The sequence below is a fragment of the Lolium perenne genome, chromosome 7 (assembly GCF_019359855.2).
Source record: "Lolium perenne isolate Kyuss_39 chromosome 7, Kyuss_2.0, whole genome shotgun sequence".
Lineage (NCBI taxonomy): Eukaryota > Viridiplantae > Streptophyta > Magnoliopsida > Poales > Poaceae > Lolium > Lolium perenne.
Genome location: NC_067250.2, coordinates 317,990,702 through 318,062,790, shown reverse-complemented (window position 1 = coordinate 318,062,790; position 72,089 = coordinate 317,990,702). Strand labels below are relative to the sequence as shown.

The window sequence follows — 72,089 nt, the reverse complement described above, 5'->3', positions numbered from 1 at the left end:
AAGGAGGAACATTGGATATATGATTGTAGCAAGATAATCAAAAGACTTGGCTTGATATAATATAAATGATGAAGATCCCTTAATTCTTCATGGTGTAGCCAAGTCTCCAATGCCCTCCAAAAAGCACCTATTGATCAAGTTTTGGATTGTTGGTCCCCAACTAAGTTGGGTCCTAAGAGGTTAGTCACAATAGGCTTGGCAACCCAAATGGTTCTTTTCTTGACACCACTTTGAGCACCAACATATTTGGCAAACACATTGCCACCCTCATCCTTACAAAGAGAATAAACATCATCAATGGAGATAGAGTTGGATGAGGTGCCAATAGTGCAAAAAGAGGAGATGTGGCCCTTCTCACGGCATATGTAGCAAGTTCTTTTCTTCTCCTTCTTCTCACTAGATTTCTCCACAATGGGAGCATTGGCTTGATTCTTCTTGGGAAGTGGAATTTCTTCAACTTGAGGTTGAATATGAGTTTGAGCTTGAGGCCGCTTCCCTTTTTGCTTCTTCTTCAAAGGGCAAGATCTAACATGGTGCCCTTCAATTTTGCACTTGAAGCAAACAATCTTGGCCGGGTCTTTGACTTGTACTTGGCCCTTCTTGTTGTTGTTGTTCTTGGACTTGTTCTTGTTGTTGGATTTGAATCCAAGTCCACTCTTGTCATTGGGGGATTGTTGCACACTTAACATCGTGTCAAGTTTGCATTTCCCTTCATGACTCTTTACCAAGTCGGTCTTCAAAGAAGTGACTTGGGCCTTGAGCTCTTTGATTTCCTCTACATGGTTAGTAACAACACAAGTACTAGAGGAAGTAGAACCTTCATTGTTAGAGTGATACGTCCAATTTGCATCACTATTTTATATCATAATTTGCTGTTATTTGATGGCGTGTATTTCACACGTTCGTTGGGCAACCCCAAGAGGAAGGTATGATGCGCACAGCAGCAAGTTTTCCCTCAGAAAGAAACCAAGGTTTATCGAACCAGGAGGAGCCAAGAAGCACGTTGAAGGTTGATGGCGGCGGGATGTAGTGCGGCGCAACACCAGGGATTCCGGCGCCAACGTGGAACCTGCACAACACAACCAAAGTACTTTGCCCCAACGAAACAGTGAGGTTGTCAATCTCACCGGCTTGCTGTAACAAAGGATTAACCGTATTGTGTGGAAGATGATTGTTTGCAGAAAACAGTAGAACAAGTATTGCGATGGGTGTATTTCAGTAAGAGAATTGGACCGGGGTCCACAGTTCACTAGAGGTGTCTCTCCCATAAGACGAACAGCATGTTGGGTGAACAAATTACAGTTGGGCAATTGACAAATAAAGAGAGCATGACCATGCACATACATATCATGATGAGTATAGTGAGATTTAATTGGGCATTACGACAAAGTACATAGACCGTCATCCAACTGCATCTATGCCTAAAAAGTCCACCTTCAGGTTATCATCCGAACCCCCTCCAGTATTAAGTTGCAAACAACAGACAATTGCATTAAGTATGGTGCGTAATGTAACTAGTGACTACATCCTTGAACATAGCACTAATGTTTTATCCCTAGTGGCAACAGCACAACACAACCTTAGAACTTTCTCACATCGTCCCGGTGTCAATGCGAGGCATGAACCCACTATCGAGCATAAGTACTCCCTCTTGGAGTTACAAGCATCTACTTGGCGAGCATCTACTAGTAACGGAAAGCATGCAAGATCATAAACAACACATAAGTATAACTTTGATAATCAACATAACAAGTATTCTCTATTCATCGGATCCCAACAAACGCAACATATAGAATTATAGATAGATGATCTTGATCATGTTAGGCAGCTCACAAGATCCGACAATGATAGCACAATGGGGAGAAGACAACCATCTAGCTACTGCTATGGACCCATAGTCCGGGGGTAGACTACTCACACATCACGGCGGAGGTGACCATGGCGGCGTAGAGTCCTCCGGGAGATGATTCCCCTCTCCGGCAGGTGCGGAGGCGATCTCCTGGATCCCCCGAGATGGGATCGGCGGCGGCGGCGTCTCTGGAAGGTTTTCCGTATCGTGGTTCTCGGTACTGGGGGTTTCGTCATGGAGACTTTTTATAGGCGGAAGGGCAGGTCAAGAGGCGGCACGGGGGCCCCACACTACAGGCCGGCGCGGCCAAGGGGGGGGCCGCGCCGCCCTATAGTGTGGCCCCTCCGTGGCCCCTCTTCGTCTCTCCTTCGGACTTAGGGAAGCTTCGGGAGAAAATAGGCCGCTGGGCTTTGATTTCGTCAATTCCGAGAATATTTCCTTACTAGGATTTCTGAAACCAAAAACAGTAGAAAACAAAGAATCGGCACTTCGGCATCTTGTTAATAGGTTAGTTCCAGAAAATGCACGAATATGACATAAAGTGTGCATAAAACATGTAGATAACATCAATAATGTGGCATGGAACATAAGAAATTATCGATACGTCGGAGACGTATCAGCATCCCCAAGCTTAGTTCTGCTCGTCCCGAGCAGGTAAAACGATAACACGGATAATTTCTGGAGTGACATGCCATCATAATCTTGATCATACTATTTGTAAAGCATATGTAGTGAATGCAGCGATCAAAACAATGTATATGACATGAGTAAACAAGTGAATCATAAAGCAAAGACTTTTCATGAATAGCACTTCAAGACAAGCATCAATAAGTGTTGCATAAGAGTTAACTCATAAAGCAATAATTCAAAGTAGAGATATTGAAGCAACACAAAAGAAGACTAAGTTTCAGCGGTTGCTTTCAACTTGTAACATGTATATCTCATGGATATTGTCAACATAGAGTAATATAATAAGTGCAATAAGCAAATATGTAGGAATCAATGCACAGTTCACACAAGTGTTTGCTTCTTGAGGTGGAGAGAGATAGGTGAACTGACTCAACATTGAAAGTAAAAGAATAGTCCTCCATAGAGGAAAAGCATCGATTGCTATATTTGTGCTAGAGCTTTGATTTTGAAAACATGAAACAATTTTGTCAACGGTAGTAATAAAGCATATGTATCATGTAAATTATATCTTATAAGTTGCAAGCCTCATGCATAGCGTAATAATAGTGCCCGCACCTTGTCCTAATTAGCTTGGACTACCGGGTCATCACAATGCATTGTTTTTACCAAGTGTCACAAAGGGGTACCTCTATGCTTTGTACAAAGGTCTAAGGAGAAAGCTCGCATTGGATTTCTCGCTATTGATTATTCTTCAACTTAGACATCCATACCGGGACAACATAGACAACAGATAATGGACTCCTCTTTTATGCATAAGCATATACCAACAATTAATAATTTTCTCATTTGAGATTTGAGGATTGTTGTCCAAAACTGAAACTTCCACCATGGAGCATGGCTTTAGTTAGCGGCCCAATGTTCTTCTCTAACATATGCATGCTTGACCATATGGTGGTAGATCTCTCTTACTTCAGACAAGACGAACATGCATAGCAACTCACATGAAATTCAACAACGAAAAGTTGATGGCGTCCCCAGTGAACATGGTTATCGCACAACAAGCAACTTAATAAGAGATAAAGTGCATAATTACATATTCAATACCACAATAGTTTAAAGCTATTTGTCCCATGAGCTATATATTGCAAAGGTGAATGATGGAATTTTAAAGGTAGCACTCAAGCAATTTACTTTGGAATGGCGGAAAATACCATGTAGTAGGTAGGTATGGTGGACACAAATGGCATAGTGGTTGGCTCAAGTATTTTGGATGCATGAGAAGTATTCCCTCTCGATACAAGGTTTAGGCTAGCAAGGCTTATTTGAAACAAACACAAGGATGAACCGGTGCAGCAAAACTCACATAAAAGACATATTGAAAACATTATAAGACTCTACACCGTCTTCCTTGTTGTTCAAACGCAATACTAGAAATTATCTAGACCTTAGAGAAACCAAATATGCAAACCAAATTTTAGCATGCTCTATGTATTTCTTCATTAATGGGTGCAAAGCATATGATGCAAGAGCTTAATCATGAGCACAACAATTGCCAAGTATCACATTACCCAAGACATTTATAGCAATTACTACATGTATCATTTTCCAATTCCAACCATATAACAATTTAACGAAGGAGAAACTTCGCCATGAATACTATGAGTAGAAACCAAGGACATACTTATCCATATGCTACAGCGGAGCGTGTCTCTCTCCCATAAAGTGAATGCTAGGATCCATTTTATTCAAACAAAACAAAAAACAAAAACAAACCGACGCTCCAAGAAAAAGCACATAAGATGTGATGGAATAAAAATATAGTTTCAGGGGAGGAACCTGATAATGTTGTCGATGAAGAAGGGGATGCCTTGGGCATCCCCAAGCTTAGACGCTTGAGTCTTCTTGATATATGCAGGGGTGAACCACCGGGTGCATCCCCAATCTTAGAGCTTTCACTCTCCTTGATCATGTTGCATCATACTCCTCTCTTGATCCTTGAAAACTTCCTCCACACCAAACTCGAAACAACTCATTAGAGGGTTAGTGCACAATATAAATTGACATATTCAGAGGTGACACAATCATTCTTAACACTTCTGGACATTGCATAATGCTACTGGACATTAGTGGATCAAAGAAATTCATCCAACATAGCGAAAGAGGCAATGCGAAATAAAAGACAGAATCTGTCAAAACAGAACAGTTCGTATTGACGAATTTTAAAATGGCACCAGACTTGCTCAAATGAAAATGCTCAAATTGAATGAAAGTTGCGTACATATCTGAGGATCATGCACGTAAATTGGCTTAATTTTCTGAGCTACCTACAGGGAGGTGGACTCAGATTCGTGACAGCAAAGAAATCTGGAACTGTGCAGTAATCCAAATCTAGTACTTACTTTTCTATCAACGGCTTAACTTGGCACAACAAAACACAAAACTAAGATAAGGAGAGGTTGCTACAGTAGTAAACAACTTCCAAGACACAAAATAAAAACAAAGTACTGTAGTAAAATAACACATGGGTTGTCTCCCATAAGCGCTTTTCTTTAACGCCTTTCAGCTAGGCGCAGAAAGTGTGTATCAAGTATTATCAAGAGACGAAGTGTCAACATCATAATTTGTTCTCATAATAGAATCAAAAGGTACCTTCATTCTCTTTCTAGGGAAGTGTTCCATACCTTTCTTGAGAGGAAATTGATATTTTATATTACCTTCCTTCATATCAATAATAGCACCAACAGTTCGAAGAAAAGGTCTTCCCAATATAATGGGACAAGATGCATTGCATTCAATATCCAAGACAACAAAATCAACGGGAACAAGGTTATTGTTAACGGTAATGCGAACATTATCAACTTTCCCCAAAGGTTTCTTTGTAGAATGATCAGCAAGATTAACATCCAAATAACAATTTTTCAGCGGTGGCAAGTCAAGCATATTATAAATTTTCTTAGGCATAACAGAAATACTTGCACCAAGATCACATAAAGCATTACAATCAAAATCTTTAACCTTCATCTTAATGATGGGCTCCCAACCATCCTCTAGCTTTTTAGGAATAGAGGCTTCACGCTCTAGTTTCTCTTCTCTAGCTTTTATGAGAGCATTTGTAATATGATGTGTAAAAGCCAAATTTATAGCACTAGCATTAGGACTTTTAGCAAGTTTTTGCAAGAACTTTATAACTTCAGAGATGTGGCAATCATCAAAATTCAAACCATTATAATCTAAAGCAATGGGATCATCATCCCCAATGTTGGAAAAAATTTCAGCGACTTTATCACGAGCGGTTTAATGATTTTAGCGATTTCGAGCAGTTTTTTCGCGCTTTGCATTAGAAGTGGAAACATTGCTAACACCAATTATTTTATTAGTATGAGTAGGAGGTGCAGCAACATGTGTAGCATTAGCATTACTAGTGGTGGTAATAGTCCAAACTTTAGCTATATTCTTTTCTTTAGCTAGTTTTTCATTTTCTTCTCTATCCCACCTAGCACGCAGTTCAGCCATTAATCTTATATTCTCATTAATTCTAACTTGAATGGCATTTGCTGTAGTAGTAATTTTATTATGATGATTCTCATTAGGCAAAACTTTTGATTTCAAAAGATCAACATCAATGACAAGACTATCGACTTTAGAAGCAAGTATATCAATTTTCCCAAGCTTTTCTTCAACAGATTTGTTAAAAGCAGTTTGTGTACTAATAAATTCTTTAAGCATGGCTTCAAGTCCAGGGGTGAACTCCTATTATTGTTGTAAGAATTCCCATAAGAATTACCATAGCCGTTGCCATTATTATAAGGATATGGCCTATAGTTGTTACTAGAATTGTTCGGTAAGCATTGTTGTTGAAATTATTATTTTTAATGAAGTTTACATCAACATGTTCTTCTTGTGCAACCAATGAAGCTAATGGAACATTATTAGGATCAATATTAGTCCTATCATTCACAAGCATAGACATAATAGCATCAATCTTATCACTCAAGGAAGAGGTTTCTTGACAGAATTTACCTTCTTACCTTGTGGAGCTCTTTCCGTGTGCCATTCAGAGTAGTTGATCATCATATTATCAAGAAGCTTTGTTGCTTCACCAAGAGTGATGGACATAAAGGTACCTCCAGCAGCTGAATCCAATAAATTCCGTGAAGAAAAATTTAGTCCTGCATAGAAGGTTTGGATGATCATCCAAGTAGTCAGTCCATGGGTTGGGCAATTTTTAACCAGAGATTTCATTCTTTCCCAAGCTTGAGCAACATGTTCAGTATCTAATTGTTTAAAATTCATTATGCTACTCCTCAAAGATATAATTTTAGCAGGGGGATAATATCTACCAATAAAAGCATCCTTGCATTTAGTCCATGAATCAATACTATTCTTAGGCAGAGATAGCAACCAATCTTTAGCTCTTCCTCTTAATGAGAAAGGGAACAATTTTAATTTAATAATATCACCATCTACATCTTTATATTTTTGCATTTCACATAGTTCAACAAAATTATTAAGATGGGCAGCAGCATCATCAGAACTAACACTGGAAAATTGCTCTCGCATAACAAGATTCAAGAAAGCAGGTTTAATTTCAAAGAATTCTGCTGTAGTAGCAGGTGGAGCAATAGGTGTGCATAAGAAATCATTATTATTTGTGGTTGTGAAGTCACACAACTTAGTGTTTTCAGCGTTGGCCATTTTAGCAACAGTAAATAAAGCAAACTAGATAAAGTAAATGCAAGTAAACTAATTTTTTTGTATTTTTGATATAGCAAACAAGATAGCAAATAAAGTAAAACTAGCAACTAATTTTTTTGTATTTTGATTTAGTGCAGCAAACAAAGTAGTAAATAAAACTAAGCAAGACAAAAACAAAGTAAAGAGATTGAGAAGTGGAGACTCCCCTTGCAGCGTGTCTTGATCTCCCCGGCAACGAGCGCCTTAAAAAGAGCTTGATGGCGTGTATTTCACACGTTCGTTGGGCAACCCCAAGAGGAAGGTATGATGCGCACAGCAGCAAGTTTTCCCTCGAGAAAGAAACCAAGGTTTATCGAACCAGGAGGAGCCAAGAAGCACGTTGAAGGTTGATGGCGGCGGGATGTAGTGCGGCGCAACACCGGGGATTCCGGCGCCAACGTGGAACCCGCACAACACAACCAAAGTACTTTGCCCCAACGAAACAAAGTGAGGTTGTCAATCTCACCGGCTTGCAGTAACAAAGGATTAACCGTATTGTGTGGAAGATGATTGTTTGCAGAAAACGAGTAGAACAAGTATTGCAGTAGATGGGTGTATTTCAAGAAGAGAATTGGACCGGGGTCCACAGTTCACTAGAGGTGTCTCTCCCATAAGACGAACAGCATGTTGGGTGAACAAATTACAGTTGGGCAATTGACAAATAAAGAGAGCATGACCATGCACATACATATCATGATGAGTATAGTGAGATTTAATTGGGCATTACGACAAAGTACATAGACCGTCATCCAACTGCATCTATGCCTAAAAAGTCCACCTTCAGGTTATCATCCGAACCCCCTCCAATATTAAGTTGCAAACAACAGACAATTGCATTAAGTATGGTGCGTAATGTAACTAGTGACTACATCCTTGAACATAGCACTAATGTTTTATCCCTAGTGGCAACAGCACAACACAACCTTAGAACTTTCTGTCATTGTCCCAGGTGTCAATGCAGGCATGAACCCACTATCGAGCATAAGTACTCCCTCTTGGAGTTACAAGCATCTACTTGGCCAGAGCATCTACTAGTAACGGAAAGCATGCAAGATCATAAACAACACATAAGTATAACTTTGATAATCAACATAACAAGTATTCTCTATTCATCGGATCCCAACAAACGCAACATATAGAATTACAGATAGATGATCTTGATCATGTTAGGCAGCTCACAAGATCCGACAATGATAGCACAATGGGGAGAAGACAACCATCTAGCTACTGCTATGGACCCATAGTCCAGGGGTAGACTACTCACACATCACACCGGAGGCGACCATGGCGGCGTAGAGTCCTCCGGGAGATGATTCCCCTCTCCGGCAGGGTGCCGGAGGCGATCTCCTGGATCCCCCGAGATGGGATCGGCGGCGGCGGCGTCTCTGGAAGGTTTTCCGGATCGTGGCTCTCGGTACTGGGGGTTTCGTCACGGAGACTTTTTATAGGCGGAAGGGCAGGTCTGGTGGCGGCACGGGGCCCCACACTACAGGCCGGCGCGGCCAAGGGGGCCGCGCCGCCCTATAGTGTGGCCCCTCCGTGGCCCCTCTTCGTCTCTCCTTCGGACTTACGGAAGCTTCGTGAGAAAATAGGCCCCCTGGGCTTTGATTTCGTCCAATTCCGAGAATATTTCCTTACTAGGATTTCTGAAACCAAAAACAGCAAAAACAAAGAATCGGCACTTCGGCATCTTGTTAATAGGTTAGTTCCAGAAAATGCACGAATATGACATAAAGTGTGCATAAAACATGTAGATAACATCAATAATGTGGCATGGAACATAAGAAATTATCGATACGTCGGAGACGTATCATTATTCATTGATATATTTCATATTGGGACACAATACTTATGTTATTTCATCTATTTTGCATGTTTCATCATTATTGGAGGATCAAGCACCGGAGCCAGGATTCTGCTGGAAAAAGCACCGTCAGAACGCAATATTTCGGAAGATCAACTGTGGAAGGAAATTATACCAAAAATCCTATTTTTCAAGATGACGAAGGAAGCCAGAAGGAGGAGCCAGGAGGACCCAGGGTGGGCCCACACCCTAGGGCGGCGCGGCCCAAGGCCTGGCCGCGCCGCCATGTAGTGTGGGGGGCCCACAGCCCCTTTCGCCTCCTTTTCTTCGCGAAATTCTTCGTCCCGAAAACCTAAGCCACAGAGGGTACCTCGCGAAGAGTTACAGCCGCCTCTACGGGGCGGAGAACACCAGAGAGAAAAGAGCTCTCCGGCGGGCAGGAATCCGCCGGGGAAATTCCCTCCGAGAGGGGGAAATCGACGCCATCGTCACCGTCATCGAGCTGGACATCATCTCCATCACCATCATCATCATCTACACCATCATCACCGCCGTCTCCACCGCTGGACACCGTCACCGCCGTAGCAATTTGGGTTTGATCTTGATTGTTTGATAGGGAAACTCTCCGTATCGATCTCTACTTGTTGTTGATGCTATTGAGTGAAACCATTGAACCAAGTTTATGTTCAGATTGTTATTCATCATCATATCACCTCTGATCATGTTCCATATGATGTCTCGTGAGTAGTTCGTTTAGTTCTTGAGGACATGGGTGAAGTCTAAATGTTAGTAGTGAACTATGGTTGAGTAATATTCAATGGTATGATATTTAAGTTGTGGTGTTATTCTTCTAGTGGTGTCATGTGAACGTCGACTACATGACACTTCACCATTTATGGGCCTAGGGGAATGCATCTTGTATTCGTTTGCTAATTGCGGGGTTGCCGGAGTGACAGAAACCTAAACCCCCGTTGGTATATCGATGCAGGAGGGATCGCAGGATCTCAGAGTTTAAGGCTGTAGTTAGATTTATTCTTAATTACTTTCTTGTAGTTGCGGATGCTTGCAAGGGGTATAATCACAAGTATGTATTAGTCCTAGGAAGGGCGGTACATTAGCATAGGTTCACCCACACAACACTTATCATAACAATGAAGATTATTTAGCCGTATGTAGCGAAAGCATTAGACTAAAATCCCGTGTGTCCTCGAGAACGTTTGGTCATTATAAGTAAACAAACCGGCTTGTCCTTTGTGCTAAAAAGGATTGGGCCACTCGCTGCAATTGTTACTCTCGCACTTTACTTACTCGTACTTTATTCAACTGTTACATCAAACCCCCCTGAATACTTGTCTGTGAGCATTTACAGTGAATCCTTCATCGAAACTGCTTGTCAACACCTTCTGCTCCTCATTGGGATCGACATTCTTACTTATCGAAAATACTACGATACACCCCCTATACTTGTGGGTCATCAAGACTATTTTCTGGCGCCGTTGCCGGGGAGTGAAGCGCTATTGGTAAGTGGAATTGGTAAGGAAAACCTTTACTGTTGTGCTGATTTTATTTCTGCCTGCTGCTATAAGTCATTATGGAGAGATCTTCTCTTCAATTTTTATTTGGGAAATCTACTACTACTGCAACGGTAGTGGATGAGGCGTCAGGTGAGGAAGTGATACCATATAAAATACCTATGAAAATTATTGAACGTGTTATGGATAACCGCTATGAAGGGGATGGAACTGTCCATCCTGGTGATCATTTACTGTTTTTGCATGAATTATGCGGGTTATTCAAATGTGCAGGTATTGCTATGGATGAAGTGAGGAAGAAACTATTCTCTTTATCGCTGTCTGGTAAGGCGGCGCATTGGTATAAATTACTGGATAATGGGGATTCTCTTGAATGGAATGATATTGTGCCCCGGTTTTATTCTAAGTTCTATCCTCCAAGTGAAATTCACAAGGATCGGAATCGCATATATAATTTTTGGCCTCATGATGGAGAGAGTATTGCCCAAGCTTGGGGGAGATTGAAGTCTTTAATGCTCAAATGCCCCATTCATGAGCTTCCTGGTAATGTTATTATTGATAATTTCTATGCAAGACTTTCTTTTCAAGACAAGACCTTGCTGGATACTTCTTGTTCTGGATCATTTACACGCAACAAAGAAGAGTTTAAAAGGGACCTTCTTGATCGAATCCAAGAAAATACTGAAGGTTGGGAGAACGACAAGGATAGAGAATCAGAATTGGTGATCATTGCTATTATGGATTATGTGATATTGGTGCAAGTGTTAGTGCTATTCCTTATGAGCTTTACACGGAGATTATGCACGAAATTGATTCTTGTGAACTTGAAGATATTGATGTGGTTATTCAGCTGGCTAATAGAGAAACTATTTCTCCAATTGGTATTGTTCGAGATGTGGAAGTTTTATGCGGTAAGATTAAATATCCTGTGACTTTTTGGTACTTGGTTCTCATTGCTAGTGATTATTGTCCTATTATTTTTGGTAGACCTTTTCTAAATACTTGTGGAGCTATTATAGATTGCAAGAAAGAGAAAATTTTGACTAAATTTGCTGGTGAATCTTATGAGTTTAACTTCTCTAAATTTACTAAAACTCCTTATAAAGCTGATTTGCCTAGTAATGATTTTAAAATGGAGCAGTGTGCATCTATTGTTCTTGTACCTAATAATCCTTTGCAGCAACATTTGGAGGATAGCGAGAGTGAAGTTTTTAGGAAAGAAAGAGATGAGCTTGAGGAAATTTTTCTTCGCCAACCTATTCTGAAGCATGATTTACCGGTGGAAGATCTGGGTACAACACCGCCACCAAAGGAAGATCCTGTTTTTGATTTAAAGCCTTTGCCTGATAATCTTAAATATGCTCATATTGATGATAAGAAAATATATCCTGTTATTATTAGTTCTAAGCTTTCAGAGTTTGAAGAAGAAAGGTTATTGGAAATATTGAAGAAGCACCGAGGAGCTATTGGCTATACTCTTGATGATTTGAAAGGGATTTCTCCTTCTATTTGCCAACATGCTATTAATATGGAAGATGATGCAAAGCCTGTTGTTGAACATCAGCGTCGTCTAATTCCGAAGATGAAGGAAGTGGTAAGGAATGAGGTATTAAGACTTCTTGAAGCTGGTATTATATATCCTATTGCTGATAGTAGATGGGTTAGTCCTGTGCATTGCGTTCCCAAGAAAGGAGGAATGACCGTTGTGCCTAATGATAATGATGAGCTCATTCCTCAAAGAGTAGTTGTAGGGTATAGAATGTGCATTGATTTTCGAAAAGTTAATAAAGTTACTAAGAAAGATCATTACCCTTTACCATTTATTGATCAAATGCTAGAAAGATTGTCTAAAAATACTCATTTTTGTTTTCTTGATGGTTATTCTGGGTTTTCACAAATTGCTGTTAAAGCTAAAGATCAAGAGAAAACCACCTTTACTTGTCCCTATGGAACTTATGCTTATAGACGTATGCCTTTTGGTTTATGTAATGCTCCTGCTACTTTTCAAAGATGCATGTCTGCTATTTTTCATGGTTTTTGTGAGAGTATTGTAGAGGTATTCATGGATGATTTTTCCGTCTATGGGAATTCTTTTGATAGTTGCTTGCGAAACCTTGATAAAGTTTTGCAGAGATGTGAAGAAACTAACCTTGTTCTTAATTGGGAGAAATGCCACTTTATGGTTAATGAAGGAATTGTATTGGGACATAAAATTTCTGAGAGAGGTATTGAAGTTGATAGAGCTAAAGTTGAAGCAATTGAGAAGATGCCCTATCCAAGGGATGTTAAAGGTATTCGTAGTGTTCTTGGTCATGCTGGGTTTTATAGGAGATTTATTAAAGATTTCTCCAAGATTTCAAAGCCTCTTACTAATCTGCTTCAAAAAGATGTACCATTTGTTTTTGATGATGATTGTAAGGAAGCTTTTGAAACTCTAAAGAAAGCCTTAACAACTGCTCCTATAGTTGAACCTCCTGATTGGAACTTACCATTTGAGATTATGTGTGATGCTAGTGATTTTGCTGTAGGCGCTGTTCTTGGACAACGAGTAGATAAAAAACTGAATGTTATTCATTATGCTAGTAAAACTCTTGATGCTGCTCAAAGAAATTATGCTACAACTGAAAAAGAATTATTAGCTGTAGTCTTTGCTTGCGATAAATTTAGATCTTATATTGTTGATTCAAAAGTTACTATTCATACTGATCATGCTGCAATTAGATACCTTATGACAAAGAAAGATGCTAAGCCGAGGCTTATTAGATGGGTACTTCTTTTGCAAGAATTTGATTTACATATTGTAGATAGGAAAGGTGCTGATAATCCTGTTGCTGATAATTTGTCTAGATTGGAAAATATTGCTTATGATCCTGTTCCTGTTAATGATAGTTTTCCAAATGAACAATTGGCTGTAATAAAGGTGAACTCGCGAGACAGTCCTTGGTATGCTGATTATGCTAACTTTATTGTTTCCAAGTACTTGCCTCCAACCTTTTCAGCTCAGCAAAGGAGGAAGTTCTTTTATGACTTGAGGCATTATTTTTGGGATGACCCACACTTATATAAAGAAGGAGTGGATGGTATTATGCGAAGATGTGTTCCCGAGTATGAACAACAAGAGATATTGAGTAAATGTCATGGTAGTGCTTATGGAGGACATCACGCCGAAGAAAGAACCGCGCAAAAGGTTCTACAGTCAGGTTTTTATTGGCCAACTCTCTTCAAGGATGCGAGAAAGTTTATTTTATCTTGTGATGAATGCCAAAGGGTTGGTAATATCTCCAGACATAATGAAATGCCTATGAATTATACTCTTGTTATTGAACCATTTGATTGTTGGGGATTTGACTTCATGGGACCTTTTCCCTCTTCAGAAGGTAACACTCATATACTTGTTGCTGTTGATTATGTTACTAAATGGGTGGAAGCTATACCTACAAAAAGTGCTGATGGTGAGACCTCTTTAAGAATGCTTTTAGATATTATTTTTCCTAGATTTGGAGTGCCTAGATATATTATGACTGATGGAGGTTCTCATTTTATTCATGGAGGTTTTAGAAAAACTCTTGCTAAGTATGGTATTAATCATAGAATTGCTTCCGCTTATCATCCTCAAACTAGTGGTCAAGTAGAATTATCAAATAGAGAGATTAAATCTATTCTGGGAAAGACTGTTAATAAAACTAGAAAGAATTGGGCTAGCAAATTGAAGGATGCATTATGGGCTTATAGAACTGCTTATAAGAATCCCATGGGAATGTCACCTTATAAAATGGTTTATGGGAAAGCTTGTCATTTACCTTTAGAACTAGAGCACAAAGCTTATTGGGCTGTTAGAGAATTAAATAAAGATCCTAAACTTGCCGGTGATAAGAGGTTGTTGCAATTAAGTTCTCTAGATGAATGGAGAAGTGAAGCTTATGAAAATGCTAAACTCTTTAAAGAGAAAGTTAAAAAATGGCATGATAGAAGGATTATCAAAAGAGAATTTACTATTGGGGATAAAGTCCTATTGTATCGGTCTCGTCTCAGATTCTTTGCAGGGAAATTACTCTCGAAATGGGAAGGACCGTATGTTGTCGAGGAGGTGTATCGTTCAGGAGCAATCAAAATTAGCTCTCTCCAAGGCAATGCTACGCAAGTGGTGAATGGACAAAGACTCAAGCATTATATCTCAGGTGATTCTTATAATGTTGATGTTGATATTATTCAAGTGGAAACACCGGAGGCTTTCATAAAAGGGCAAATTGACAGTCCGCCAGAACTCGACTTTGAATAGGTAACAGTACTGGTAATGAAAAGTACGCAATTTACTTTCCGAACAATATTTTCGCTGTTTTTGGAAAATATTAAAAATTACGAGTTCGAAACGGAGTGGAAAGGACGCACGAGGGGGCGCCACCATAGGCCGGCGCGGCCAAGCCTGGGCCCGCGCCGCCCTATGGTCTGGCCGCCCCGTCGCCCCTTTCCGACTCTGGTTCGATCTGGTACTTTCCTTTTGTTGTGAAATTTTTTGCTATATAATCCCCCGGACCCCTGGAGGTCCGTATATCGCTTCCTCGACGTGTTTTGTTTCGAGCTGTTTCTGCCAGGATCTGTTTTCAGTTTAGAAGCACCATGGTCTCCAAGAACAAGGGCAAGGAGTTTCCGGATGAAGATGATCGAGATCTTGGGTGGAAAGAGGAAGACAAGGACGTGATGTCTACGTTCCCCCTCCTTTCCTGTAGACAGTGTTGGGCCTCCAAGAGCAGAGGTTTGTAGAACAGCAGCAAGTTTTCCCTTAAGTGGATCACCCAAGGTTTATCGAACTCAGGGAGGAAGAGGTCAAAGATATCCCTCTCATGCAACCCTGCAACCACAAAGCAAGAAGTCTCTTGTGTCCCCAACACACCTAATAGGTGCACTAGTTCGGCGAAGAGATAGTGAAATACAGGTGGTATGAATAAGTATGAGCAGTAGCAACGGTGCCAGAAAATAGCTTGCTGGCGTGTAGTTGATGGTGGTAGTATTGCAGCAGTAGTAACGCAGTAAAACAGTAAACAAGCAGTAGTAACGCAGCAGTAGTAAACAAGTAGCGATAGCAGTATTTAGGAGCAAGGCCTAGGGATTACACTTTCACTAGTGGACACTCTCAACATTGATCACATAACAGAATAGATAAATGCATACTCTACACTTTTGTTGGATGATGAACACATTGCGTAGGATTACACGAACCCTCAATGCCGGAGTTAACAAGCTCCACAATAATGCTCATGTTTAAGTAACCTTATAGTGTAAGATAGATCAATAGACTAAACCAAGTACTAACATAGCATGCACACTGTCACCTTCATGCATATGTAGGAGGAATAGATCACATCAATATTATCATAGCAATAGTTAACTTCGCAATCTACAAGAGATCATGATCATAGCATAAACCAAGTACTAACACGGTGCACACACTGTCACCTTTACACACGTGCAGGAGGAATAGAACTACTTTAATAACTTTGCTAGAGTAGCACATAGATAAATTGTGATACAAACTCATATGAATCTCAATCATGTAAAGCAGCTCATGAGATTATTGTATTGAGGTACATGGGAGAGATGAACCACATAGCTACCGGTACAGCCCCGAGCCTCGATGGAGAACTACTCCCTCCTCATGGGAGCAGCAGCGGTGATGAAGATGGCGGTGGTGATGATGGAGAAGCCTTCCGGGGGCACTTCCCCGTTCCGGCAGCGTGCCGGAACAGAGACTCCTGTCCCCCAGATCTTGGCTTCGCGATGGCGGCGGCTCTGGAAGGTTTCTGTGGGTTTCGTCGAACGCATCAGGGTTTTCGATCCAGGGGCTTTATATAGGCGAAGAGGCGGCGCAGGAGGGCTTCTGGGGGGCCCACACCATAGGGCGGCGCGGCCCCCCCTCTGGCCGCGCCAGGGTGTGGTGTGGGGCCCCCAGGGCTCCCCTCTGGCGGCTCTCGGGTGTTCTGGATGGTTCCGGGAAAAATAGGAACCTGGGCGTTGATTTCGTCCGATTCCGAGAATATTTCGTTACTAGGATTTCTGAAACCAAAAACAGCAGAAAACAGGAACTGGCACTTCGGCATCTTGTTAATAGGTTAGTTCCAGAAAATGCACGAATATGACATAAAGTGTGCATAAAACATGTAGATAACATCAATAATGTGGCATGGAACATAAGAAATTATCGATACGTCGGAGACGTATCAGCATCCCCAAGCTTAGTTCTGCTTGTCCCGAGTAGGTAAAATGATAACACAGATAATTTCTGGAGTGACATGCCATCATAAACTTGATCATACTATTTGTAAAGCATATGTAGTGAATGCAGTGATCAAAACAATGGTAATGACATGAGTAAACAACTGAATCATAAAGCAAAGACTTTTCATGAATAGCACTTCAAGACAAGCATCAATAAGTCTTGCATAAGAGTTAACTCATAAAGCAATAATTCAAAGTAAAGGCATTGAAGCAACACAAAAGAAGATTAAGTTTCAGCGGTTGCTTTCAACTTGTAACATGTATATCTCATGGTTATTGTCAACATAGAGTAACATAATAAGTGCAATAAGCAAGTATGTAGGAATCAATGCACAGTTCACACAAGTGTTTGCTTCTTGAGGTGGAGAGAAATAGGTGAACTGACTCAACATTGAAAAGTAGAAGAATGGTCCTCCATAGAGGAAAAGCATCGATTGATATATTTGTGCTAGAGCTTTGATTTTGAAAACATGAAACAATTTTGTCAACGGTAGTAATAAAGCATATGCATCATGTAAATTATATCTTATAAGTTGCAAGCCTCATGCATAGTGTACTAATAGTGCCCGCACCTTGTCCTAATTAGCTTGGACTACTGGATCATCACAATGCACATGTTTTAACCAAGTGTCACAAAGGGGTACCTCTATGCCGCCTGTACAAAGGTCTAAGGAGAAAGCTCGCATTGGATTTCTCGCTATTGATTATTCTCAACTTAGACATCCATACCGGGACAACATAGACAACAGATAATGGACTCCTCTTTTATGCATAAGCATGTAACAACAATTAATAATTTTCTCATATGAGATTGAGGATATATGTCCAAAACTGAAACTTCCACCATGGATCATGGCTTTAGTTAGCGGCCCAATGTTCTTCTCTAACAATATGCATGCTTAACCATAGGGTGGTAGATCTCTCTTACTTCAGACAAGACGGACATGCATAGCAACTCACATGAAATTCAACAATGAATAGTTGATGGCGTCCCCAGTGAACATGGTTATCGCACAACAAGCAACTTAATAAGAGATAAAGTGCATAATTACATATTCAATACCACAATAGTTTTTAAGCTATTTGTCCCATGAGCTATATATTGCAAAGGTGAATGATGGAATTTTAAAGGTAGCACTCAAGCAATTTACTTTGGAATGGCGGAAAATACCATGTAGTAGGTAGGTATGGTGGACACAAATGGCATAGTGGTTGTCTCAAGTATTTTGGATGCATGAGAAGTATTCCCTCTCGATACAAGGTTTAGGCTAGCAAGGCTTATTTGAAACAAACACAAGGATGAACCGGTGCAACAAAACTCACATAAAAGACATATTACAAGCATTATAAGACTCTACACCGTCTTCCTTGTTGTTCAAACTCAATACTAGAAATTATCTATACCTTAGAGAAACCAAATATGCAAACCAAATTTTAGCATGCTCTATGTATTTCTTCATTAATGGGTGCAAAGCATATGATGCAAGAGCTTAATCATGAGCACAACAATTGCCAAGTATCACATTACCCAAGACATTAATAGCAATTACTACATGTATCATTTTCCAATTCCAACCATATAACAATTTAACGAAGAAGAAACTTCGCCATGAATACTAAAAGCTAAGAACACATGTGTTCATATGCAACAGCGGAGCGTGTCTCTCTCCCACACAAGCATGATGTATCCAATTTATTCAAACACAAACAAAAATAAAAGCATACAGACGCTCCAAGCAAAGCACATAAGATGTGACCGAATAAAAATATAGTTTCAGGGGAGGAACCTGATAATTTGTCGATGAAGAAGGGGATGCCTTGGGCATCCCCAAGCTTAGACGCTTGAGTCTTCTTAGAATATGCAGGGGTGAACCACCGGGGCATCCCCAAGCTTAGAGCTTTCACTCTTCTTGATCATAGTATATCATCCTCCTCTCTTGATCCTTGAAAACTTCCTCCACACCAAACTCGAAACAACTCATTAGAGGGTTAGTGCACAATAAAAATTAACATATTCAGAGGTGACACAATCATTCTTAACACTTCTGGACATTGCATAATGCTACTGGACATTAGTGGATCAAAGAAATTCATCCAACATAGCAAAAGAGGCAATGCGAAATAAAAGGCAGAATCTGTCAAAACAGAACAGTTCGTATTGACGAATTTTAAAATGGCACCAGACTTGCTCAAATGAAAATGCTCAAATTGAATGAAAGTTGCGTACATATCTGAGGATCATGCACGTAAATTGGCTTAATTTTCTGAGCTACCTAAAGGGAGGTAGACCCAGATTCGTGACAGCAAAGAAATCTGGAACTGCGCAGTAATCCAAATCTAGTACTTACTTTACTATCAAAGACTTTACTTGGCACAACAAAACACAAAACTAAGATAAGGAGAGGTTGCTACAGTAGTAAACAACTTCCAAGACACAAAATAAAAACAAAGTACTGTAGCAAAATAACACATGGGTTATCTCCCAAGAAGTTCTTTTCTTTATAGCCATTAAGATGGGCTCAGCAGTTTTAATGATGCACTCGCAAGAAATAGTATTTGAAGCAAAAGAGAGCATCAAGAGGCAAATTCAAAAGACATTTAAGTCTAACATGCTTCCTATGAAAGGGAATCTTGTAAAGAAACAAGTTCATGAAGAGCAAAGTAGCAAGCATAGGAAGATAAAACAAGCATAGCTTCAAAAATTTCAGCACATAGAGAGGTATTTTAGTAACATGAAAATTTCTACAACCATATTTTCCTCTCTCATAATAACTTTCAGTAGCAACATTAGCAAACTCAACAATATAACTATCACATAAAGCATTCTTATCATGAGTCTCATGCATAAAATTATTACTCTCCACATAGGCATAATCAATTTTATTAGTTGTAGTGGGAGCAAATTCAACAAAGTAGCTATCATTATTATTCTCATCAAGTGTAGGAGGCATAGTATAATCACAACAAAATTTACTCTCCATAGTAGGTGGCACCAAAAGACCACTATCATTATAATCATCATAAATAGGAGGCAAAGTATCATCAAAGAAAATTTTCTCCTCAATGCTTGGGGGACTAAAAATATCATGCTCATCAAAGCCAGCTTCCCCAAGCTTAGAATTTTCCATATCATTAGCAACAATGGTGTTCAAAGCGTTCATACTAATATCATTGCTACTAGCATGCAAATAAGATTCCATGGGTTTTTTAATTTTCGCATTAAACCATTCATGTCTTGACTCAGGAAATAGAATAAAAAGCTCACAGATGTTGTCCATTATGCCTTACTAGTGTAAACAAGAAACAAAAAGATGCAATTGCAGGATCTAAAGGAAATAGCTTCGAGCACAAACACAATGGCGCCAGAAAAGTACTTTACCTGGAACCGGAGTATGAGTGCCTTTTACCTTTCCTCCCCGGCAACGGCGCCAGAAAAGTGCTTGATGTCTACGTTCCCCCTCCTTTCACAGACGGTGTTGGGCCTCCAAGAGCGAGAGGTTTGTAGAACAGCAGCAAGTTTTCCCTTAAGTGGATCACCCAAGGTTTATCGAACTCAGGGAGGAAGAGGTCAAAGATATCCCTCTCATGCAACCCTGCAACCACAAAGCAAGAAGTCTCTTGTGTCCCCAACACACCTAATAGGTGCACTAGTTCGGCGAAGAGATAGTGAAATACAGGTGGTATGAATAAGTATGAGCAGTAGCAACGGTGCCAGAAAATAGCTTGCTGGCGTGTAGTTGATGGTGGTAGTATTGCAGCAGTAGTAACGCAGTAAAACAGTAAACAAGCAGTAGTAACACAGCAGTAGTAAACAAGTAGCGATAGCAGTATTTAGGAGCAAGGCCTAGGGATTACACTTTCACTAGTGGACACTCTCAACATTGATCACATAACAGAATAGATAAATGCATACTCTACACTTTTGTTGGATGATGAACACATTGCGTAGGATTACACGAACCCTCAATGCCGGAGTTAACAAGCTCCACAATAATGCTCATGTTTAAGTAACCTTATAGTGTAAGATAGATCAATAGACTAAACCAAGTACTAACATAGCATGCACACTGTCACCTTCATGCATATGTAGGAGGAATAGATCACATCAATATTATCATAGCAATAGTTAACTTTGCAATCTACAAGAGATCATGATCATAGCATAAACCAAGTACTAACACGGTGCACACACTGTCACCTTTACACACGTGCAGGAGGAATAGAACTACTTTAATAACTTTGCTAGAGTAGCACATAGATAAATTGTGATACAAACTCATATGAACCTCAATCATGTAAAGCAGCTCATGAGATTATTGTATTGAGGTACATGGGAGAGATGAACCACATAGCTACCGGTACAGCCCCGAGCCTCGATGGAGAACTACTCCCTCCTCATGGGAGCAGCAGCGGTGATGAAGATGGCGGTGGTGATGATGGAGAAGCCTTCCGGGGGCACTTCCCCATTCCGGCAGCGTGCCGGAACAGAGACTCCTGTCCCCCAGATCTTGGCTTCGCGATGGCGGCGGCTCTGGAAGGTTTCTGTGGGTTTCGTCGAACGCATCAGGGTTTTCGATCCAGGGGCTTTATATAGGCGAAGAGGCGGCGCAGGAGGGCTTACGGGGGCCCACACCATAGGGCGGTGCGGCCCCCTGCAGCCGCGCCGGGGTGTGGTGTGGGGCCCCAGGCTCCTCCGGCGGCTCTCGGGTGTTACGGATGGTTCCGGGGAAAAATAGGAACACAGGCGTTGATTTCGTCCGATTCCGAGAATATTTCGTTACTAGGATTTCTGAAACCAAAAACAGCAGAAAACAGGAACTGGCACTTCGGCATCTTGTTAATAGGTTAGTTCCAGAAAATGCACGAATATGACATAAAGTGTGCATAAAACATGTAGATAACATCAATAATGTGGCATGGAACATAAGAAATTATCGATACGTCGGAGACGTATCAGGACGTCAAGGAAGAGGATAAAGAAGAGGTGGAGGAAGATTCGCGCGCACACCCGCGTGCTACCATTGCAAGCATCAAGGTGGTGGACAACCCTTTTAGTGCAAACAAGAGCGCAAGAATTCGCACTGGAGGAGCGGTTCCACGTCATTACTTAGCTCTGAAAACATCTCCATCAGGCATCCACCATCCCTTCCACAATCTAATTTTCAATAATCAAATTGAAGGGACTCCCAAGGCAGCATTGCCTAGCCAGTGGGATATAGATCGTTCTAACACTGCAGGAAGGAGGGAGCCTGAGGCTGAAGAGTGGGGAAATAACTCCAAGAGCTGGGACTCGCCGTCGGACAGACTCCTTAACCGCGTCGAGCACAATTCAGAGATGATTCGCAATCTCACATACAGGATTGATGAGCTTCAGGAGCTTATTGAGAAGCTTGTCAGGAATTCATCACCACCATCTCCACAGGAGTAATTCATCATCGGTATTGGCATCCCCTTGGTTTGTTCCAAGCTTGGGGGAGTGCCGCGGTATCACATTATCACTACCTTTTACTTTTATTGTCAAGTAGTGTCATATCATGAGTAGGGAAGTTATCATATAAGATGAGTTGCAGTTGGAAGTATCTCTCCTTTAGTTGGTTATCTATGTATCCCTTATTGTGAGTTATCGTTATGGAATATTAATGAGAAGTCTTATCATTTACATATTGCACATCTTATTCTAGTTTGCAATCTCTATTATATGATTTACCTTGTTGTTAGTATTGGTATCACTTTGGGAGCATTGAATAAATCTATTTGGTTTTGGCAAACTTAGCATTGGTCAATAGCAACAACACTTTGAGGTTTAAGTAGAAAAGAGAAATACATGTAGTTGTTTCATTGTCTTTCTTTCTTGTTAGCTCATAGCTTATTATTCTGAAGTTAAAATTGTTTGTGCTTACAAGGAAGATGCATGATTGTTTCTATTACATGTATATTTGTTTGTTTCCCTCGACTCTTATGCTTGCTAATTAACCTTGCTAGCCAAAGACCTGTACTGAGAGGGAATACTTCTCGTGCATCCAAACCTTAACCCAAACCTATGTCATTTGTGTCCACCATACCTACCTACTGCATGGTATTTTCTGCCATTCCAAGTAAATACTTCATGTGCTACCTTTAAACAATTCAAAACTTAGTATCTCTTATTTGTGTCAATGTTTCATAGCTCATGAGGAAGTATGTGGTGTTTTATCTTTCAATCTTGTTGGGCAACTTTCACCAATGGACTAGTGGCTTCATCCGCTTATCCAATAATTTTGCAAAAAGAGCTGGCAATGGGATTCCCAGTCCCAAATTAATTAAACTAAATAGACACTCCTCCATGGTATGTGATTGATGGACGGCACCCGAAGGATTCGGTTAGCCATGGCTTGTGTAAGCAAAGGTTGGGGGGAGTGTCATCATCATAATAAAACTAAAATAAAAAGGGCACTCCTTCATGGTATGAGATTGTTGGCAGGCACCCGAGGATTCGGTTAGCCATGGTTTGTGAAAGAAAGGTTGGAAGGAGTGCCACACAAAATGAAAATAATATGGGAGCCGCTCTTAGGAGGTTGTCTGGCAAGGGGGTTAGAGTACCCGCTACCAGTCGTTGACAACAACAAACACCTCTCAAAATGTTACTTTTATTCTCTTTATATGATTGCAAAACTGAAAAAGCTCTAGCACATGATTTAATCCCTGCTTCCCTCTGCGAAGGGCCTGTCTTTTACTTTATGTTGAGTCAGTAAACCTATTTCCCTCCATCTCAAGCAAGCATTTGAGTAGTTGTGATCAAACCATTATATTGTGATTTGCTTCATCATGTCTTTTATTCTTCCTTGTTTAGTACAAGTTTTATCTGAATGAATATAGCTTTGCAAGTTATCAATGATCATGAAGAGACCATTATGATTGAGTATGCAAGTTGTGCATTATAAACTTTAACATGAGAGCGCTGCTCAATGAGATAAGTATAATCTGTTAATTGTTCTCTGACCAAGAACGAAGTTTGCCATCACCAATTATGATTTCTTATGCACCTTTATTTGTGATTACCTTATACTTGTTTCAAGTTGAGTTATAAGAGGTTGTTTACTATAATGTCCTGTGTGAATGAATATGATGCTTCTTTTCCGTATTTTATTTATCGACTCTTCACTCCATAAACATGTGGTCCTGTTTACTGAGTTCAGTCTCGCTTGGGGACAAGCGAAGTCTAAGCTTGGGGGGAGTTGATACGTCCAATTTGCATCACTATTTTATATCATAATTTGCTGTTATTCATTGATATATTCATATTGGGACACAATACTTATGTTATTTCATCTATTTTGCATGTTTCATCATTATTGGAGGATCAAGCACCGGAGCCAGGATTCTGCTGGAAAAAGCACCGTCAGAACGCACTATTTCGGAAGATCAACTGTGGAAGGAAATTATACCAAAAATCCTATTTTTCAAGATGACGAAGGAAGCCAGAAGGAGGAGCCAGGAGGACCCAGGGTGGGCCCACACCCTAGGGCGGCGCGGCCCAAGGCCTGGCCGCGCCGCCATGTAGTGTGGGGGGCCCACAGCCCCTTTCGCCTCCTTTTCTTCGCGAAATCCTTCGTCCCGAAAACCTAAGCCACAGAGGGTACCTCGCGAAGAGTTACAGCCGCCTCTGCGGGGCGGAGAACACCAGAGAGAAAAGAGCTCTCCGGCGGGCAGGAATCCGCCGGGGAAATTCCCTCCGGGAGGGGGAAATCGACGCCATCGTCACCGTCATCGAGCTGGACATCATCTCCATCACCATCATCATCATCTACACCATCATCACCGCCGTCTCCACCGCTGGACACCGTCACCGCCGTAGCAATTTGGGTTTGATCTTGATTGTTTGATAGGGGAAACTCTCCCGGTATCGATCTCTACTTGTTGTTGATGCTATTGAGTGAAACCATTGAACCAAGTTTATGTTCAGATTGTTATTCATCATCATATCACCTCTGATCATGTTCCATATGATGTCTCGTGAGTAGTTCGTTTAGTTCTTGAGGACATGGGTGAAGTCTAAATGTTAGTAGTGAACTATGGTTGAGTAATATTCAATGGTATGATATTTAAGTTGTGGTGTTATTCTTCTAGTGGTGTCATGTGAACGTCGACTACATGACACGTCACCATTTATGGGCCTAGGGGAATGCATCTTGTATTCGTTTTCTAATTGCGGGGTTGCCGAAGTGACAGAAACCTAAACCCCCGTTGGTATATCGATGCAGGAGGGATCGCAGGATCTCAGAGTTTAAGGCTGTAGTTAGATTTATTCTTAATTACTTTCTTGTAGTTGCGGATGCTTGCAAGGGGTATAATCACAAGTATGTATTAGTCCTAGGAAGGGCGGTACATTAGCATAGGTTCACCCACACAACACTTATCATAACAATGAAGATTATTTAGCCGTATGTAGCGAAAGCATTAGACTAAAATCCCATGTGTCCTCGAGAACGTTTGGTCATTATAAGTAAACAAACCGGCTTGTCCTTTGTGCTAAAAAGGATTGGGCCACTCGCTGCAATTGTTACTCTCGCACTTTACTTACTCGTACTTTATTCAACTGTTACATCAAACCCCCCTGAATACTTGTCTGTGAGCATTTACAGTGAATCCTTCATCGAAACTGCTTGTCAACACCTTCTGCTCCTCGTTGGGATCGACATTCTTACTTATCGAAAATACTACGATACACCCCCTATACTTGTGGGTCATCATAGAGCAACAAGGCAAGGAAGATAATTCATCACAAGATTTAGCAATACTATGAGTGGATGAATTACTAGGACTAGCACATGGCAATATAGCATTTTGGGTAGTAGTGCTAGTATCCACATGAGGCTCACAAGGTGTTGCCTTCGATATGATAGCCTCATGAGCTAACTTTAGCCTATCATGGGAGGCTAGAAGATCCTCATGGGAGCTAGAAAGCTTTCCATGATTTTCTTCCAATTTCCCATAATTGCTAGTTAGCAATTCAAGTTGAGCCCTTAGCTCAACATTCTCCTTCAAGATAGATGCTTCACAAGAAGTAGAGTTAGTAGCACAAGCATCATCACAAGACATATTAAGAAGAGAAGGTAACATAGCATGCTCTTTTAAATAGGAAGCTTGAAGTTGCTCATGGGACTTGGTGAGGATAGAGTGTTCTCTCTCCAAGACCTTGTGGGCCTTGTCTAGATCATCTAGATCCTTAACAAGTTTATTATGACCAACACCAACTTTGGGATTTTCCTTTTTAAGCATTTTTACTTGAGCTTTAGCATGGTCTCTTTCCTTAGTGAGTTTAGAAACTATTTCATTTTGAGACACTTCAAGGGTTTCAAGTTGCTCTTCAAGAGAGGCTATGGTCTCTTGTTCTTCTTCAAGATAATTCTTTAGGGATGCTACATCATTGGCATACTCTCGTTCAAGAGCACCCTTTTTATCAATGGTGTTCTCATGCATCCAAATAAGTTTTTGGCTCTCAATAGCGGTAGTCAAGATTTCAAAGAAGTGAGTGCTAGCAATTTTATCTTTGCAAATAACCTTGAATACGCTCTTACCCTTATCACGTAGAGAGACAACCCAATCCTCTTCTTCATATTCATCCTCATCCTTATCACCACGAGACATATTAGGTTCCATGGTAGGAGGTACCGTGGAACCCTTGGCCATAAGGCATATATGAGGACCGTGAGATAAAGATGAGGAGTTACTTGAGGCTCCTTTCAACATCTTGTCTTGACCAATAGAATCTTTGGTTTCCTCTACATTGTTAGACACACAACAACTAGAGGAAATAGAATCATTTTTATCATGGCCACAAGACAAATAAAGCATATCATCTTGAGATTTATTCAACAAACTTACACATGATATGCAAGGACTATTAACACAAGCATGTAGATGATTTATAGTGCTATATGTGTTTATGTCCATAGATGAAGCATTGCAATGAGATAGAGATGAAGAATCATCAATATTAAGCTCAATATCAACATCGCAATTTTCATCACCACTCACCATATCATTACCTTGTGTCTTGCCACACATTGGTGAAGTGGAAGAAGATGAGACCTCATCACGGCCAGAAGTGGAAGCAATACAACCATCCTTAATAATATTGGACACATCATATTTATCTTGAATCTTTGTCCATAATTCATGAGCGCTCCAAAAAGGCAAGTATGGAAAAAGACCTACATCTCTCAAAGCATTCATAAGAACATAAGAAGCTTGAGAATTGAGATATAAATTTTTCTCATCCTCTAAAGATAGATTTTGTGAATCCATAGGAGGAGAAAAACCTATATCTACAATTTTCTCCATATAAGGGTCAATGTCCCGAAAATGACTAAGCATGCAAATTTTCCAAACATCATAATTTGTGCCATCTAATATAAGAGTGTTATCGTGCACTAATCCTCTAGCCGACATCTTTACTCTCAAGGCGGTGAAGCCTAAGAATGAGAGACCTTGCTCTGATACCAATTGAAAGGATACGGATGTCGCCTAGAGGGGGGGGGGGTGAATAGGCGGTTTAAAACTTTTACGAGATGGGCTTAACAAATGCGGAATAAAACTAGCGTTTACTTTGTCAAGCCCAAAGCCTATATACTATGGTTCACCTATGTGCACCAACAACTTATTCTAAGAAAAGGTTCACCTAAGTGCACCAACAACTTATGCTAAGCAATACAAGCAAGTATGTGATAGCAAGATATATATAACTTCAAGCACGATGGCTATCACAAGGTAAAGTGCATAAGTAAAGAGCTCGGGTATAGAGATAACCGAGGCACGCGGGAGACGATGATTTATCCCGAAGTTCACACTCTTGCGAGTGCTAATCTCCGTTGGAGAGGTGCGGTGGCTTAGTGCTCCCGAACGCCACAAGAGGCTCACCTTGAGGTGTGGTTGCTCGATGCACACCAACGCCACAAAGGCCTCACCCCAAGATGCGGTACTCACACCACACACCGAACGCCACGAAGGCGCCTCACCTAAATCTCCGGTGACCCTCGCCACAAAGGCCTAGGTCACGGTTCCACTAAGGGATTTCCTTCTAGGCGGAAACCGGGCCTTACACAAAGATTGGGGCACACATCCACAACTTAATTGGAGGCTCCCAACAAACCGCCACAAAGGCCTAGAATCCGTCTAGGGTTCCAAGAACCCAAGAGTAACAACCTTCTTGCTTTCACCACCACGAATCACCGTGGAGAACTCAAACCGATGCACCAAATGCAATGGCAAGAACACCACAAAGATGCTCAAGTCCTTCTCTCTCAAATTCCAACAAAGCTACAAAAGCTATTGGGGGAATAAGAGAGGAAGAACAAAGGAATTCACAAAGAACACCAAGATCAAGATCTAGAGAGTTCCACTCACAAAGAGATGGATTTGATTGGTAGAAATGTAGATCTAGATCTCCTCTCTCTTTTCCCTCAAATGGGGGCAAGAATCATGGAGGGATTGAGAGATGGAGCAAGCTTCTCTAGTTCAACAATGGAGGAGAGAGAGAGTGAGAGAAGCAGCAGCCCAAGGAGGAAGAAGGGGGGTATTTATACCCCCAAGAAAATCGAGCCGTTTGGGCAAAACCAGGGCCGGATATTCCGGCCCAAGTTGGGGCCGGATTATCCGGGGGGCGGATAATCCGGCCTCAGGGACAAAACCTGGACAAAATCCGGCCAAAAATCCGGCCCCTATCCAGAGCTGCTTTTCTTCCGGTCCTTAGCCGATTTCGGGGGGGCCGGATATTTCCGAAATATCCGGCCCGGATAATCCGGCCCGGATATTTCTGAAAAATCCGGCCTGGCAAAACTGCAGAAACACCAAAACTAAAACGGGCATAACTTTAGCATCCGGACTCCGATTTTGATGATCTTGGGCTTGTTTTGAAGCTAGGAACAAGCTCTACAAGATCATGCAGGAAACCATCATAGTCCAACAAGGTAGGATAGAAAAAAATGATGAAAGGTTTGACCTATCTAAAAAAGACATACCGGTAAAACCTCCAATCTCGAAAATGCAACAAGTTGCCCATGCAAAAACCATTCTCAATGAACTAGAGCTTGTCATGAGAATAAGCACAAGCTCTAAAACATCACATGGATAAGATCCAAATAAAACCAAGAAAGATGATGAACCAAACTCGAAAACGCAACAAGTGATCTATGCGAAATCCGTTTTCGATGAACTAGAGCTTGTCATGAGAATAAGCACAAGCTCTAAAACATCACATGGATAAGGTCCAAATAACAACCAAGAAAGATGATGCAAGGATGAAAAGGTTTGAGCTCTCTCCGAACGATACGATCGAGTTAGTCACTCGAGAGCCCTCTTGATAGTACGGCAACTAAACTATAAACCGGTCTCCAACTACACTATGAGATCGGTGAGAAACAAACCCTATCAAGAGCAAACCTTATACTTGCGCATTCCACTTGAGCTCGATGACGACGATCTTGACCTCAACAAGATGGAACGCCTTTCTTGCTTGTGCTTGCTTGACGAAGTCTTGTGGATTGCTCCCCCATAATCCACCATGGGAGAGCTTCTTCTTCGGCGCATCTTCACATAACCATGACCACCATGTGGATTGCTCCCCCATAATCCACCATGGGAGAGCTTCTTCTTAGGCGCATCTTCACATATCCATGATCACCATATGGATGGCAAGACTCAAGCAAAGGATCTCTTCGAGATGGCTCATCTTGAACTTGCACTTCATTTCTTCATTCTTCATCATGTTGATGTCTTGAAGTAACTTGAGGGCTCACTTCATCTTCATCTTCAAGACATACTTGACACTTGATATCCTTCATCAATTTCTTCTTATTGCAACCTTGAAGCCAACATATGGTTCAAGAATTGCCTATGGACAACTCCTACAAATATAACTCAATGCAAACATTAGTCCATAGGGATTGTCATTAATTACCAAAACCACACATGGGGGCTCCATGCACTTTCACCTTCGACGCCTTCGCTTCTGCAAAGGAAGGCGGCGGAGCTGCGTACCTGCACGTGGTGCTGCGATTGGAATAGTGGTGGCGGTGGCGGGGAAGCTACATGCGATGAGCGTCAGTGCTACAACAAACGGTGGCGTTCCTGCCTTGTCGCAGCCGACGTTTGCTTCATGCGTTTTCCGCTCGTGGTACAAGGGGCGGGCGGCGCTGCTGCGATCGGTGGACAAGGTGCTACATGGAGGTGGTGGTGCTGCTCCGAGAGTTGACCACCGGTTCTATAAGGGGTGGGCAGTGCTGCCACGATTGGTGGCCGTCGGTGCTACATGGAGCTAGTTGTGCTGCTGCGAAGGTTGACCGCTGGTGCTACAAGGGGCGGATGGTGCTGCTGCGACCGCTGGCTGCTGGTGCTACATCGAGGCAGCGGCGCTTCTGCAATAGTTGACTGTTGGTTAATATAGCGTGTCTCTGAATAAGTGTCAAGTTTCAGTTAGTAGTGTCTTTGTTTTTCGTCAGTTAACTTCAGTTAGGATCAGATATTTCCTAGGATCTTTTACATAGGTAGTAGATCCGATCCTGCCTGTATACTCAGTCTCTTGAGCGTGGGATGGCACGTTCAGGAAATGGGGATCGTGGTACCAGACACGATTGTTCCCTTTGCATAATAAAAGGAAGGAAAGATAAGCAGAAAAGCTGCGATGTTGAACGCAGGCAAAACCATCTTGTTCATCTCTGTTCTTGTTTCTCTTGTGTGCTAAGTCGGGAGAGAGAGAGCAGGGCTACAAGTGGTATCAGAGCCTGCCGATCATGGCATGATCAAAGACACCGCTGCCAAGGAGGGATGCGTCGGCGGGGAAGAAGAAGCCCACGGACACGGCGTTAGGGTCGGGATCAAAGTCTCTGAGGCGCACCTCCCTCTCACCGGTTCGTCGTGGTCGCGGGCAGCACCATGGGAAAGAGCTGGCACTGAGGGAGAGGATGGTGCGCGAGATCACCGGAGGCTCGCATTGGCCGACGCTGACGCGCACCAATTACATGGATTGGGCCGTGCTCATGCGCATCCAGCCGCAAGTCCACATGCCGTAGGAAGCCGTGAACGAAGGGGACTGCGGCGAGCATGACGATCGCGCCGCTCTGTTGGCTCTACTCTGAGCCGTGCCGCCGGAGCTGGTGCGCGTCCACGCTGCCAAGGACAACGCCAAGGCAGCGTGGGACACGATCAAGATATTGCGCGTCGGCGCAGAGCGCGTGCGCGATGCCAAGGCCTAGACACGTCGCTGCGAATATGACCGCCTCGCGTTCAAGGACGGCGAGACGGTGGAAACCTTCGCGCTGCGTCTCTCCACGATCCTCAGTGATCTGGAGATGCTCAGTGATCCGGAGGACGAGCCCAAGGCCGTGATGAAGTTTCTGCGCGTCCTCCCACGTAAGTACCATCATATGGCATCGTCAATTGAATCTCTGCTAGATATCAAGACGATGTCGATCGAGGAGCTGAGCGGGCGGCTGCTCGTCATGGAGGAGAATGAAGCAGTCGATGGAGAGGACGACTCCGGCAAGCTGCTCCTCACTGAGGAGGAGTGGCTGATATGTTGCAAACGCATCTATAATTTTTGGTGCTCTATGCTTGTTTACACCAATTTCTATATGATTTGTTTACTTCGTTGCACTTTTATACATTTTCCGGATCTAACCTATTGACAAGATGTCACAGTGCCAGTTTCCTGTTTTCTGTTGTTTTGTATTTAAAAAGTTGTATAGGAAATATTCTCGGAATTAGACGAAACAAAAGCAGAAGTTCCTATTTTACTGTAACGAAGACGGAGTCCGGAGGGGAGACTAAGAAGCGCCATGAGGCGGCCTCACCTGTTCGGGAAAAACCTAAATACCCGAGCCTCCATCCACGAAAAGTTCCGTCGCAGCCGCCATCGCCGAGCCTAGCTCGGGAGGGTTCTGAAGCTCTTCCCGGCACCCTGCCGGAGAGGGAGATCATCACCGTAGGCCTCTACAACCCATGCAACCCCGCTTTCTTCCACAGCTCGGATTCTTCAGAAATCATCCGGCAAACCTCCCGAGGTAGCGTTGCAAACTTGTCAAAAACCCGACTGTTCCTCTCACGCCACAGTCGCCTAGCCACGAGAATTACGAGCGTGTTCAACTCTTTCTGGAGCGAGGGAGGGGCACTCTCCCCCAGCGAGCTCCACCACGAAGTGAAATCCGCCGACGCCTCCGGAGTTAGGCGGTGAAGCCTGTACTTCAGGAGTAGGGTGTACGAAATCTCGCACGAGAAGGAACACTGCACCACGATGTGGTTGGCCGTCTCCGGCTCTTTGCAGCAGAGGGCAAAAGCACTGGGGTGTTGCAAACTTCTTCGCTGAAGCCTATCAGCCGTCCACAATCTGCCTTGCTTGGAGAACCAGAGGTGCAATTTGTGAACCAGCGGAGCTCTAGCCTTCCACAGATCAACCGCTATAGGCACACGCACACACACGAGTGTACGTAGCACGCACGACTGATAGCCCAACCTCTCCAAGCGTCTCGTCGTTTGTCCATTGGAGGGGAAATAGCGGCCGAAGTTGAGTGGGGGCCACGAAAATTTCACAAAGCCTTTCACATTTTAAATTAAACCATTGATTTTTTTTTAATTTGCACAAGAGAGCCCCCAATTAAACCTTTTGCCTCCTCTTAAAATTTATATTCCAGGTCCGCCTTGAGTCACACGTGCTAGTATTTGTGCTGCTAGTTATTAGTTGGTCCATGTTCACGACGACTGTCACGAGAAAGGGCAGAAGAAGAAAAAAGCGTGGTCCACTTTCAACCACATTCATCGGTTCTTTGATGTCTGGCAGGTGGGGCCCCACCCGGCATCGCGCAATTGATTCTCTGTATGGGCGCAGGGGCAGATGGGAGTCGATTGGATTGTGTCTAGGCTCCGGGTCCGGAGATATGATAATGCGGGTGGCTGATGGCGCATTCCTCTCGTGTGCCCGCATTGTTCCTCGCCTGATTTGTTACACTAGCTTTATTTACAGCATCTCCAACGGATACCGCAAAACGCGGAACTGCAAAGCTCAGATACGGTAGAATGCATGTAGTTTTGCGCTGCGGACATTAGAGCATCTCCAGCCGCGTCCCCCATAGCGCGCCGGATTAAGTGTTTGGGGGACGTATTTCGTTGGTGCCGCGTTTGGGGGACGTCGCTCCACAGTCGCGTCCCCAAACGCCGCCCCCAAAATTTAAATAGATAGAATAAAACTCTTTACTAATATTTAAATCGGTTCAACATAAAAAAAATACATATAAAACTTCGAAAAAACATAATTAAATTACATATAAATTATTTTAAACTACTACTTCTTCTTCTTCGATGATGGCCCTGCCTCGTCGACGTCATCACGGTGGCGCTTCCTGCTCGTCACCTCTTCCGAAGAGGCGGTGTCGGCCGACGCGCCGTAGTCCTCCTCGTTGTCGCCAGTGCTCGCCGGCTGCGCCTTGGCCTTGGCGGTATTGGCCTTCGCGTCCGCCTCCGCCTTCGCACGGGCCACCGCCGCCTCCTCTGACTCTTGTTCCTCCGCATCCTCCTCCACGCCCAGCCATTCCTCCGCGTTGTCAAGTGGCGGGAGGGAATCGTCGCCGCTGCTGGGCGTCGGAGCTTTCTCCACCAATGGCGCCATCCAGCAGGCTTTCCCTCGCTGGAGGTGTCGGACGGGAGCTCGGAGATGTAGCTCATCGTCACTGGAGGTGTCGGATGCGGCCGGTGAAGATCCAAAAGCGCCGACGTACGAGTCTTATTGAGCGCGGGACGGCGGTGCAGAAGTCGAAAAGAGCAGCGGTTGCTCTTCCGAGGAGTCCCGACTCCATTCCGGCGGTTGCCGCGTCGTCAACGAGGTTGCCAATGCGACGGTTCCGCTTCCCGGCAACTGCACCGTCGCTACGTAGGCGGCGGCTGAGCTTCCGAGCCGCTGACGCGTCGGGCCCGCGTCGGTTCGCCTCGTTTTTCGTTGTGTCCGACGTGCCCGGAGAGTCCCCTATGGGACGGGGACGGGCTCGGGGCGCCGGACACCGTATGGGGGCGCGCCGGACAAAAATAGACTTTGGGGGACGCGACTGGAATGGTTTTTGTGTCCAGCGCGCCCCAAATCCCTTTGGGGGACGCTTTGAGGGACGCGGCTGGAGATGCTCTTATCTCGGCAAAATAGATGTTGCAAAAGCGTACTGCAAATTTAAAAACAAAAAAAAATATCCACGCCAGATTTTCAAAACCACTTCATTTGAGCTCATCCATAATTTACATAATTAAACGACCTAACAATGGAACTAGATCATATACTAGTTCCTATAAACCCTAAGTTAAGCTAGCCCAGGTACTTCATCGGGACTTGGCGGTGGTTGAGCGAGGCTTCACAAGTAACCGTCACAGTAGTCTACGATAACCAAGCCACGGCGCCACATCTCAAAATCAGTGGAGACCTTCCGTGCCTCCTCCATCCTCCACTGCTCCTCCTCGGCCTCGTCGCAGCGGCGCTTGGCGTGCTCCCACACATCGGAGAGGACAATGGTAAGGGAGCGGCGACGCGAAATCTGCAGCTAGTGATGCTCCCGCTCCGCACCGGTGAGCATCACATTGTCTTCGTCAGAGTCGTCCAACGGGGACATGGGCGTCTCACCGACAAAGAGTTGTCGGTGTGCGATGAAAAAACTCGACCGCCACATGAAAATTGAACGATGTCATCATGTAGGTTGGTAGACTGGGCCTCCGCTCGCTCGAGTCCGGCGGAGATTTTGCCGTGGTTGACTTGAATCGGCCGGAATCGACGATGGAGAGGCGGTCGTAGAAAGGGGCGGGGTGAAACGTCGATGCGGTTTACCACATTTCACCCCGAAACCCGCACATGAAGTGGTTGCGGAGCTCGATTTAGGGTTCTGCGCAAAATTATTTCCAGGTCGGCCAGGCTCTTACGAGGTATTTGTGTCGTTTAGTGGCCAAAACCGAAAAAATTGTGGGCCAGATCCTTTTGTGGAGTCTGCTAGAGATGTCCATTCAACTGTATGTTGTTGCGAAGCTGAAGAAACTCCTTTTAAGTGTAGTTAAGCCCACATGTCTGCTTCATTGCTGGTTGAAAGGAAAAGATGTCGCCTATAGGGGGTTTTGAATAGACGTTTGAAAAAATAATTACGGATTTATCTTGTAAGAATGCAGAATTAAACCAATGTTTATTTTTTAAGCACAAAATTTAAACAACCTAGGATTAACTAAGTGCACCACCAATAACTAGAGCTAAGCAAGATAGACACAACATATATATAACACAAGTGGTAAGCAAGATATAAGTACTTCAAGCTCGATAACTATCATAATAAAACTAAACTTGGGCATAGAGATAACCGAGGGACGCAGAGACGAAGATGAATTCCCGTGTTCCCTCACACGAAGTGAGGTACGTCACGATATAGAGATGCGGGTTAGCACAAAGGTCTCACAAAAACCACGAAGGCTCATCTTCTTCTCCAAGCTAATTCCACAAACGACAAAATCCCTTTCATTATAGATAGTTTTTCCTCCACTCCGAAGATGGCATGCTCTACAACCAATTCACAAGCTCCACTAAGGAAAAGCTTGGGCATCTTCACAATCTTCCACGGAGAGATCACCGAGGCAACAAATTCCAAGCCAACTAAGATGTCACCCTCCAAGAGAAATAAGCCCACATTCTCTCACTCGGAAATATCATAATGGAGATCTCAACACTATGCAAGGATGCAAATCAAGAACACCAAAGGTATTCAAATACTTCGTACTCAAATCCCAACCAAGCAACAAGTGCTAGGGAGGAATTACAGAGGAAGAACAATTGATGAAATCAACAAATGCCTCTAAGATCTAGATCTAATGGGTTCCCCTCACACAGAGGAGTGATTTATTGGTGGAGATTGTAGATTTAAATATCCTCTTCCAAAGGCCTTAAATAGATGCAAGAATCATAGGAGGCAATGGACAGGAAGCAAGCTTTTGAGGTTAAAAAGGTGTAGAGAGAGAGAGCAAAAGGAATGATTGACCTAACCTCCTAAAGGAGGAAGAAAGGCTTTACAATAGTCCAAGTAGAAAACTAGCCGTTTGAGCTAATTAGCAACACGTTGGTCAGTCAAGCGGTGCCGGCTCACCCGCCATCTGGCTGACCAGGGTGATGTGACCAGCCGAAACCTTTCCAGCGAATTAGTCTGGAACCGGAACCTACACCGATTAGACCGGTGACCACCGGTTTTGTCGCTGGGAGTCCGGGACACAACTAGTAGGGTTTTGTGTCCGAAATCGGTGGCCACAAGCATAGGGGCCGGCCAGCGCCAGTCATTCCGTAGGTGAGGCCGGTCGCGCTAATTGGTGTGCCAGTTTCGCGGAAACCATTCAAACGAATTTTGTTTCGAGAACTAAAAACTCTTATCTTGTTGTTCCCGAATTCCAATTAAGATGAAACCAACTTTGTTGGAAACATTAGGAACCAACAAAGGATATGTTGCCATGACTTTATAGGTGAAAACTCTTTACACGAACAGCCGGTAAAAATGTCCAAACTCGAAAACGCAATAGAAGATGGACACCGATTCTATTTTTGATGAACTTGGGATTGTTGGGAAGCTAGTAACAATCTCAAGAGCCTCACACATATAAGCACCAAGAAGCAACAAGAACAAGGGGATACAAAGTATGCAAATGATTGATGTCCCTACGATAATATGATCAAGTTATCCATCCAAAATCACCTCTTAGTAGTGTGCCTATCTATCCTATAACTCGGTCTCTCAACAACCACCTCGAGACTGGTTAAAGGAAAAACTAGCAAGGCATACCTTTGCCTTGTGTATCCCGCTTGACCTTCATGATGATGATGCTTCATACTTCATTCAAGACAGAATACTTCGCTTGATCATTATTGCTTGGTGAAGACTCAACTGTGGCACCCCGGTGCACCACTATGGGATAACATCATTAAAGCATGTCTTCACATGTCCATTATCACCAAATGGACAGCAAGTTGCAAGCATATGATCTTCTCGATATTCTTATCTTGAAATTTCCCTTCTCAATCTTGATGACGATCACCACTTGATGTCATCCACGCTCATGGGCTATATCAGATCTTACTTTTGATGCATGCCTATGAAAAAATTGCTAACCCACATGGATAACACAAATGAGCATAGTTCACAAAGCTTAATTGACAAAGCATACCATACCACGAGATCACATGAACCCATGTCTCTCTTAGTCTTGCTCAACCTTGTATCTCCACATGCTCTATAATAACATCTTAAGGTACATAAAAGAACTCTTCATCTTATTGCATGCTCCAAACCTTGGTCAACCATAGCTCAACCCATGAGTCTATTATGACACCGGCATAGATCCATATCTTGGAATATAATCAAACTCTCAAGATATTGATCATCCATTGATTAATACATAAGCTAGAGCATGGATAAATTGAGTTCCACACAAGAACTCCATCTTCATTTCTTCTACTTGATCATATCATAGTCTTCTCTTCAAATTGATGATTTTGATGGCAATACTCAAGGTATATCTTTATCTTCATAGCATCCAGACTTGAATTTAACACATGGACTGCGAGAATTCCCTGTTAAATATTCCTTCGTGTAAATTCAATGAAAATATTAGTCAATAAGGATTGTTATTAACTACCAAAACCAAACATAGGGGCAATCTACCATTGCACTACTTTTGTTTTTTTTCTTTACTCATTAGAGTATCTTCATCGGTGGCCCCTATATTGTGACCGGCAGCAACACTGCCGGCCAAGTTTATGAGGGGGCGCCGATATGCATGTTCCATCCGAATAGGGTGCACCTTCCCACACCGGTCGAATCGGCCACTATTGACGACGGTGCAAGTAGCGGCGGAGGGGCAACACGGGTGGAAGCTAGGAAGGGTAGGAGTCGGTTGTGTGGCTGGATGGAGGGTCTGGAACGGACAAGTACTCGTGCAATGCAGACGCGTAACATGTACGCTGGACCGCAAACCCATTTGGGCTGAGGTTGCTCCAAAACGAACCTATTCGTGGGACGCGATTTGTTTGCGAATTGCCGTTGGGCATCGTCTCCATGGACAACGATGGAACACAGGTTATCCGTTTACGTGCCACTGTTGAAGCGGGAGAATTTTTGGAAGATGAGCCTCACGAGGTGGAGGAGACCGCCTGACCAACCTTGTTTGTTTCGTCTGCGTGCCCGCCTGACAGGTTCAAACAAGCAAACGCTTCCAAACAAAAAATAGACGGACATGTCCAAAACGACGAGATGATCGCAGTTGCAGCAGCTCAACTGGGGAAGAAGCCAAGACCACGAGGCGCACAACGAAACAAGGAATTCCTCTGTCAACGCCATAGATTAGATCAGATGCACACCCTCCCTCTAGGCAAGAACACTGCCCGTGAACCGTCTCTCTGCCGCGTGGGCCCACGCGGCAGTCCCGGTGTCCTCCATGGCTCCGTCCGTGCGTCACCCGTTTTTATAGTCTTTCTTGACTCCGTTTCTTCTTTTCTTCTCTTTTTCTTTTGGCAGTTCGGGTTCCCTCACTTCCATGCCGTCTCGCCGCAGAGACGCCCTCCAGCTTTCTTGCCTCCCCACACTCCCAGTACTGTAGGATTCCTCATCCTAGCAGAGGAGCCAAGGAGAGGCCGAGATGCCGGCGGCGCCGCCTCCATTGCCGCTCCTATGCATGTTCTTGCTGTTGCTGTCTTCGTCCTCATCGGCAAATGGGAGGGCCGCGGTTTCTTCTCCGGCGCCGTCGTCTGTGGCCGCCACGAGCGTGCCCGCTGCCGCCGGCAATGGGACCGCTGCCTCCTTGTCCTCTCCGGTGGCTCCGGCGCCTCCTCCCTTCGGTAGGTGACTGGCTAGCGCTGCCTTCATCTGAATTTTTGTGTGTACTGTGTTCTTGCTGTTTACTGTTCAGAGTTCCGTACGGGTTTACCGCATATGCCGTTTCAAAATATCCCCCTCCCCTGCGAATTTAGCTTGTAGCTGTTGCTTCAGAGCATATTTGGGATCTGCGTGGTTCTTTTTTCGCGAATATCAACGAGCTGGGATGCGTTAGTGTTCTAGACGGGGGAATCTTCTTCCTCTTTTTTTGTTGGATTTTTCTGGGATGATAAAATGCATTTCTGGATCTTACGGTTTGTTCAAAATTGAGGGGAGAGAAAGTCGTTCTCTAACGTTACTGCGGAAATCTCGCCGCGAGTTCAATGCCATCAAACCTGTTCTTCCGTTAGAGTTTATAATTTACATCCTTCAAAATTAAAATAAAATCCCTCCAAAATTCAGGGACGTTCCAAATTTCCACTCACTGAGCGAGCTATCTGCCTCCCTGTGTTGCAGTGATCACAGTGGTCAGGCACCACCATTACCACCGCGAGCTGGTCGTCGCCACCGTCCTCGCCTCCGTCGCCACCATCATGATCTTCCTCTCCACGCTCTACGCCTGGACCATGTGGCGGCGGTCTCGCCGGATCCCCCACGGCAAGGGCGCCCGGAGATCAGGTACTGCCTCAATTTGTTGTTTCACCTCATAATGTGTTTGGGGTCTAAGCCAGACCGTCTACCCACTTTACATTGTCCAGACGCCACAAGAGGGATCACACTGGTGCCAATCCTGAGCAAGTTCAGCACAGTGAAAATGAGCAAGAAGGGTCTCGTGGCGATGATCGAGTACCCGTCGCTGGAGGCAGCGACGGGCAAGTTCGATGAGGGAAATGTGCTCGGCGTCGGCGGGTTTGGCTGCGTCTACAAGGCGGCGTTCGACGGCGGCGCCACTGCAGCGGTGAAGAGGCTCGAGGGCGGCGGGCCGGACTGCGAGAAGGAGTTCGAGGTGATTGTTCTCGTCTGTTACTGTCCATGTCCATTGCCTCCGGTGCTAGTGGTGGGTTAAATCTTTGGGCTGTGGTTGTTGGCAGAATGAGCTGGATTTGCTTGGCAGGATTCGGCACCCCAACATTGTGTCACTCCTGGGCTTCTGCGTCCATGGTGGCAATCACTACATTGTTTATGAGCTCATGGAGAAGGGATCATTGGAGACACAGCTGCATGGTATTGCTTTTCTATGATTGCCCCTGCCACTTATTGGCTGCAGCTCTTTCTTGAGATCTTCCAGATTGAGCTTTTCATAAGTGTCTTGTGATTGTCTTCAGGGCCTTCACATGGATCTGCTATGAGCTGGCACACTCGGATGAAGATTGCGCTCGACACAGCGAGGTTCTTATGATCCCTGCACTTTACTTCACACTGGGTGATGATTTTTTTAATTGACGAGCTGATGATTGACAGTCTATAATATTAATATATATTGGAAAACTGAAACTGGGCAGGGGACTAGAGTATCTTCATGAGCACTGCAATCCTCCAGTGATCCATAGGGATCTCAAATCATCTAATATACTTTTAGATTCAGACTTCAATGCTAAGGTGCACTCCTTCAACTTTTGATTAAGGTCAACTTATTTTTCATATTGACTGCAGGTAATAGAGTTGGGATTCACTTTTTTAATGTTCTCAATTGCACAGATTGCAGATTTTGGACTTGCAGTTACCGGTGGGAATCTCGACAAAGGGAACCTGAAGATTTCTGGGACCTTGGGATATGTAGCTCCTGAATATTTATTAGATGGTGCGGCCTCATTTTGTTCTAAATTTCTACTGCTATTTGTAGATAAAGCTTAACTGTCAAAATAAAAATTCTACTCTGATCATGTGAATACTTAGCGACTGTCGATTCCAGGGAAGTTGACTGAGAAGAGTGATGTATACGCATTTGGGGTAGTGCTTTTAGAGCTCCTGATGGGAAGGAAGCCTGTTGAGAAGATGTCACCGTCTCAGTGCCAATCAATTGTGTCATGGGTAATCAGCATTTCTTGCTCTGAACTTACTAAAGCACACTGAGTAATTATTCTTTCAATGTTTATGATCTGTTCCACTTTATTTTATAACAAAACAAGGAACAGTTTGATGTTTATCATCAGAGAAAACTATGCAGCAATCAGTTGCAATTTATCTGTCCAGTTATATTACTGACACGTTTATAATTACGTGCAGGCCATGCCTCAGCTAACCGACAGATCGAAGCTCCCCAACATAATTGACCCAGTGATCAAGGACACAATGGACCCAAAACACTTGTACCAAGTACTCATCCCCAACAAACTTCTAACATTCTCAAATTCAGATACATTTATCTTTCAACAGTTTATGCTGATCTTCCATGCATGTGCAGGTTGCGGCAGTAGCTGTTCTATGTGTGCAACCCGAACCGAGTTACAGACCGCTGATAACAGATGTTCTCCACTCTCTTGTTCCTCTAGTGCCCTCGGAGCTCGGGGGAACACTTAGGGTTACAGAGCCACCTTCTCCAAGCCAAATGCATTGTCCTTCTTGAGATGTCATCCTACAAGTTTCATCGAAGCAGGGTGAATTATACTGTCCAATGTAGATTAGTGTTTATTGTGTAACTTATCTTGCCTGTACCTGCTGCTTGTCTGAGGATGGGATTTCCAACCTACTGATTTTGCTGGGTGGAAAGAGAGAATTCTGCTTTGGAGAGAATTGTCTCATATATCTTTTCATTGTACAAAGAAGTGAAGAAAGGAATTTTCTTTTCTTTGGATCTGGCACCATGCTGTACAGATCTGAATTTTCCAGACACTGTTATCTCAATAGCATTTGAGAAAGCTGTCATGTAGCTCTACAGAGATGTCAATAGTTCTGTTTACTGCACAAGAAATTTGATTATTGATTTCTGATAGGGATTGCAATAATTTCTCCCTAAAAGAGTTAATATCTAAAATAAAATGCAACAAGTGCAGATGTGCATGTTAGGTAGGAGAAAATAATTATGTGGTTGCATTATTTTGAACCGACTAAACATGAACAGAATGAAGCAACCAGCCATGTATAATTGCACAGGAACATGTCCATATAGCTTTGCCACCGGCCTTTATGTGCGAGCGACTTGAACATATTTATTAGCCTAGGTCATTTTATAGCTATGCTGACAAGTGACAATCTCCTCTCAACTAAAACACAATGGTTGGCTTGTGCTCAAGGTAGGACATCATAGGCAACTCTGGTGGCCAGTAACATCAAGTACTTTTTTCCAGGGTAGTCAAATCTTTTATAAAATTCATATACATCTCACTTCCCATATATAAAATATCTTACATGCCATCTAGAAAATCTGACTTATGTCTGACTATGGTGTCTAAGCCAAAGTTATAGAATATCTTACATGACATCTGACTTCCTCATCATGCTGGACATGGTCAAAATTCAGAAACGGTGATGAAGGAAGAAAGAACAAAACGAAATCAAAAGCTCCTCAAGGTGGCAACCTCTGGATGCATCTCATTGAAGCCCTGCAGGGTCGGCAGAGAAGAAATGCTGGGCACTTGATATGTTTCTTGCTTGAGAGCATCTCCACTCGTCTCCCCGACGAGGCCCGAGCGACGTTTTTCCCATCCGGACGGCGAAATTCGGTCCAGTCGCGCCCCCGGTTCCTCGTTTTCGTCCGGATTTGGCCCTTCATCCATCCGGCGAGCCCACGCCATCCCCGGTCCCCCGGGGCGCGCTCGGGGACTCCGGACGAAAGAATTTGGCGCAAAACGTCGTGTGGACCCTCGTAGTCGGCGACAGGAAAGCGAAATCCTGTCGATTTCCCTCCAATTTGCTTGCAAATCCCCAAACTCTCCCGCCGAATTTGTCCATTCTCCTCCTCGTCTTCCAGTTCCCGTCCTCGTCTTCTCGTCCACCACCGTTCTCCTCCTCGTCTTCTCATCCACCACCATGCCGCCGAAGGCGACGGCGAGGAAGCCGAGGGCGAAGAAGGAGCGGCCGCCGGGTATGTCGAACGCAGAGTGGGCGGCGGACGAGATCCGGCGCGAGGTCGAAACAAGCGGCAGGGCGGAGAGGGTGAAAAAAGCCACCGCCAAGAGGGCGGCGGCGGCGGCCCAGGATGAACAAGCGAGGAAGATCAGCATGGCCATGAGCATGGGCCATGTTCAGGGCGGCGGCGGTGGCGCCATGTTCACGGCGGCGGCGGTGGCGCCATGTTCCCCGGCCAATGGCCGACGCAAGGTACAAGCAGTTCCCCGTTGTCTTTCTCCCCTTCGATCTACTCGCCGTCGCCGCCTGCCATGTTCCAAGAGGGCGCCTACATCCAACCGTCCAGGTTCACGCCGTCGCCGCCCGAGCTCGACGTCGGCAGCGGCGGCCAGTTCGAGGGCACCTCGCCGGCCCTGCGACGAGGGCCGCTCCCGTTCGGTGCGATGGCGGCGCCGAACGACGAGGAGATCCACGAGATGATCACCTCCGGCTCCATGGCCGCCGCTGCGAGCCCAGGGTTCTTCATGGCCGCCGCCGCTGCGAGCCCGGGGTTCTTCACGCAAGAGGAGGCGAGGGCGACGGCAGCTGTCGCGGCGCGCAACGAGTATGTGGAGGATGTGGCCGACGGAAGCCAAGCCGTCGAAGAAGAAGACGAAGAAGAAGAACAGCCAACTCAAGCCGACGAAGCGGCGGCGAAGAAGAGGAACACTGACTTGGCGTTTCTGATGGGCGGGAACACGGATCTGATGGTACTAGGGCCACCGCAGCGACATCCTCCGAGCCACTCCGGCCAGTTCTTTGTCGTCTCCGCCGGCTCCTACCTCGTCTTCCTCACCGTCTACCTCGTCGACTACCGCTGCTTCGACGTCGACTGTCGCTGCTTCGTCGTCGACTGCCGCAGCCGCTTCGACCACGGCGTGTGAGGAAACTGGTCCGTCGGACACCGTCGTGCCGGCCGGGACTGCCGATGAGCCTGTTTCCGTGTAATTTCCCTCCTATCGCCGATCTGTGGCTGATCCTTTTGCTGGTCCTTTTGCCGATCAACTGGCCGTACTTGTAGCGCGGGACAGACGATTTGTTTGAATTTAAACTATGTCCGCCGAACTCCGGGTAGACGACTGGAAATACGGTACTGCCCATGACTTTATTTCGTCCAATCCGGCGGTTGTTTCGTCCGGATTTCGTCGTGGGCAGGCCAAACGAGTGGAGATGCTCTGACAGGGAGATAGCATCTGCTTCATTCAATTCAGACAATAACTCCATATGCATGCACTGCCAGCTTGGGCAGAGCTGCTACTGCTCACTCCACAGGTCCCTGTCCTGTCCACCTCTTGATCTTTGTTTTGTTGTAGAACCATCTCAATCTCTCGATCAATGCTAGCAGATTAGTCAGATGACTGGAGCTTTTGCTGCTGTAGTTGCACTGAGGTTTCAACAAGCTATTTCAGGTACATGCTTTCTGCCTGCCTGTACTTGCTGGCCCCTTTTATGGGTTTTACCTTTTTTGCATTCGAGGATGATTTGACAACTTAATTTGTTTCAAAACTAGTAAGTATTATTTTTCATAAGAACTTATCTTTTCCAAAGCATACGCATGCAAGCTTTTGTTTTCACTTCTGAATGTTTAGCAAATATGCATCATTCATTTTCTCTGCTGCTAGTAGAATTAATGAAAACAACAACCAAATTGCAGAAAAAGAAAATAAGATGTTGATGCAGATTTTGAAATAGCAATATTCTTATCAACACAGAAAATACCACAGAAGCAATAACTATCTGAAAATAATTCTGGACTGACAGTGAGTGAGGTGCCGGTTGTTCGTGTCAGTTAGGCGTTGAAATGAACGCCACGGACAGGATCGTAAGCCGTGGGCACGAGAGCTGAGCTGCTGCTGTGACTAGGAAGAGAATGGAGGAGCAGCAACACAGAGACGTGCCAACAGTTGGAATGGACCATGTCATCATATAAGGTGCAACCACCAGCTTCAATGATACCATCTCTCTTTTCTTCTTCTTTAAGGGTGTGTTCGGTTTGGGAATTAGGTGGAATGGAATGGAACCATTCCATTCCACTGTCACGGAACCGTTCCATTCCTGTGTTCGGTTTGGACAAAAAAATTGTCACGGAACGGTTCCATCCCTGTGTTCGGTTTTGGAATGGGATGAGAATGGAATGGAATGGGTGAGATTAGTCACCCGATTAATTATTCTAAACTCGATTAATTATTTGCTAAACTTGATTAGTACTGCTAAACTTGATTAATTATTGCTAATCTTGATTAATTATTCCTAATCTTGATTAATTATAATTAATCTTGATTAATTATTGCTAAACTTGATTAAATTAGAGTTAATCGCCCAGCATTACTGTGCCGTTCCACCTCGTCCGGCCGAATCGGCCGGACCGGTCGGTTCCGCATATTGAGGGAATATTCCCTTTTCTGGAACCATTCCATTCCACTCCATTCCAGAAAAGAACACAAGAATGTGTTCTGGGAATGGAACCGTTCCATTCCATTCCTCCCGGTTCCAAAACCGAACACATCCTAAGAAGATTGGAGAATTTTCGTTACACACGTGTGGCAATGTTTTCGTTTTTTAGTAAATTGCAAATATTGCAGAAATACTGCAGATTCGGATCCTTGCTAGGTGGTGGAACTAGCCGACGTGGTTTCTCTTGCTAAGTTAAAAAAGAATAAATTATGCATGAATAGTGATGTTTATCACTATTTACTATCCAATTTGGTTTTACATACCCTACCCGGAAATTCAATTTTTGTATGTAAAGTTTCACAAACTTAAGATTCTACATGTTTGTAGCATCTCACCAATATATATTATTTTATTTAGAAACATAGTTCTTGCCTTTTATAGCTCATGGGGCAATAGTAAAATATTCACAAAGATGAAATTTAAAAATTCTATTTTTTTGTGTAACGTGCATGTTATTGTCTTTCATATGTACACAAAGTTTCACAGAGAAAATGCATATGTTGTGCCAGAAGGAAACACACCAGTTCTCCAAAATATACATGCACATTGGATACATAAATATAAATTGATTGAGAACTTCCAAATTTTCTTGCATAGGATAATATTTTTTTAACAGGGAAGTCCCCGAAGGTTCAAGAAGCTTCATTAATCACTGGTTGAGTTACAAATTACAATAAGGCCACACAGAAAAAGTGAAATTACAACACAACCCGATATTTTTGCACAAGGGACCCTAGATGTAAACTGGAAAACACGATAATGTCCTTCTCCTTCTCCACCTTGCCGGGGCTTCACAATGCAATCAACCTAGGCATTGCAGGGAATGGAATCACTTGGGACGAGCTAGTGGGATCAAGTTGGGCTTCCTCGATGGCATGTTATCCTGGAGGTTGAATAGATTTGTCGTCTGCTGGCTGGAAGGAACCGAAGCTCACGAGCGAGGTGGGAGTGGTCGCCCTTTAACCATCTGTATTGACAACGATCATGGAGCTATCAAGGATGAACTCTTGGGACTAGCTTCTGAAGCCCTAGAGCAGAGTCAACACCTAACAGCAGAAGGCATGTAGATCTCCCTTCTCCAGATCATTACAAGAAGAGAGGGGGATTTGTTAGTGGTGTATAGTCCCCTATAGGCCGGGAAATGGATGCTGTTATTTTAGCTGCATGGCTCAAACCATCTATTGGCATGAATGAGTTTCAGCAGAATTTTGCAGTTCTACGATTCATGTGATCTGCATATAAACGGCAATACTAAGCAAGTAACCTTTGTTAGTGGTGTATAGTCCCCTATACTGTATATTCCCATAGTGTGAGGAGTTTCCCTGCATATTGTACCATTGTACATGTACTGGTCTTTGGCCCACTGGGAATACAAGTTGCTCATTCACAACATGGTATCAAAGCTTAGGTTTAGCTTCGCTTGCTCATAGCAACTTCGTGCTACCGCCGTCCCTGTCGTCGATCCCACCGGCGAGTTCTCCGGCGACTGTCCCGGCCTGCTCCTACCTTGGCCGCCTCCTTCCGCATCCTGCTCCGGCCGCCACCGCTGCAGCCCGTCCCGGCCGGTCTTGTCTCCGGTCGCCTCCGCTGTAGCCCGCCGCGGCCTCCTCTTGATCTGCTCCGATCCGGCCGGCCTCCTCTTGATCTGCACTGATCCGGCCGGCCTCCCCCTGTTTTGGCTGCTGCTTGCCCGATTCGGCCGGCCGCAACCTCGTTTGGCCGATCTGCAGCCCCGTGGAGGATTGGAGTGGATTGCCCCGATCCCTTCTTGCATTGGCTCTTCTCCAGATTCCCTTGGCTTGCTACTGCTTGTTTGGCACACGAGCGCAAGCCCACATGCATGAGCTTCTTGTGTGGCTCTCTGCCAGAGAGTGGGTTGACTCGATCTGATCTCAAAAAAAAGGAAGAGATATCTGGGTCTCACTATGGCGTCATCTTCTACAGGCTATGTTAGCATTCCTCGGTGCCCGGTGATTTTTGATGGCACCAACTATGGGGAGTTTGCTGCTTTTATGCGCATCCATATGCTTGGTCTTCGACTGTGGGGTGTTCTTACCGGCGAGGTCTCCTGCCCGCCGCGTCCCACTGCTCCTGTGCCTCCTACCCCGCCGCCTGTGCCACCGACCCTTGCTGATGATGCTACCCAGGCTGCTCAGGATTCGGCCAAGTCTGCCGAGGCCGCTGCTGATGAGGCATATGAGCAGGTACTTGCTTATTCAGAGGCTCTTAGTTCCTACCGTGATAGTCTAACTGCCTTTACTCAGTGGTGTGATGAGGATGCTAGGGCCACTGCTGTTCTCTCTCAGAGTGTTCAGCCACAGTTTGCTTCTGAGTTTATGGTCCTTGCTAATGTTGCTGAGATGTGGTCTCACCTTCGTCAGCGCTATCAGCCTTCTGGGGATTCTCTGTATTTATCTGTGTTGCATCAGGAGCATGATCTTCAGCAGGGTGACTCGACTGTTGATGAGTTCTACACCCAGAGCGCGGCGATTTGGCGCAAGCTTGACTCTCTTTGCAGTGTTGTCTGTGGTAATTGCTAGTGTTCCCGAACAGTGCGTTCAGATATGGACTTTCAGAGGATCCATGAGTTCCTGTCTAGACTTTGTCCAGAGTTTGAGCCCCGCCGTGCTCAGTTGTTTGCTCGGGGCCGTGTCCCTATCTCAGAGGTGTTGACCGAGCTCCGAGCTGAGGAGACTCGTTTGCGTGGTACTGGTTTTCTTAGGACACCTTCTGTTCTTGTTGCTCGAGTTCCTGCTGCACCTACACCGCCGCTCTTGCCCACACCACCTGGTCGTGGAGGTTGCTCTTCCCGTGCTCTGGGACACCCTCGTTCAGGTCTTCTGTGTGGATATTGCCACAAGCCTGGACACCCAGAGACCGACTGCTTCAAGAAGCAGCGCCACTTGCGCACTGGCACGCTCCCTCTAGGATAACATTGCATAGAAAACAAAAATTTTCCTACCGCGAACACGCAATCCAAGCCAAGATGCAATCTAGAAGACGGTAGCAACGAGGGGTTTATCGAGTCTCACCCTTGAAGAGATTCCAAATCCTACAAGAGGAGGCTCTTGTTGCTGCGGTAGACGTTCACTTGCCGCTTGCAAAAGCGCGTAGAAGATCTTGATCACGATCGGTTCCGGCGCCACGAACGGGCAGCACCTCCGTACTCGGTCACACGTTCGGTTGTTGATGAAGACGACGTCCACCTCCCGTTCCAGCGGGTAGCGGAAGTAGTAGCTCCTCTTGAATCCGATAGCACGACGGCGTGGTGTCGGTGGCGGTGGAGAACTCCGGCGGAGCTTCGCTAAAGCTACGCGGGAGATATGGAGGAGAGGGGGCGGCTAGGGTTTGGGAGGGGGTGGCCGGCCACTTCAAGGGGGGGCGGCCAGCTTGTGGTCTTGGGGTGGCCGGCCCCCTCCCTTGGCCCCTCATTATATAGGTGGAACCCCAAGTGTTGGTCTCCAAGTCTTTGAATAAGACCCGAACCAAAAACCTTCCATATGGTGGGGAAACCTACCCAAGCTAGGACTCCCACTAGAGGTGGGAGTTCTACCTCCCATATGGGGGGGGGGGGGTGGCCGGCCCCCTAAGGGGGAGTCCACTTGGGACTCCACCCCCACTAGGGTTGGCCGGCCATGGAGGTGGAGTCCCATGTGGACTCCACCTTCCTTGGTGGTTTCTTCCGGACTTTTCTAGAACCTTCTAGAACCTTCCATAGAACCTTCCGCATCATTTTAATTCACATAAAATGACATCCTATATATGAATCTTATTCTCCGGACCATTCCGGAACTCCTCGTGATGTCCGGGATCTCATCCGGGACTCCGAACAAATATTCGAACTCCTTTCCATATTCAAGTACTACCATTTCAACATCCAACTTTAAGTGTGTCACCCTACGGTTCGTGAACTATGTGGACATGGTTGAGTACTCACTCCGACCAATAACCAATAGCGGGATCTGGAGATCCATAATGGCTCCCACATATTCAACGATGACTTTAGTGATCGAATGAACCATTCACATACAATACCAATTCCCTTTGTCACGCGATATTTTACTTGTCCGAGGTTTGATCTTCGGTATCACTCTATACCTTGTTCAACCTCGTCTCCTGACAAGTACTCTTTACTCGTACCGTGGTATGTGATCTCTTATGAACTTATTCAAATGCTTGCAAGACATTAGACGACATTCCACCGAGAGGGCCCAGAGTATATCTATCCGTCATCGGGATGGACAAATCCCACTGTTGATCCATATGCCTCAACTCATACTTTCCGGATACTTAATCCCACCTTTATAACCACCCATTTACGCAGTGGTGTTTGGTGTAATCAAAGTACCTTTCTGGTATAAGTGATTTACATGATCTCATGGTCATAAGGACTAGGTAACTATGTTTCGAAAGCTTATAGCAAATAACTTAATGACGAGATCTTATGCTACGCTTAATTGGGTGTGTCCATTACATCATTCATACAATGACATAACCTTGTTATTAATAACATCCAATGTTCATGATTATGAAACTAATCATCCATTAATCAACAAGCTAGTTTAAGAGGCATACTAGGGACTTCTTGTTGTCTACATATCACACATGTACTAATGTTTCGGTTAATACAATTATAGCATGATATATAAATATTTATCATAAACATAAAGATATAAATAATAACCACTTTATTATTGCCTCTAGGGCATATCTCCTTCAGTCTCCCACTTGCACTAGAGTCAATAATCTAGATTACATTATAATATACCTAACACCCATGGCATTCTGGTGTTGGTCATGCTTTGCCCTAGGGAGAGCTTTAGTCAAAGGATCTGCTACATTCAGATCAGTGTGTACTTTGCAAATCTTTACTTCTCCATCTTCGATGTACTCGCGAATCGAGTGGTAACGCAGCTTGATATGCTTCAGCCTCTTGTGTGACCTTGGCTCTTGTGCATTGGCGATGGCACCCATGTTATCACAGTAAATGATTAATGGGTCCAATGCACTAGGAACCACACCGAGCTCTACAATGAACCTCTTCATCCATACCGCTTCTGATGAAGCCTCTGAAGCCCCTATGTACTCTGATTCTGTTGAAGACTTCGCCACCGTGCACTGCTTCGAGCTTGCCTAGCTTACTGCAGCACCATTTAATATAAACACGTACCCAGATTGTGACTTAGAGTCATCAGGATCAGTGTTCCAACTTGCATCGGTGTAACCACTTACAAAGAGCTCTTGGTCACCTCCATAACAAAGAAACATATCCTTAGTTCTTTTCAAGTACTTCAGGATATTCTTGACCGCTGTCCAGTGTTCCATTCCTGGATCACTTTGATATCTGCTAGTCAAACTAACAGCATGTGCTATATCCGGTCTAGTACATAGCATGGCATACATGATAGATCCCTATCGCCGAGGCATAGGGGATTTTACTCATCCTTTCTCTTTCTTCTCGCTAGTAGCCGGTCCTTGAGTCTTACTCAAGACTTTGCCTGGTAACATAGGTAAGAACCCTTTCTTACTTTCGTCCATTCTAAACTTCTTTAGAATCTTGTCCAGATATGTACTCTGTGATAGCCCTATTAAGCGTCTTGATCTATCTCTATAAATCTTGATGCCTAATATATATGATGCTTCACCAAGGTCTTTCATTGAAAAACTATTATTCAAATAACCTTTAACACTGCTTAATAGTTCTATATCATTCCCGATCAATAATATGTCATCTACATATAATATCAGGAATGCTACAGAGCTCCCACTCACTTTCTTGTAAATACAGGCCTCTCCATGACACTGTATAAACCCGAAGTCTTTGATCACCTTATCAAAACGTCGGTTCCAACTTCTCGATGCTTGCTTCAGTCCATAGATTGAACGCTGAAGTTTGCATACTTTGTCAGCATTTTTAGGATCGACAAAACCTTTGGGTTGTACCATATACAACTCTTCCTCAATGTCTCCATTAAGGAACGCCGTTTTGACATCCATCTCCCAAATCTCATAATCGAAAAATGCAGCTATTGCTAACAAAATCCTCACAGATTTTAGCTTCGCTACAGGTGAGAAAGTCTCATCGTAGTCAACTCCTTGAATTTGTCGGAAACCCTTTGCGACAAGTCGAGCTTTATAGACAGTAATATTACCATCAGCATCTGTTTTTCTCTTGAAGATCCATTTATTTTCGACAGCCTTTCGGCTATCAGGTAAGTCTACCAAAGTCCATACTTTGTTATCATACATGGATCCCATTTCGGATTTCATGGCTTCTTGCCATTTGTTGGAATCTGGGCTCATCATCGCTTCTTCATACGTCGCAGGGTCCTCATCATTGTTATCCACAATCATGACATTTAGACAAGGATCATACCAATTAGGAGTGGCACGTTCCCTTGTCGATCTGCGAGGTTCAGTAGTTTCCTCGTTCGAAGTTTCATGATCATTATCATTAGCTTCCTCTGTTGCCGGTGTAGGCGGTACAGGTACAATTTCCGGTACTGCGCTACTCTGATCAACGAGTATAGATTCATCAATCTCATCGAGTTCTACTTTTCTTCCAGTCACTTCTTTAGTGAGAAATTCTTTCTCAAGAAAAGTTCTGTTCTTAGCAACAAAGATTTTGCCTTCGGATCTGTGATAGAAAATGTACCCTATAGTTTCCTTAGGGTATCCTATGAAGACGCATTTCTCCGCTTTGGGTTCTAGCTTGTCCGGTTGTAACTTCTTTACATAGGCTTCGCAACCCCAAACTTTCAGGAACGACAGCTTAGGTTTCTTGTTAAACCATAATTCATACGGTGTCGTTTCTACGGATTTTGATGGTGCTCTATTTAAAGTGAATGCGGCTGTCTCTAATGCATAACTCCAAAATGATAACGGCAAATCTGTAAGAGACATCATAGAACGAACCATATCTAAGAGAGTTCGATTACGACATTCGGACACACCGTTACGTTGAGGTGTTCCCGGCGGTGTCAATTGTGAAAGTATTCCGCATTTCTTTAAATGCATGCCAAACTCATAACTCAGATATTCACCTCCACGATCAGATCGTAGAAATTTAATCTTCTTGTTACGTTGATTTTCTACCTCACTTTGGAATTCCTTAAACTTCTCGAAAGTTTCGGATTTATATTTCATGAAATAGATATACCCATATCTACTCAGATCATCTGTGAAGGTTAGAACATAACGATAACCACCGCGCGATGCTACGCTCATTGGTCCGCACACATCGGTATTTATGATTTCCAATAAGTCAGTAGCTCGCTCCATCATACCAGAAAATAGAGTCTTAGTCAGTTTACCCATTAGACATGCTTCGCATCTATCAAGTGACTCAAAGTCAAGTGATTCAAGTAATCCATCAGTATGGAGTTTCTTCATGCGTTTCACTCCAATATGACCAAGACGACAGTGCCACATATAAGTAGAATTATCATTCAATTTAATTCGCTTAGCATCAATGTTATGTATATGCGTATCACTACTATCGAGATCTAACAGAAATAAGCCATTCTTTTGTGGTGCTCGACCATAAAAGATATTATTCATAAAAATAGAACAACCATTATTCTCAGACTTGAATGAATAACCGTCTTGCATTAAACAAGATCCAGATATAATGTTCATGCTCAACGCAGGTACATAATAACAATTATTTAGGCTTAAAACTAATCCCGAAGGTAGATGTAGAGGAAGTGTGCCGATTGCGATCACATTGACCTTGGATCCGTTTCCAACGCGCATCGTCACTTCATCTTTCAGCAGTTGTCGTTTATTCTTTAGTTCCTGTTTCGAGTTACAAATATGAGCAACCGTACCAGTATCAAATACCCAGGTACTAGAACGAGAACTAGTGAAATGAACATCTATAACATGTATATCAGATATACCTTCTTTCTTCTTCTTGACAAGGCCGCTCTTCAGATCAGCCAGATACTTGGAGCAATTACGCTTCCAGTGTCCCTTCTCCTTGCAGTAATAGCACTCAGCATCAGGCTTAGGGCCGTTCTTAGGTTTCACAGGAGGCGTGGCAGCTTTCTTGCCACCCTTCTTGAATTTTCCCTTAGACTTGCCCTGTTTCTTGAAACTGGTGGTCTTGTTGACCATCAACACTTGGTGCTCTTTCTTGATCTCAATCTCAGCAGCTTTTAGCATGCCAAAGAGTTCAGGTAACTCCTTGTTCATGTTCTGCATATTGTAGTTCATCACAAAGTTCTTGTAACTTGGTGGCAGTGATTGAAGGACACGATTAATCCCCAGTCTGTTAGGAATCACTATTCCCAAGTCACTGAGTTTCTTCGCATGCCCGGTCATGGCGAGCATGTGCTCACTAACGGAGCTGCCTTCTTCCATCATGCAGCTGAAGAATTGTTTCGATGCTTCATAGCATTCCACGGCCGCATGAGTCTCAAAAATAGCTTTCAGCTCTTTCATCAACTCATGAGGATCGTGGTGCTCAAAACGTTTTTGAAGATCGGATTCCAGACTGCACAGGATGGCACACTGAACTTGAGAGTACCGAATTTTCCGAGTCTCGTAAACAGCTTTTACTTCATCGGTTTCAGTTTCTGTAGGAGGGTCACCTAGCGGTGTATCAAGCACATATTGCAGATTTCCGCCAGAGAGGAAGATCCTCACATGACGGAACCAGTCGGTGAAGTTGCTACCGTTGCTCTTAAGTTTCTCTTTCTCTACGAACTGATTAAAATTGATTGGGGACGCCATCTCTACAACATATATTTGCAAAAGTTTAGACTAAGTTTATGACAAATTGAGTTCAAATTTTAATTCAACATAATTAAAAATCTAGGTGAACTCCCACTCAAAACAATATCCCTCGCATTGTCTTAGTGATCACACGAACCAAATCCACCACACTTAAACCCGATCATCACGAGAAAAAGTGTGATTTCAATGGCGAACACTCAAAGTGTTCATCATATCAACCATATGATGCATGCTCTACCTTTCGGTATCACGTGTTCCGAGACCATGTCTGTACATGCTAGGCTCGTCAAGGCCACCTTAGTATCCGCATGTGCAAAACTGTCTTGCACCCGTTGTATGTACTTATTGAATCTATCACACCCGATCATCACGAGATGCTTCGAAACGACAAGACTTGGTAACGGTGCTACTAAGGATGAACACTTTATTATCTTGAGATTTTAGTGAGGGATCATCTTATAATGCTACCGTCGCGATCTAAGCAAAATAAGATGCATAAAAGGATTAACATCACATGCAGTTCATATGTGATATGATATGGCCCTTTTTTTGTCTTTGCGCCTTTGATCTTCATCTCCAAAGCACGGATATGATCTCCATCATCTTCGGGCATGATCTCCATCATCGTCGGCGTAGCGTCAAGGTCAATGGCGCCGTCTTCATGATTGTCCTCCATGTAGCAACTATTACAACTACTTTGAAATACTACTCAACATGAAATTTAAAGACAACCATAAGGCTCCTGCCGGTTGCCACAATACAATAATGATCATCTCATACATATTCATCATCACATTATGGTCATATCACATCACCAAACCCTGCAAAAACAAGTTAGACGTCTCTAATTTGGTTTGCATATTTTACGTGGTTTAGGGTTTTCGAGAGAGATCTAATCTACCTACGAACATGAACCACAACATTGATACTAATGTTTTCAATAGAAGAGTAAATTGAATCTTCACTATAGTAGGAGAGACAGACACCCGCAAAGCCTCTTATGCAATACAAGTTGCATGTCGAACGAGGAACAAGTCTCATGAACGCGGTCATGTAAAGTTAGTCCGAGCCGCTTCATCCCACTATGCCACAAAGATGCAAAGTACTCAAACAAAAGATAACAAGAGCATCAACGCCCACAAAAAACATTGTGTTCTACTCGTGCAACCATCTATGCATAGACACGGCTCTGATACCACTGTAGGATAACGTTGCATAGAAAACAAAAATTTTCCTACCGCGAACACGCAATCCAAGCCAAGATGCAATCTAGAAGACGGTAGCAACGAGGGGTTTATCGAGTATCACCCTTGAAGAGATTCCAAAGCCTACAAGAGGAGGCTCTTGTTGCTGCGGTAGACATTCACTTGCCGCTTGCAAAAGCGCGTAGAAGATCTTGATCACGATCGGTTCCGGCGCCACGAACGGGCAGCACCTCCGTACTCGGTCACACGTTCGGTTGTTGATGAAGACGACGTCCACCTCCCGTTCCAGCGGGCAGCGGAAGTAGTAGCTCCTCTTGAATCCGACAGCACGACGGCGTGGTGTCGGTGGCGGTGGAGAACTCCGGCGGAGCTTCGCTAAAGCTACGCGGGAGATATGGAGGAGAGGGGGCGGCTAGGGTTTGGGAGGGGGTGGCCGGCCACTTCAAGGGGGGCGGCCAGCTTGTGGTCTTGGGGTGGCTGGCCCCCTCCCTTGGCCCCTCATTATATAGGTGGAACCCCAAGTGTTGGTCTCCAAGTCTTCGAATAAGACCCGAACCAAAAACCTTCCATATGGTGGGGAAACCTACCCAAGCTAGGACTCCCACTAGAGGTGGGAGTTCTACCTCCCATATGGGGGGGTGGCCGGCCACCTAAGGGGGAGTCCACTTGGGACTCCACCCCCACTAGGGTTGGTCGGCCTTTCTAGAACCTTCTAGAACCTTCCATAGAACCTTCCGCATCATTTTAATTCACATAAAATGACATCCTATATATGAATCTTATTCTCCGGACCATTCCGGAACTCCTCGTGATGTCCGGGATCTCATCCGGGACTCCGAACAAATATTCGAACTCCTTTTCATATTCAAGTACTACCATTTCAACATCCAACTTTAAGTGTGTCACCCTACGGTTCGTGAACTATGTGGACATGGTTGAGTACTCACTCCGACCAATAACCAATAGCGGGATCTGGAGATCCATAATGGCTCCCACATATTCAACGATGACTTTAGTGATCGAATGAACCATTCACATACAATACCAATTCCCTTTGTCATGCGATATTTTACTTGTCCGAGGTTTGATCTTCGGTATCACTCTATACCTTGTTCAACCTCGTCTCCTGACAAGTACTCTTTACTCGTACCGTGGTATGTGATCTCTGATGAACTTATTCAAATGCTTGCAAGACATTAGACGACATTCCACCGAGAGGGCCCAGAGTATATCTATCCGTCATCGGGATGGACAAATCCCACTGTTGATCCATATGCCTCAACTCATACTTTCCGGATACTTAATCCCACCTTTATAACCACCCATTTACGCAGTGGTGTTTGGTGTAATCAAAGTACCTTTCCGGTATAAGTGATTTACATGATCTCATGGTCATAAGGACTAGGTAACTATGTATCGAAAGCTTATAGCAAATAACTTAATGACGAGATCTTATGCTACGCTTAATTGGGTGTGTCCATTACATCATTCATACAATGACATAACCTTGTTATTAATAACATCCAATGTTCATGATTATGAAACTAATCATCCATTAATCAACAAGCTAGTTTAAGAGGCATACTAGGGACTTCTTGTTGTCTACATATCACACATGTACTAATGTTTCGGTTAATACAATTATAGCATGATATATAAACATTTATCATAAACATAAAGATATAAATAATAACCACTTTATTATTGCCTCTAGGGCATATCTCCTTCACTCCCCACCTCTACTGGTCCGCGTGCTCCCTCTTCAGTGTCCTCCACCACCGACTTCACTGAGCAGGATATTGCGAGACTTCGGCGCCTTCTTGCCTCCTCTGGCACCGCTGCCTCGGTGGAGGCTTCTTCCACACAGTTAGGTACATCCTCGTGGGTTCTGGACTCTGGAGCTTCTTTTCACATGTCTCCTGATTCTTCCTCTCTTTCTTCTCTTCGACCTCTTTCTCTTCCTGTTAATGTTCTTACTGCTGATGGCACTTCTCTTCCTGTTGCTAGTCGTGGCACTCTTTCTACTTCCTCCTTTTCTGTTTCTGATGTTATGTTCCCCGTCTTACCATGAACCTGTTTTCTGCTGCTCAATTCACTGATTCTGGTTGTCGGGTCATTCTTGATGTTGATTCTTGTTCTGTTCAGGACACTCACACTCGGGCACCGGTTGAGGCTGGCCCTCGGTGCCGTGACTCCCAGGGTCTTTGGGAGCTTGACTGGCTCCATGTTCCTTCTTCTACCACTTCATCGACTGCACCACGTGTGCTTGCTGCTTCTACTACCGCATCCTTCCAGTAGTGGCATCATCGTCTTGGACATCTTTGTGGTTCTCGCTTGTCGTCTTTACTTTGTCGAGGTCTTCTGGGGCCTGTCTTAGGAGATGTCTCACTTCAGGGTTGTCAGGGTTGTAGGCTTGGTAAACAGAATCAGTTACCTTATCCTACTAGTGAGTCTGCCTCTTAGCGTCGTTTTGATTTGGTTCATTCTGATGTATGGGGTCCGGCTCCCTTTGCTTCGAAGGGGGGGCACCGCTATTATGTTCTTTTTATTGATGACTTCTCTCGCCACACTTGGATTTATTTTATGACTTCTCGCAGCGAGCTTTTCTCGATATATAAGCGTTTTGCTGCCATGGTCCATACTCAGTTTTCCACGCCTATACGTGTCTTTCGGGCTGATTCTGCTGGTGAGTATATTTCCCAGCTGTTGCGTGGTTTTCTTGCTGAGCAGGGCACTCTTGCCAAGTTCTCCTGCCCTGGCGCCCATGCCCAAAATGGCGTGGCTGAGCTCAAGCATCGCCACCTGCTTGAGACGGCTCGTGCGATGATGATCGCTGCATCTCTTCCTCCTCACTTCTGGGCTGAGGCTGATTCTATTTCCACCTATCTCATCAACCTTCAGCCCTCCATAGCCTTGCAGGGTGGTATTCCTCTTGAGCGTCTCACTGGTCACACTCCTGATTACTCGACCCTTCGTCTTTTTGGTTGCGTGTGCTATGTTCTTCTTGCTCCACGCGAACGCACCAAGCTGAGTGCTCAATCTGTTGAGTGTGTCTTCCTTGGCTACAGTCCTGACCACAAAGGATATAAGTGTTGGGATCCTATTGGTCGCCAGATGCGCATATCTCGGGATGTCACTTTTGATGAGTCCCGTCCTTTCTACCCGCGTCCCTCCTCCTCTTCCTTCTCGGTGGATGATATCTCTTTTCTCATGTTCCCTGCCTCACCTCCCCCTGTGCCTCAGGTCCCTGCTCCACCGAGTATCTCACCACCTTCTCCTCCTCCACCCGCCAGACCTCCCTCTCCTCCCTCACCACCGTCCCCACCCTCCACACCTTCCTCTCCCATGTCACCTTCCTCGACTACGGTCGTCCCTCCCTATCCTTTTCACTACTCCCGTCGTCCCGTGAGGATGATGCTGCTTCTCCTGACATGCCCTCTACCTCTGATGCGATGCCCTCTCCGTCCGAGCCGACTCATCATCTTCGTGCTCGTCCTCGTCCTCCTCCCGATCGCTATTCTCCCACTCACTACGGTCTTTCTGCTGCCCTTGAGCCGACCTCTTATCGGGATGCCCTTGCTCATCCCGAATGGCAGCTAGCGATGGCTCAGGAGATTGCTGCTCTTGAGCGTACTGGCACTTGGGATGTTGTCACTCCTCCTTCCTCTGTTCGTCCCATCACTGTAAGTGGGTCTACAAAATCAAGACTCGCTCCGATGGTTCTCTTGAGCGCTACAAGACTCGACTTGTCGCTCGCGGCTTTCAGCAGGAGCATGGCCGTGACTATGACGAGACCTTTGCTCCAGTGGCTCACATGACCACTGTTCGTACTCTTCTTGCCATTGCTTCTGTTCGTCACTGGTCTGTCTGTCAGCTTGATGTGCAGAATGCTTTTCTTAACGGTGAGTTGACTGAGTAGGTATACATGCAGCCACCTCCTGGCTACTCTGTTCCCGATGGTATGGTTTGTCGTCTCCGGCGCTCTCTCTATGGCCTTAAGGAAGCCCCTCGCGCCTGGTTTCAGCGGTTTTCCTCTGTGGTCACCGCTGCTGGTTTCGTCCCTAGCGCACATGTCCCTGCACTCTTTTTCCACACATCCTCTCGTGGTCGGACTCTGCTTCTTCTTTATGTTGATGACATGATCATCACATGCGATGACCCTGAGTACATTGCCTTTATCAAAGCCCGTCTTTGCGATCAGTTTCTCATGACTAATCTTGGTCCTCTCCGCTACTTTCTTGGGCTTGAGGTTTCCTCTACCTCCGATGGCTTCTATATCTCCCAGGAGAAGTATATTCAGGACCTTCTCGTTCATGCCACTCTTGGTGATGAGCGCATTGTCGAGACTCCTATGGAGCTCAATGTCCGCCTCCGTTCCACTGATGGTGATCCTCTTCCGGACCCGACTCGCTATCGTCACTTGGTTGGGAGTCTTGCTGTCACACGTCCTGACATCTCCTACCCAGTCCACATTCTGAGTCAGTTCATGGCTGCTCCCACTAGTGTCCACTATAGTCATCTTCTTCGTGTCCTTCGCTATCTTCGTGGCACTATCTCCCGTCGCCTTTTCTTTCCTCGCTCCAGCTCCTTACAGCTCCAGACCTACTCAGATGCTACCTGGGCTAGTGATCCAGAGGATCGCAAGTCTCTTTATGCCTACTGTGTCTTTCTTGGTGGCTCTCTCATTGCTTGGAAGACCAAGAAGCAGGTTGAAGTCTCTCGTTCGAGTGTTGAGGCTGAGTTGCGAGCGATGGCTCTCTTGACGGCTGAGGTGACTTGGTTACGACAGTTACTTGCGGACTTTGGTGTTTCTGCTGATGCCCCGACTCCTCTCTTATCAGACAGTACTGGTGCCATCAGCATTGCGCATGACCTGGTGAAGCACGAGCTCACCAAACACATAGGTGTTGATGCCTTCTACGTGCGTCATGCTGTGCAGGAACAGGTTGTGGCCACTCATTATGTGCCTTCTGAGCTACAGCTTGCTGATTTCTTCACGAAGGCCCAGACCAGAGCACAACATGGTTTCTTTCTCTCCAAACTCAGTGTTGTTGATCCACCATGAGTTTGCGGGGGGTGTTAGTGGTGTATAGTCCCCTATACTGTATATTCCCATAGTGTGAGGGGTTTCCCTGCATATTGTACCATTGTACATGTACTGGTCTTTGGCCCACTGTGAATACAAGTTGCTCATTCACAACATGGTATCAGAGCTTAGGTTTAGCTTCGCTTGCTCATAGCAACTTCGTGCTGCCGCCGTCCCTGCCGTTGATCCCACCGACGAGTTCTCCGGCGACTGTCCCGGCCTGCTCCTACCTTGGCCGCCTCCTTCCGCGTCCTGCCCCGGCCGCCACCGCTACAGCCCGTCCCGGCCGGTCTTGTCTCCGGTCGCCTCCGATGTAGCCCGCCGCGGCCTCCTCTTGATCTGCTCTGATCGGCCGGCCTCCTCTTGATCTGCACCGATCCGGCCGGCCTCCCCCTGTTTGGCTGTTGCTTGCCCGATTCGGCCGGCCGCAACCTCGTTTGGCCGATCTACAGCCCCGTGGAGGATTGGAGTGGATTGCCCCGATCCCTTCTTGGATTGGCTCTTCGCCAGATTCCCTTGGCTTGCTACTGCTTGTTTGGCACACGAGTGCAAGCCCACATGCGTGAGCTTCTTGTGTGGCTCTCTGCCAGAGAGTGGGTTGACTCGATATGATCTCAAAAGAAAAGGAAGAGAGATCTGAGTCTCACTATGGCGTCATCTTCTACAGGCTATGTTAGCATTCCTCGGTGCCCGGTGATTTTTGATGGCACCAACTATGGGGAGTTTGCTGCTTTTATGCGCATCCATATGCGGGGTCTTCGATTGTGGGGTGTTCTTACCGGCGAGGTCTCCTTCCCGCCGCGTCCCACTGCTCCTGTGCCTCCTACCCCGCCGCCTGTGCCACCGGCCCTTGCTGATGATGCTACCCAGGCTGCTCAGGATTCGGCCAAGTCTGCCGAGGCCGCTGCTGATGAGGCATATAAGCAGCAGGTACTTGCTTATTCAGAGGCTCTTAGTTCCTACCGTGATAGTCTAACTGCCTTTACTCAGTGGTGTGATGAGGATGCTAGGGCCGCTGCTGTTCTCTCTCAGAGTGTTCAGCCACAGTTTGCTTCTGAGTTTATGGGTCTTGCTACTGTTGCTGAGATGTGGTCTCACCTTCGTCGGCGCTATCAGCTTTCTGGGGATTCTCTGTATTTATCTGTGTTGCTTTAGGAGCATGATCTTCAGCAGGGTGACTCGACTGTTGATGAGTTCTACACCCAGAGCGCGGCGATTTGGCGCCAGCTTGGCTCTCTTCGCAGTGTTGTCTGTGGTACAAATTTTTCCTCAAGTGGCAGTGACATGAACTTCTTTTTTTTTTGCGAAAATTCCACCGATGAATAATCATCAACAGTAGTACAAAGATGCCTAAAAGTAATAAAAATTACAAATAGGTCATTGGACCACCTAGCGACGACTACAGACATTAGCACGAGCCGAAGGCGCGCCGCCGTCCTCGCCCTCCATCACCGGAGCCAGTCAAAGCTTGTCGTAGTAGAGCTTCTTGTAGTAGACAGACGGGAAGTCGTCGTGCTAAAGCCCCAAAGGACCAGCGTACCAGAGCAGTAACCATCGCCAATGATGACAACTGTAGATCGGAAAAGACTGACCTGAAACCACACAATCGAACACGAAAGACCACGGATTACGGGAGATCCGCCGGACACACAACTCCACACGCCCCCCGCCGATGATAGATGCACCACCGGAGCGAGGATAGGATGGGGAGGACCTTATTCTGACTTTAGGAAGTAGCCGCCGCCTCACCATCCCAAAGAAGACACCGAGAACAAACTAAACGAAGAACTGAAACCTTCCCGCCGGCGAGAGGCCGCGGTCCGCCACACCTCCAAGACCCCAAATCCACCAAAGACGTAGCGGAACGGCAGCATCGCCGACGAGAAGGACAAAACCCTAGATGGGTTTTTGAGCCGCCTCCTGATCCAGCAGTGACATGAACTTCAGTGTACCATATCACGCTGCAGCAAAGAATTCAGCCTCAGTGGATAAAACGGAGCATAGTTCACCACCAGTGCACTTTTACCGTAACGTGATGTATGCAGCCCAAAAGAAAGCAATGTCTCTGTACCGGCTTTAGCCATCTTTACTGTACCATTCTCATCATCTGCATTTTTCACCAATGTCTGCAAACCGGCAACTTCACTGTCATGATGTGTTACATTACATCTCTGCACTTGCAGTTCGCTTCCATGGTTAGTTGCTGCAAACCGGCAACGTCACTGCCATGATGATGCTTCATTCTCATGATAGCACGAGCAGGCTCGATTGGGCGATAGTCGATAATGAGATGAGCACATACTTTTGCTTGAGTTAAAAATAAAAACTTGTAATGATTAGCTATACCGCATCACACACAGAAAATAGTAACAGTTCTGTCCCTGATGTAGTTTTTTTCCTTCATATAAACAAGGGATTTGCTTAGTTCTCAGTTCGTGCTCGGTGAAGGACTACACTGTTTGATTGCACGTGATTCGTGCATATGAACCGTATGTTAGGTTGCAAAAAATTTAGTTGCAACTGAGGATGCACCTAAAAAAAAATTACGGACCGTTAAATTTTGCTTCGGGATTCGTGCTAGCTATCAGTTGCAACATGATTTGAAACTAAAATTCGATGACATCGTAAATAAGAACAAAGTAAATTCTCACTGAGAAATAGTCACACTCTATAAATAAACAAGTGAGGGTGGGGGGAAATGTGATGGGCCAGGCAGGTACTAATTGGTGAGAATGTGATGCTACAGCGAGATACTAATGGGCCAGTAAAATGGCCCTGTGGGACGAGCAAATAAAAATTGCCAAAGAGACTTCAGTAATCATGTAACCTTCATCAATAAAAAATCCCCAAAGAGACTTCTAAAATGGCCCCTACGGGACGAGCAAATAACAATATCTCTGAACTGAACAAACTAAATCACCAAAGCTAAACATGATTATTCATCATCATCAATCACCTGACCAATCTAACCTGTAACTTGACAAGAAAGAAAAGAGCAGAAAAAGGCAGTATCCTGAGTTCCTGACTACAGCTAATTTTTTTTTGAGTGTCTGCTAGTCGTATGAAGCATCGATCACCTGTCTATCACTAACACACTATCCATCGATTAGACTGTGTAGTTGTGGTTGATGGTATCGATGTCGAGCCCCTTGAGCTTCACCACGGAGTCGACGTGGCCCTTGAGCGTGTGCAGCTCCCTCAGCCTGGCGATCTCGGCGCGCCGCTTGGCCTGCTCGGCGAGCTCCGAGAGCTCGCCCTTGTCCTCGCTGGCGCCGACGCCGGACGGCTCGGCACCATCGCTGGGTGCGTGCAGGCCGTGCAGCGACCTCTGCGCGACGGCCCACTCGGCCTTGCGCTTGTCCGTGCCGTAGTCCACCCCCTGCGCGAACGCCGTCTTGCCGTCGAACACGTTGCTCCACCCCCTGCCGGAGAGGAAGTACCTGATGGCGAACTTGAGAACGTCGAGCGGGATGTAGGTGACGATGGAGAAGAGCCAGATGACGCCAGCCCAGCCCCATCCTACGCCCTTCATCTTGGCAAATGGCATGTCGGCGTACACCGCGATCAGCGTCGCCACCAGCTGGGCCGCCATGAACGCCAGGACGAGCAGGGCACCCGGCCGCTCCACGTACGACCAGCTCCGCGATCGTGTCACGAAGATGAGCGCTTGGCTGATGATGCTCACCTGCAGGTACACCGCTGCCATCAGCTCCTCCGTGCTCCCGCCAATCGGGTGCACGTGTAATATCCTCTGCAAAATGCAACGACAATAATGTCAGCGCAGGAACGGTGGCCGGCGTTTGTAGTTCCTGTGAAAAGAAAGGTAGAGACCGTGAAGAAGTCGGTGGAGTAGACGGCCCAGAAGAAGAGGACGGTGGCGAGGGCCTGGTAGGTGCCCAGGACGATGCCGGTGGCAAAGATCTCATTGAGGCGCCACGAGTCGGGGGTCGGCGATGGCTTGACTCTGTCCTTGGAGATGGTCATGATGGTGCCGTCGTTGAGGATGGCGATGATGAGCACCATGAACGGCGAGAAGTCGAACTGCCAGATGAGGGCGAGGAGTAGGAAGCCCAGAACGACGCGGATGGTGATGGACACAGCATAGATGGTGTAGTTCTTCATCCGTTGGAATATCGCCCTGCTCGTCAGCACGGCGCTGATGATCACGCTCAGCCCGGGCTCCGTGAGCACGATGTCCGACGCGCTCCGGGCGGCGTCAGTGGCGTCAGCGACCGCGATGCCTATGTCCGCCTTCTTCAGCGCAGGAGCGTCGTTCACGCCGTCTCCGGTCATGCCGCATATGTGCTTCCGCTCTTGCAGCCGCCGCACGATCTCGTACTTGTGCTCCGGGAACACGCCGGCGAAGCCGTCCGCCTTCTCGATGAGCTCGTCGACGTCCATGCCGCAGCTGTCGCCGCCCTTGAGGAGAGAGGTCGAGGGGTACATGTTGGTGCCCATGCCGAGGCGGCGTCCAGTCTCCTTGCCGATGGCCAGCTGGTCTCCCGTGATCATCTTGACGTTCACGCCCAGGTGGAGCGCGCGGCGGATGGTCTCTGCACTGTCGTGCCGCGGCGGGTCGAATAGCGGCAGCACGGCGAGGAACTGCCACGGAGACCCCTTCCCCTCCTTGCTCCGCTCCGGCACGCTCTGCCGCGCCACGGCGAGCGACCGCAGCCCACGGTCGGCGAACTTGCCGATGATGGCGTGCACGCGCCGCCGGACGTCCTCACGCAGCCCGCACAGATCAATGATCTGCTCAGGCGCACCCTTGCTGACGCGGCGCCACGTCCCATCGGCGCCGTCAATGTAGGTTATGGCCGTGCGCTTGTCCACAGGGTTGAAGGGCATGAAGTGCACCTCCTGGATGCCAGCGCGTGCCTCGCTGGGGTCGGCGAGCATGCCGACGATGGACGCGTCGATGGCATCCTGGTTTTCCGTCCTCGACGCCCGGGCGGCGTAGAGCACCACGCCGTCCTTGTCCACGTCCCTGACAAAGGACTCGATCATGTTCTTGTCGACGGTGAGCTTGTTGAGCGTGAGGGTGCCCGTCTTGTCGCTGCAGAGCACGTCCATGCCGGCCATCTCCTCGATGGCGGTCATCCTCTTGGTGATGGCGCCCTGCTGCGAGAGGCGGTGCGATCCGATGGCCATGGTGACGGAGAGCACGGTGGGCATGGCGATCGGGATGCCGCCGATGAGTAGCACGAGCAGGTTATCGATGCCGTCGCGGTACGCCCGGTGCTGGATCGGGTACATGACGATTATCTCTACCAGCATGCCGACGGCGATTGAGACGATGCAGAAATTTCCGATCGCCGTCAGAACCTGATCCATCCATCATTGACAAAGCCCCATTAGTACCGGTCATAAAGTGTTTGAGAGTGAACAAAATAAATACGTGGTCAGTTCTTCCACGTACGTACGTACCTTTTGGAAGTGGCCGACGTTGTTGGTGGAGTCGACGAGGTGGGCGGCCTTGCCGAAGAAGGTGTGGACGCCGGTGGCGATGACGACAGCCTCGATCTCGCCCTGCTTGCACGTCGAACCCGAGTACACGGGGTCGCCGGGGATCTTCGTGACGGGCATGGACTCACCGGTGAGTGCCGACTGGTCGATCTTGAGAGGGTCACCTTCGAGAAGCCGCGCATCGGCGGGAATGATGTCTCCGAGCTTGATGCTGACGATGTCTCCTGGGACGAGGATGGCGGCGTCCTGCTCCGACCACTTGCCGCCCCGGAGCACCTTGGTCTGCGGCGCCAGGCTCGCCATCAGCGCCGCCGCGGCGTTGCCGGCGTTGTTCTCCTCGATGAAGCTGATGGTGGAGTTGATGATGAGGAGGGTGACGATGCCCACGAAGTCCTGCCAGTCCGGGGGCTTGCCGCCGCCGTTGGCGAGGGCGATGGCCATGATGGCGGCGGATTCCATGACCCACGACAGTGGGTTCCACATGAACCCCAGGAACTTGAGGAACTTGCTCTCCTGCAGATCCACACGGATGAATACATACGCATGCACGATGAAGAATCGATCTACGGCACTTACGTGTTCTCCGTAGATCGGATCGGATAGTAGTGAGATTAAGGTACCTTCTTCTCCTCGAGTTTGTTGGGACCGAAGGTCTCGAGGCGGCGGGCGGCGTCGTCGACGGAGAGGCCGTGCGGCGAGCACTGGAGCACTGAGAACACCTCCGCGATCGGGATCGCCTCCTGATCAAAACACGTACAGTACAACCGATCGAGTTACGTTAGCAATTAAACCGTACGGCGTGCATGCATGTTGGAGTTAAGATCCGAGGAGCCGAGGATGAGGACTTACAAGATCCACACTCTCGTTCCGGAGATCTTCGAGCGAGGCGGCCATGGCCGCCGGCGTTGGAGGTATCGAGCTCCCTCTCTCGGATCTGAGAGCTAACAGATTGTAACTAATCGCTTAATTTGTTGGCTGTTATGGGATCATCAGCAAATTTTCACGGCGGCTAAAGAGGTGGTGGCTGCTGAGCGAAGTCACAGAATGTCAATTGTCACAAGTGTTAAAACCCGGCCTTCCCGTAATGTCAGGAGATCTTATTTTCCACTGATTTGCAGCGAAATTTTTGGTACAGTTAACTTGTTATTTTTTTCCCAGCAGCCAACAAGCCTAGCACCGTCGGATTAGCATCAGGCAAGTACCTACGTATCTCAAGGTGGTACTTTCTAAAACTAACTCCACCTAAAAAATCATGCACGTCCGATCCCGCATAAGAAAATTATAAGGAAAATTTTGATTTGTTTCCACCGAACACTTGCAGCAATTTAACTCTCTATTTTCTTAGGGTGCAAGTTTTTGTTCTATATGGAAGCAATGACTTTTATCGATGGAATGCCGCCCCCCCCCCCCCCCCCCCACCCCCACCCATATTATTCGGGTGAACGAAACATTTTTCAGACCGGTAGAAACCTTTTTTCGGTGATATGGTAATACTTTTTTTAGAAACACAATACCAAGGCAAAGGCTCACATACACGCGTATACACTCATCCTTATAAACGTACGCACACCCTACCCTTACGAGCAGCTCCAGAAGACTGAGTCGTCGGATCGAGTCTTGAAATTGACGAAATCACCACAGACGACTCGCAGTCGGTGGGAACATCACCTCCCACTGAAAGATTACACTAACTTTTGAGACACACAGATGTCAAACCTGAGTTTAAACTCTGATGGGCTAGGGGTACAACCACCCTCTTAACTACCCAACCTCAGGTTGGTTCTCCATATGGTAATACTTTTTAAGTGTTTTAAAAACATATTTTCATCATTACAAATGTTTCCCTTTTTTGCGGGGAATTCAGAGAGCTTTTATTCAACTAAAGCAGCTCCCGCCGAATCAGCAATAATGCTGATCTTAAGGAAGTCTGGGGTACAATCTAGCCAACTACTAGTCACCGTCAATGTGCAAGCTAGCTTAGCACAGAGATGGGCAGAATTATTTGCTGATCTAGGTACAAATTGAATCGAAAAGAAACTAAAGTAATCCACTAGCTCTCCAACTTCTTGTAAAATGGGTGCCACGACAGAACGATTGTCACGGCGAGTGTTCCAGAGGGAAACAACCTCTAGGCAGTCGGTCTCCATCACCACCTTCGGATAGCCACGTAGCCGTGCAAAAATTACACCATCACGGAGCGCCAAAGTCTCTGCGATGAGTGGATCAGTAATACCCTCACAGGGCTTACTCTAGGCACCAAGGTAATCCGCGCGAGATCTTGCAATCCCACCCGATCCACCTTTGCGAACAACAGTCGACAACCCTCCATCCGTGTTGATTTTCACTAGATCATCATCAGGAGGTCGCCATCCATGGCCCGGCAAGGTTGCAACAATCTTCCACGGAACCTCCAAGACTGCAAGAGCTTCCTTAGCCATTTTCAGAGACTGGACAGGGTCATAGCTACCCTTATCATGTGTCCAACTGTTTCGAGAACTCCAGAGCACATAGTAGTAATCATCTTGGCACGGTCTGTATCCAAAACATAGAATCACATGTAATATCCCGTGACCAAGTGAGAGGATGAAGTCTAGGGAGAGCAAAATCAAGCCATTCTTGTGCTTCAACCCAAAACCGTTGTGCATGATCACATGTGATCAGCGCATGCATAAGATCTTCATCATTGGCTAGGCAAATTTTACATTTGCTCATTTGAGATATATGTCGATGCTTCAGAGGAGTAGCCTCAACAGAAAGGATGCCACGAAGAACCCTCCACCAGAAGACACGTACCTTCGGCATCACATGTAGTTTATAGAGAATAGTAGACATCCGTTTTTCTGTCGATGACGTCTCAGTTATCGTCCCTTCGTCTAGAGCAGCTTGCTCGTTGCAACTCATAAGAGCACGATATGCAGTTTTTACAGAATACACGCCCGATTTCTCCAGAGACCAAGCACAAGAGTCCTCCCCACCAACACACCTAAGGGGGATATTCAGAATGGCATCAGCCTCAGGTGCAATGAAGTTGTTTTTGACCATATCAATTTTCCAGGAGCCAATGTCATGATCAATCAGTTCAACGACTAAGTTGATTTCTTCTACATCGTTTCCATCGCTCAGTTGGATCGATGGCTTCATCGTCCGGGTTCCAGGGATCCACCTGTCATTCCAGACCGATGTAAAGGAGCCATCCCCAATACGACTAATAAGCCCTTGTTCCAAGGCTTCGTGACCAGCAACAACCACAATCTGGATAGTATCTAGTTTTTAGCAGCACAAGGAATTGGGGTTGGTAATCAACCGCCATCCATGTTTACCCAGCATTGCCACGTTGAATAGCTCAAGCTCTCTAAAACCAATTCCTCCCTTAATCTTTGGTTTTGTAAGAACATTTCAGGCAACCCAGTGAAGAGAGTTCCGATCAAGGGAGATGCTCCACCAGTATTTACCAATGATAGCCCTCAAATTATTGCAAACTTTTTTGTTAGCTTAAAACAACTCATGTTATGTGTAGGGATGGATTGGATAGTTGTTTTGAGAAAAACCTCTCTCTCCCGCACGAGCAATCATTCTTTCACATCCTTGGATTCTGTTACGGATCCTTTCTGCAATATGATCAAAGGAGCCACTAGTAATACGACCAACCACTATTGGTAAACCTAGGTACCTTTCACTGAATGCTTCCACAGGAATACCCAGGCAAATCTTCAGAATTTGTCTAATATGTTGAGGCGTTGATGTCTACTCACGCTTCTTTTCCTGTAGACAGTGTTGGGCCTCCAAGAGCAGAAGTTTGTAGAACAGCAGCAAGTTTCCCTTAAGTGAATCACCCAAGGTTTATCGAACTCAGGGAGGAAGAGGTCAAAGATATCCCTCTCAAGCAACCCTGCAATCACGATACAAGAAGTCTCTTGTGTCCCCAACACACCTAATACACTTGTCAGATGTATAGGTGCACTAGTTCGGCGAAGAGATAGTGAAATACAGGTGGTATGAATAAATATGAGCAGTAGTAACGGTGCCAGAAAATAGCTTGCTGGCGTGCAGTTGATGGTAGTAATATTGCAGGAAGTAAAGATGCAGTAGAACAGTAAATAAGCGATGATTGCAGTATTTGGAAACAAGGCCTAGGGATCATACTTTCACTAGTGGACACTCTCAACATTGATCACATAATAAAACCACTCTACACTCTCTTGTTGGATGATGAACACCATATCATGTGTAGGGCTACAAGAGCACCTCAATGCCGGAGTTAACAAGCTCCACAACATTCGATGTTCATATTTAAATAACCTTAGAGTGCACGATAGACCAACGCAATTATACCGAGTACTAACATAGCATGCACACTGTCACCATCAGGCTATGAAAGGAGGAATAGATCACATCAATACTATCATACAAGAGATCACAATCATAAACTACGCCAAGTACTACATGATGCACACACTGTCACCATTACATCATGGAGGAGGAATAGAGTACTTTAATAACATCACTAAAGTAGCACATAGATTAATAGTGATACAAAGCTCATATGAATCTCAATCATGTAAGGAAGCTCATGAGATCATTGTATTGAAGTACATAGGAGAGAGATTAACCACATAGCTACCGGTACAGCCCTTAGCCTCGATGGAGAACTACTCCCTCCTCATCATGGGAGACAGCAGCGGTGATGAAGATGGCGGTGGTGTCGATGGAGATGCCTTCCGGGGGCACTTCCCCGTCCCGGCGGCGTGCCGGAACAGAGACTTCTGTCCCCCAGATCTTGGCTTCGCGATGGCGGCGGCTCTGGAAGGTTTCTCGTACCGTGGCTTATTCGTATCGAAGATTTAGGTCAGGGGGCTTCTTATAGGCGAAGAGGCGGAGTCGGAAGGGCTGCAGTGGCTGCACACAATAGGGCCCCCCCTTGGGCCGCGCCGCCCTACTGTCTGGTGGCCATGTGGCCCTCCTCTGGTCCCTCTCGGGTGTTCTGGAAGCTTTGTGGAATTTTAAGATTCTGGGCGTTGATTTCGTCCAATTCCGAGAATATTTCCTTACTAGGATTTCTGAAACCAAAAACAGCAGAAAACAGGAACTGGCACTTCGGCATCTTGTCAATAGGTTAGTTTCAGAAAATGCATAATAATGACATAAAGTGTGAACAAAACATGTAAGTAATGTCATAAAACAAGCATGGAACATAAGAAATTATCGATACATTGGAGACGTATCAGCATCCCCAAGCTTAGTTCCTACTCGTCCTCGAGTAGGAAAACGATAACAAAGATAATTTCTGAAGTGACATGCTACCAACATAATCTTGATCATACTATTGTAAAGCATATGAGATGAATGCAGCGATTCAAAGCAATGATAAAGATAATGATTAAACAACTGAATCATATAGCAAAGACTTTTCATGAATAGTACTTTCAAGACAAGCATCAATAAGTCTTGCATAAGAGTTAACTCATAAAGCAATAGATTCTAAATAAAGGCATTGAAGCAACACAAAGGAAGATTAAGTTTCAGCGGTTGCTTTCAACTTGTAACATACATATCTCATGGATAATTGTCAACATAAAGTAAAATAATAAGTGCAATAAGCAAGTATGTAAGAATCAATGCACAGTTAACACAAGTGTTTGCTTCTAAGACAGAAAGAGGTAGGTAAACTGACTCAACATAAAAGTAGAAGAATGGCCCTTCGAAGAGGGAAGCATTGATTGCTATATTTGTGCTAGAGCTTTCATTTTGAAAACATAGAGAGAGCATAAAAGTAAAGTTTTGAGAGGTGTTTGTTGTTGTCAACGAATGGTAATGGGCACTCTAACCCCCTTGCCAGACAAACCTTCGAAGAGCGGCTCCCATGAAACATTTTTATTTTTGGGTGGCACTCCTTCCAACCTTGCTTTCACAAACCATGGCTAACCGAATCCTCGGGTGCCTGCCAACAATCTCATACCATGAAGGAGTGCCTTTTTATTTTAGTTTTATTTAGATCACACTCCTCCCCACCTTTGCTTTCTCAAGCCATGGCTAACCGAATCATCGGGTGCCGTCCAACAATCACATACCATGGAGGAGTGTCTATTTTTGTAAAATTATGAAGGTTAATTAATTTGGGACTGGGAATCCCATTGCCAGCTCTTTTTGCAAAATTATTGGATAAGCGGATGAAGCCACTAGTCCATTGGTGAAAGTTGCCCAACAAGATTGAAAGATAAACACCACATGCTTCCTCATGAGCTATAAAACATTGACACAAATCAGAGATGATAAATTTTGAATTGTTTAAAGGTAGCACTCAAGCAATTTATTTTGGAATGGCGGAGAAATACCATGTAGTAGGTAGGTATGGTGGACACAAATGGCATAGTTATTGGCTCAAGGATTTGGATGCACGAGAAGTATTCCCTCTCAATACAAGGCTTAGGCTAGCA

General features: G+C 45.3%; 2 protein-coding genes across 2 annotated transcripts; one reads left to right on the top strand and one right to left on the bottom strand.

Moving 5' to 3' along the window:
* Nucleotides 1-38,333: 38,333 nt before the first annotated feature.
* Nucleotides 38,334-41,533, top strand: LOC127317248 (probable receptor-like protein kinase At1g80640). The gene is made up of 10 exons (XM_051347772.2): nt 38,334-38,681; nt 39,175-39,336; nt 39,417-39,664; nt 39,750-39,882; nt 39,984-40,047; nt 40,161-40,257; nt 40,357-40,459; nt 40,571-40,689; nt 40,885-40,974; nt 41,063-41,533. The coding sequence occupies exons 1-10, from the start codon at nt 38,483-38,485 to the stop codon at nt 41,222-41,224; spliced, it is 1,377 nt and encodes a 458-aa protein (XP_051203732.1). The 5' UTR covers nt 38,334-38,482; the 3' UTR covers nt 41,225-41,533.
* Nucleotides 41,534-63,087: 21,554 nt separating this feature from the next.
* On the bottom strand, nt 63,088-66,674 carry LOC127317256 (plasma membrane ATPase). Its single transcript, XM_051347780.1, has 5 exons — nt 66,505-66,674; nt 66,276-66,395; nt 65,617-66,168; nt 64,021-65,514; nt 63,088-63,940 (listed from the first exon to the last, which is right to left on the bottom strand). Exons 1-5 carry the CDS (start codon nt 66,547-66,549, stop codon nt 63,296-63,298), a joined length of 2,856 nt encoding a protein of 951 aa, XP_051203740.1. The 5' UTR covers nt 66,550-66,674; the 3' UTR covers nt 63,088-63,295.
* Between the last annotated feature and the right edge of the window lie 5,415 nt (nt 66,675-72,089).

Bases quoted from the DNA above. Each gene is read 5' to 3' on its own strand.
- LOC127317256 (XM_051347780.1), bottom strand. From the start codon at position 66,549: ATGGCCGCCTCGCTCGAAGATCTCCGGAACGAGAGTGTGGATCTT. The intron at 66,396-66,504 runs GTAAGTCCTCAT...TGTTTTGATCAG, and splicing joins GGAACGAGAGTGTGGATCTT to GAGGCGATCCCGATCGCGGA. The intron at 65,515-65,616 runs GTACGTACGTAC...TGGATGGATCAG, and splicing joins ACGTCGGCCACTTCCAAAAG to GTTCTGACGGCGATCGGAAA.
- LOC127317248 (XM_051347772.2), top strand. From the start codon at position 38,483: ATGCCGGCGGCGCCGCCTCCATTGCCGCTCCTATGCATGTTCTTGCTG. The intron at 38,682-39,174 runs GTAGGTGACTGG...CCTGTGTTGCAG, and splicing joins TCCGGCGCCTCCTCCCTTCG to TGATCACAGTGGTCAGGCAC. The intron at 40,690-40,884 runs GTAATCAGCATT...AATTACGTGCAG, and splicing joins GCCAATCAATTGTGTCATGG to GCCATGCCTCAGCTAACCGA.